The sequence below is a fragment of the Saccostrea echinata genome, unplaced genomic scaffold (genome assembly GCF_033153115.1).
Source record: "Saccostrea echinata isolate AGI-Se365-2 ecotype Australia unplaced genomic scaffold, CSIRO_AGI_Sech_v1 ptg000046l, whole genome shotgun sequence".
Classification (NCBI taxonomy): domain Eukaryota; kingdom Metazoa; phylum Mollusca; class Bivalvia; order Ostreida; family Ostreidae; genus Saccostrea; species Saccostrea echinata.
The window spans coordinates 6,567,501-6,621,399 of record NW_026889795.1 but is presented as its reverse complement, the minus strand read 5'-3'; the positions used below and the strand labels follow the sequence as shown (position 1 = coordinate 6,621,399).

Here is a 53,899-nt window from a genome sequence, read left to right as displayed (position 1 = left end):
CCGTAGTAGGGCAGTTATAATCATGCAGATAGCTAAAGGAACTTTTAATCATTTCAAAAAAACAAAAAACAAACAAAAAAACAAAAACAAAAACAAAAACAAAACAAAACAATAAAAAACAAACAAACAACAACAACAATTTAAAATCATATACTGAAAAAAAAAGAAAGAGGAATAACTTAATTCAAATAATTTACTTTTTTATTTCAAACTTTTCAAAATGTGGATGCTCTTTCTTTTTGTAATCCTCATTTTTTTCAATCGAAAATTGTTTCAAAAATAACCTTGTATCCAGCTTGTTCCCTGCAAGTCTTTATAATGTTAATTTTTCAATTTTTTTCATTTTTTAAAAAAAACATTCTCGACCAATTAGGAACTGTCTCTCTGAACTGGATCGACTAAAAAATATATAGACTCTGATATTCAATGTTTGTTGTTAGACATTATATTTATTTCAAGAGGGGATCTTTTTTATTTATTTTCGGGAGTGCGAAATACTATTAAAATATCATAAATCCCTGTCTCACAAATGATAATAATTCCTTATCAAACTCGATCCAAACATTAAATTTTCTGTTAATGACATTTTTACTGTTTTCTTTCTGACGCTGTTAGCCAATTAGTTCCGTTTATTTTCACACTATGAAAATAACACTTGTTATTTTCAACACTCAAGTTATTTTCGCACTGTGAAAATAACACGTCTGTGAAAATATCAATTTTATTTAATGCAACAATTACAGCCCCGTTGAAAATGTTCTTAACAATGTTATAGTGTTCTTCAGGTTATGCACATAACGGCTATTTTGATTTTTTAAATAATTCTTGATATATCCCCCCCCCCCCTTATTTCTGAAGTTTTAATCATAATCTATTAAATAGTCTAAGTGAATACATGTATTTGTGTACAACTGTCCAGCTACAGTAGGTTTCACAGAGAAGCTAAAGATCAATAGTTTACTTGATTCTGTCTTATCAATACGAGTACAAAATTATAAGATTTACAAATTATAAACTAATAAAACTTCAAAATTTCCCTGCTTTCTTGTCTTTTTTAAAAATCAAGCATCCTTTTTAATTTTTAAAGATAAAAGCCATCGGTTTTTTTTTTTTTTTAAAAAGAAGATACCAGGATCAGTCTAGTATATTGTACAGTTTTAATGGGAACATTCTACATACCGAAAAAAAGATAAACCAATTTATAAAACAAAAATGTAAAGGATAGATGTTTACATTTATTTTGTGTTCGAAGTTATTATATCTGAATTTCGACATGAACGTTATCATACACCTGTAAGAAGTAATTTTAAAAACAGTGAATCGGTCTTATATGTAAATACATTTAGTTCAGTTTCTCAGTACAAGTTAGGAACTAAGGAAGAAAGACCCCCCACCCCACCCCACCCCACCCCACCACCACACACAAAACAATTTACGAAAGTATTTACTACAAGTAAAGTGAATTTCTAGTTTCTGTTGCCATTTATATTTTATCTTTTAGAAAAGTTTGCACCACCTCTCTCCAGCTGCATGACTATCCTGGATCCGCCCCTGGAGCACTACTGTACACACATAAATAAACATAAACAATTCTGATTGGAATCAAAATCCTCAATCCATTAAAACATGTCCAATTAAAAACATGCACATATCCTTGTATAAAGTACAACATTCACGATACAATGATGTAGAGAGATATCTGAAATTTAAGATCACTTTAGCCTTGTCTGTTTCTACGGCGAGATTCATCAGCTCATCAGTTAAAACTCTGGCTTATCATAAAACAAATCTCTCTCAATCTGTATCTAGACGTGTTACCTTAAACCCACGCTGATAATATAAGCCTAGGCCCACGTATAAACACTGAAGCATCCTCCTTGTTTTGTTTCACAGAGAAGCAAATGTTAAAATCAGACATTCATTGTATACTTTGTGGAAGAAAAAAAATAAGTTTTTGGAACGTGAGTAAAGAGGTGCAAGAATGAGCAGGTCAGCATGGACCTAGGCCTCCAGGATCAATACTTACAGTTCTCAGATGAAGGATGATCTGCGAAGGATTAATTCTGCAGGGTATGTATCCTGTATCCATCTTATAATAATTAATTAACTAATATTTTTTCAAAAACAAACAATTCAGTGTAATTTTAAATAGTATTTAAAACAATTACAGCATAAAGCATTTCAATTTATGCAAATATTTGAATGCTGTTTTGGAAACTGTTTTTTTTTAATTACATTCTTAGAGATAGCACTTATTCACTAACATTTTGATTTTAACTTAAAAAAAAGTATGGTTAGTGATCGCTTCCTTTTTTCAGAACAGGTTGTGAGGTAGGTTTACACCCTCTTATACGCTGACGGGATTTTGAAAAATTAAAGAATATGGCACATTATTCAATTACAAACATCTTTTTTCTTGCCTTACTGACTCCTGTGATTGGTCAACTATCAGTAAGTTCAAATGTCACATCGGACCTGGATCCAATCGAGGAATCAATCGTGAATTCCATTTTACGAACGGTAGGGGAGAAATTCGAATCCCTAAGTACCCGGATGAGCTCGATGGAACGTGGACTAAACACATTGCAGTATTACAATCTACGACAGTTCCGAACCGTGAACACACACCTTCACACATTGGATAATCTCTTACAAAATATGCATGCACGCGTAGAACAACAGGAAGTCAGTGATAGAGAGCTAGCGACATCAGTGATGCTTCTAAAAAGAGAAATCAAGAACATGGAAATGACAAACAAAGGGAGTTTTGACAGAATAGAAGAACAGATGCTGGCAATGTCACGTAGTGTTAATCAGAATATGGGGAATGCCCAGAAGTCTATCATTAATGCTCTCAATGACACGGTTGCCCAACAGGGCGAGGTTGCAAATGTTCTCAGAGAAATTGTGGTCTCGGAGCGGGACAGAACTAAACAGATATGTTCTGAGTCACTGCTGAAGGTAGAAGCAAGGATTGACAATTTCCAAAACCTGACAATGAACAAAATTGCTTACCTGGAAAACGTAACATTGAACGCTATAGACAACATGAATGTGACGTTGGATTCGGTGAATGTGGATATTAACGCAACAGCCAGAAGACTTCTGGAAGAAAGATTGCAAGAATTCAATGATAATGTGCTTGACTCCATAAGATTTTATCGACATACAGGGGACCTTGTCGAGCGAATCGTGGGGGCCACAGAGACAGTGGCAGACGACCAGACACAAATGCGCGAGGACATTAGACATTTCTTGGAGGTTCAAGTTAATTTGACAAAAGGTAACGTTCAGGACGGATTGAAACAGGAAGATCAAACCCCCAGTGAAATATCAAACAAAACTTACAAAACAGATGATAACAAATCCCCGGAAAAATCTTGTGACTTTACTTCGATTTTAATGGAGGAAATTCAATTATTGTACAGGAATGGATCGCAAGTTTTAGATATCATTGCTGAGATGACCAGATCATCCCAGAATGAACTAAGAACAACGATACAACAACTCAACAATGAAGTGTTCAAACTACAAGAAATGAGAAGCGAAGAAGAGAAACCGCACCCGGAAATGCTGAACGGACAGCTTGACTATCACATGGAGGAAATCTCCAATAACTCGAGAGCAGTATTCCACATCGTGGAGGCTATAGCCTCTAACACGGGGTGGATTCCGTACATCTTCTCCAGCTTACAGTTCCTCGAAAACCAAATTAATCAAACATTATTGACAACGAAGAAAGCGTTTAAAGTCTCTTTAATACAGGACAAATTTAACCCCAAAGCATCACTAGGGCATGAACAAAAGTATACTTCAAGACCCCACTTGTCAGACGATCCCAACCTGAATGAAAACAAACCTAAGAATCGGGAGGTTGTTAAAGACGTCCCCAGTAAAGCCTCGGACACTTCAGGTGTGGTTGGTTACGTTAACCAAACAGAGGAGTTTCAGGAAAAGTTTAATTTTGTTTATCGGACAAACAGAAAAGTACACCGTCTACTTCCGGCGTTGACTCGACTGCTAGGGGAACCAGGTAAGTCAACTGCTAGGGGAACCAGGTAAGTAAGGATGTTTATTATACAAACAAAATCCAATTTTCCTTAAAGAAAAAGTAAAACAAAGTCAGCAGTCCACTTATATGTAACTGTTCTTGGCTTTATTGAAAAACGATTGAATGGTCGATCGATTGAATTGAAAAAGGATGTTTTCTTTTAGGATAGCGTATAGTTTTCTGTTTGCTCTGTTAAAAGTTTGTTTTTATACAATGATTATCATAACTCGGAAGCAGTAATGCACTTAAATATAAGCGAAGATAAGGATGCTAAACTGTGATGCTTTCGGTAAATCCTAGAAACGTCAAGGAAAACTGATGTATCTTGGTCGTGCAAGGGCAATATCAATTGGTTAATCTTGGTTGGGCAAGGGCAACTTAAATTGCATAATCTTGGTCAGACAAGGGCAATATTAACTACTTTATCTTGTCGGGCAAGGGCAAATTAACTGCTTTATCTTAGTCAGACAAAGCTAGGGAGTATTAACAGCCTTATCTTGGTCGGACAAGGTAACATTAACTGCTTTATCCTGGTCGGGTAGAGCATTATTAATTGCTTTATCTTGTTTGGACAAGGACAATGTTTATATATTGTAAAATATTTTAGCTAGTATTTGACTAATTGAACTCAAAATGAAGCTTGATGAAGCAATAATTATAATAGATTAATTAGTGAGGATATTTTTTCGTGCCACGGGATCTCGATCATTTTAAACAGTGTCATCCGAAAGATCGATCTCCACGTCCCGAAGTGGGAATCGAACCCGTGACGTCAAAAACAAAACAAAAATTGAAATCTTTATTTAAAATACACTTCAATATTTATCTGAACGTGTATTTACATGTAATTAACATAGTTGCAGTAATTATGAATTTACTCAGCTACTTAGAAAATCGTATCAAAAAAGAAAATGTTCTCTATTTCTGTAGAGCCTTTTGTTGCATTGGTGGATGGGCGAAACGAGTATGAAGGTCGAGTGGAGATCTATAAGAAAGGCCGCTGGGGGTCGCTGTGTGGACCACTGACTCATGTCGAGGCTTCCTATATCTGTCGTCATCTGGGCTATTTGGGAGGGATTGCTTCGGAACCTGGACATTTCGGACAAGGAAGCGGGGTGTTCTGGGCAATGAATTTCACCTGTCTGTTGTCAAGGCAATGCACCATAGCTCTTCCTGTCATTGACCCCGAACCGTGCAACCACAAGCACGATTATGGAGTTATATGCGGTAGGTAAAATTCATAATATGATTGTTTTTGGTTTAAAAAATCTTTTCTAGAGAAAACCATAAACATATCATTTGGATTGAAAATAGAAATATCAACTCTAATGCAAGTTTAACTGAAATAAATGGGTACTATTTTAAAACAAAGTTCCTCTACCTCCCAAGCCAAATCAACCTGCATGTTCCTGGGAATTCGTATTCCAGTATTTTATTGTATATCCTTATTTCCTGCAGATCATATGATTCGATTATGGTTTGAGCCAAAGAAAGACAATGTAATCAAGCGGAATACTGGCTTCCTCGAAATACACCACAGAGAAAAATGGGTGCCAGTGTGTAGCGACACTTGGTCAGAGAACAATAGTAATGTCGTGTGTCGCCAGCTGGGGTACAAAGGGGGCGTGGCCAGCAGTCCCACAGAAGAGGTCATGCCCTATCATACAGATTTGATCACTTTTTATCATAACATCACGTGTTCCGGAAGTGAAACAAGATTAACCGGATGTGAGAATGGGAAGTGGAAAGCGAACAGCTGTTCATCGAAAATACCCGTGTTTATACAATGTTCATAATTATTTTATGCTTTAACTATTCCTGGACCATTTACATAACTGGATAAACCCAGTATTTATGGATTTTTTTTACACCTGTACATGTAAGTTAACAGTAAGGCATCGAGTACTGTAGACATTGCATAGATGCTGCAATGTGATAATCTTGTTATATTCAAAGATGTTAAATATTCCTTTTTCACTGAATCTCTGTGTATAGAATAGTACAGTCGTGTAGATGTTTGTTGATCACTTTTGTCTTGAATTAATAATGATACAGTAAAAAAATATATTAAATATATCGGTTGGGCGATGAGCGGAAAAGTTGAAATGTGTTTAAAACCTTTCTTTTTTATTTGTGCTTAATCTCATTGGATGAATACTGCTTGTATGTAATTCATTGAACATTTCTAGAATAAATCATAACAAAATAACAATAATATAAAATAACTGATGTACCTTTTTTTCCATTTTCCACTGCATTTAAATCTTTTTTATTTGATGATTATCTATTTATCATGACTGTAAAGTTTGTTATTTATCTTGTTCCATTACAGAGTGGAAAATGTGTGTGGGAGGCAGTTAGGCAGCGCCTAGTAGAATTAATGTACTCCTTCAACGATGTTTTCATGCTCTTCTGTCTAAACCGATCTCGATCCTTGGAAATTCATCATTCATTTCAATTTTTTGCTTTCGAAAAAAAAAAACCCTCAAGGGAATAAAGTGCGTTCAGATGCAGAAGAACCGAGTACAAAACATGCTATGTCACTTTGATAATTTCATAAAATTAAAATTCAAAAATAATTGTTTGTTTGTTTTTAGTCTATATATTCCTCTATAGACTGTTGATGGCTTGGTTTATTTGAAGGCACCTTTGTTTCTGAGCCCTCAAGTTCGATCTTTCCAAGGATTTTGTCACTGGGTATTTCATTGGCTATATCAGCCGCCATTTTCTCATCAATTTTGATTTGTTTTGGTGCACTGTCTCTCACATGGTGGTTATTCTGTTGTAAAACTTCCATGCTTTCTTTCTCATTGTTGATTTGCATTTGATTGCCAGTTTTTGTAAATGCATCACTCCCTAGGTTATCAGTTTCACCATCTTGATCAGAAGAACACTTGAAGGAAAGGCCTTGTGTAACCTGATCTTCATCATCTTCGAAGATAGAATCGTTGACGTCAGAAAGGTTTTCAAATGCCGCTTCATCTGAAATAAAATTATAATTATTACAATTTATAAAAAAAAATGATGCAACCGATTCTCTAAGAAATGCAATGAAATGTTCTTTTAAATAGGAGTCTCAACAAAATATGTAAGTAAACTCGATAGTAGTCAAGGTTTTACCGAGATCAATGTCTGGAACAGCGGAAGCTAAACTACTTCCGGATTCGGCTCCCACCCCTGGTTGTCGTGGAAACATGAGCATGATTTTCTCTCTTCTGCTCTGATGAATCTCCTCCGAAATCTTTTCGAGGTTGTTAAGCGCTGAGGAGTACTTAGTTTTTGTTTCTTTAATGGCGGCTTGTAGGTCTGTTACGTTCTGTTTCTGGTGTTGTAGTTTTAGGTCGAGTTCATGTTTGACTTCAAAGTATGGACTCAAAAATTTAGGAAGATGAAAATTAAGGAAAAGCAAAATATTTACCGGTTATTCTCTCTCTCTCTTTTCAGAGGACATGAACCGACATTTCACCCAGGCGTACAATTTCTATCATCAAGCCATTTTTAAGTAATATTGAGAGCCATATACATGTATTAGGTTTTTTTCCTTTTATCAGCTTGTTTGAAATTTTACTTTTCCATAGGAAAAATTGGTTCTGCCCGTTTTATCTCTTTTCAAGTTATCATGAAAATGCATGTATATACGACATTTTGGCATGACCTGCATGTACCCTGCTTTTATGATAGATTTTTTGAACTTCTTTTCCAGTTGCTTTAGTCTGTTTTCACACTGTGCACATCGTGACGTGGCCGACAGATGGCGCTCCTCACTTTCTCGCTTCTCCCGCTCAGCTTCCATCACCTTAAAAAAAGTTTCCGGTAAAGTTAAAAATATCACGACTGCGAAAATATTAATTGTATTCAAATGATAAATTACAATATTTTACCTTTGGAAATCTAATAAAGGTAATTATGTGAAATGTGTAAATACCTTTGCTTTACAGAAGAAATATACATCATAAAAACAATGTTAACTGATACAATCTCATGTTTGCAAATTATTTATTTTTTTGGGAAGTTGGACTCCCTTGTCCATCATCGAGAAGCCGCTCAATGATTCCAGTATGAGCCGATTTATTCAGCTGTACACTGACAGTCACATTATGTTTTGATCCCCAAATATCTATGTACGCGGTTTATGAAGTGACTGCATATAATGCATACATATTGCATTAGAAGCAATGATTGAAGTACATTTTGAATTAAGGATAACTGTATAATTTTTGTAATAAAAAGTGGAATTGTTCCAATACTGTTTCTCTCTTTTTTGGAATTTTTGAAATTGCAAGTCCCAGGAGAGCATTCTGCTTTTTGATTTGGTATTTTTATATACATGCCAGAGTCTTACTACTTCATGTATTAATCAAAACACACTTCATAAAGTTTTAATTATTAATTCTTAACTCGGAACATATACCCGCATAGTGGCGTGGTTCATCATTTCTTGCCAGGCAGCTGATAGATTTCCCTCCCCCTTCTGTAAGAGACGTTCTTCCGCCAGCGTCACCGTTTCCTTGGCAGCGCGGTAAACACTAATGGCGGACTGGTATTGACGAGCAGCCTTAAATGACTCGCCCTGTGCCTGTAATCAAACTGTTTTTCAGTACTCCAGAATTTTCCACAATCAGGGACCTACATGTACATGTATATACTAACGTTATAGTATAAAGGTCCCTGCCACGATTGACAAGTGCCTCGGAAGTTATATTTAGATTTCTTAATTGCTTCCTGAAACCTAACATACTTTTCATGAAATCCTTTATCCTGGCAGACTTTAGTCTTCAATTCTTACAAGTATTAGGGGAAAAATCACAATTTCTCAGGCTACAGCCGTACCTTTTTAGCTTCCTCTTTTAACTCGAAGTACGCACGCGCTCTGTGGATGTTCTTTCTTCTTTTCTCAGCAGCTTGAGCCAATCGTTGTGAGGCTTCCGTGAACGTGAGTTTATAGTTACATCTCGCTTCCTTCAAAGTAAATAACATCGACGTATTGTAACTTTTTTATCCTGTTCATCTTTCTAATAAAGTCTTTTACAGCTTCTTTTGTCCATTCAATTCTTAAATTATATACATGATATAAGGGATGAAATAATGTTTAATTATATACGTGTATTAAAATATATGAGTAAGTAAGTAAATAATAAGTAAGAATTTAAGTATGTAAGTAAGGCTTTAAGTAAGTCTGTTAGGAAGTAAGTAGGATAGGAAATAAGGGAGTAAGTAAGGAGTTAAGTAAGTTTGTAAGGAAGTTAATAGGATAGGAAATAAGTAGGTTAGGAAGTAAGGACGTAAGTAAGGAGTTGAGTAAGTCTGTAAGGAAGTTAGTAGGATAGGAAATAAGTAGGTTAGGAAGTAAGGACGTAAGTAAGGAGTTAAGTAAGTCTGTAAGGAAGTTAATAGGATAGGAAATAAGTAGGTTAGGAAGTAAGGACGTAAGTAAGGAGTTAAGTAAGTCTGTAAGGAAGTTAATAGGATAGGAAATAAGTAGGTTAGGAAGTAAGGACGTAAGTAAGGAGTTAAGTATGTCTGGAAGGAAGTTAGTAGGATAGGAAATAAGTAGGTTAGGAAGTAAGGACGTAAGTAAGGAGTTACGTATGTCTGGAAGGAAGTTAGTAGGATAGGAAATAAGTAGCTTAGGAAGTAAGGACGTAAGTAAGGAGTTAAGTAAGTCTGTAAGGAAGTTAATAGGATAGGAAATAAGTAGGTTAGGAAGTAAGGACGTAAGTAAGGAGTTAAGTAAGTCTGTAAGGAAGTTAATAGGATAGGAAATAAGTAGGTTAGGAAGTAAGGACGTAAGTAAGGAGTTAAGTATGTCTGGAAGGAAGTTAGTAGGATAGGAAATAAGTAGGTTAGGAAGTAAGGACGTAAGTAAGGAGTTAAGTAAGTCTGTAAGGAAGTTAATAGGATAGGAAATAAGTAGGTTAGGAAGTAAGGACGTAAGTAAGGAGTTAAGTATGTCTGGAAGGAAGTTAGTAGGATAGGAAATAAGTAGGTTAGGAAGTAAGGACGTAAGTAAGGAGTTAAGTAAGTCTGTAAGGAAGTTAGTAGGATAGGAAATAAGTAGGTTAGGAAGTAAGGACGTAAGTAAGGAGTTAAGTAAGTCTGTAAGGAAGTTAGTAGGATAGGAAATAAGTAGGTTAGGAAGTAAGGACGTAAGTAAGGAGTTAAGTAAGTCTGTAAGGAAGTTAATAGGATAGGAAATAAGTAGGTTAGGAAGTAAGGACGTAAGTAAGGAGTTAAGTAAGTCTGTAAGGAAGTTAATAGGATAGGAAATAAGTAGGTTAGGAAGTAAGGACGTAAGTAAGGCTTTAAGTAAGTCTGTAAGGAAGTTAATAGGATAGGAAATAAGTAGGTTAGGAAGTAAGGACGTAAGTAAGGCTTTAAGTAAGTCTGTAAGGAAGTTAATAGGATAGGAAATAAGTAGGTTAGGAAGTAAGGACGTAAGTAACGAGTTAAGTAAGTCTGTAAGGAAGTTAATAGGATAGGAAATAAGGGAGTAAGTAAGGAGTTAAATAAGTCTGTTAGGAGGCTAATAAGATAGGAAGTAAGGAAGGAGAGTATTTGGAAGGAAGGAACTTCAAGGACAGAAGGAAGTTATTAAATAAGTGAATAAGGAAGAAAGTTAGTATAAGTAAGGAGTTAAGTAAATAGTATGGAGGTAAGTCAGAAGCAAGGAAGGAAGTTACTAAAGAAGTAAGTATAGAGAAAAAGAAAAGAAGAAAGTATGTAAGTAATTAATAAGAAAAGTAAGTGAAGGCTACATCCGGTCCGTTAGGGTCAACTATTACATCTGTGCTATCCTGTTCTCAAAGTTGCATTTCAAACCAATACCGATATATATCCATATCTAATTGCATTCAACACTTACATAAATATATTATAGAGGTAATGTAATTATGTAATATCTTTAACATCTTATATACAAAGAAATGTAATGCAATCGTAACATCTTATATACATATAAATGTAATGCAATCATGTAATATCTTATATGCACATACATGTATAAATGTAATGCTATCATGTTATATCTTGTAAATACATGTAAATGTAATATAATTATGTAATATCTTGTGTATTAATAATGACTTATGACTTACATCCAGCTCGTTCTCTAATTTATTGATGTCTGCGCTCGTCTGATTCAGTGTGTTGAGTTCTGACTACAGAAAAAGAAAATACGAAATCAACTTTTTGTATAGCATATTTATTTAATATTTGGTGCAAATTAGTTTTTGTAAAAATCTTAATTACTTGGACCTGGAAGAGGCTAGAAAAATTAAAATTGATAATTATAAAATTACACTAATGATCGATCAAGTTTTTGGCTGTGTCTGTATGTTTTGGTGGTTAGTGGGGCAAGTAAGTCGATACTTATATGTATATAGAATGGTTTTAAGAAGACGGGGTTATTTTTGAAAAAAAAGGAAAAGATGAAAATCTGAATTGAAATCAAGGGAAGATAAATTCGGACGGGGATTCCATCACTAAAATGTTCTCTCCACAAAAGTTATTATGTGACTAGTAAACACTGTTATAATCATCTGATTTTTGAAACATCGGAACTACTGGGAAATGATAAATAAATATGGAAACTACACCATATGGATAAGCTTGTAAATTATTTTATTGCTTGGTCAAGTTGTTACTTGGGAAAATCCCCCCTTTCTCCTTATTTAAAACCCAAACTTCTTGTGTGCCCCACGCTAGCCTTGGGCAACAGCATTTAAAAAAATACATTGCACTTCTTTATATTGATCAGTTAACTTATTGATAACCTGCATTCTTTAAAATATTTTATTTTTTTTCCTTTGTATTCTTTGTGTGTGTGTGTGTGTGTGTGTGTGTGTTGGTTTCACCGATCTCCCGAGGACTATAGTGTGAAAAAACACCTTTACTCCGAGGACGTAAATTTCTTCCGAGGACTTTTTCCACGTCCTCGGAAAAAAATTGCTTGTATCGTCACAAAATATCGAACTACATCACGTGGTGAAATTTGGTGAAAGTCCTCAGAAGAATAGTAAGATGTGAAATTGTGTTACACCATCACACACTTTTATCGTCTGCCATAACACACATTTGATATTTTAGACGCGCGCTGATGCGCGCGCATCCAAACAGGATCTTTCCGATGCGCAATGATGCATGCGCATAGGAATGGCGGAAATGATGAAAGGTCTTGACTTTTACGTCTCAATATGTAAGTATTCACAGTATATTTACTAAACGTTGTTTTCATTAATGAAAAATAAATAATCTTAGATAAAAAAAGACATTTAACAAAGAATTTTAATGCTAGTATCTGTACTTACATGTAGATGTAAACAGATAGGACATACACGAACATTAATAGGAAAAGACATAAACAGATAAATGATAGATCTCATTTGACTTCTTAAAAACGTGTAATTGAGGAAAAACTGTCAATGAAGAAGGGGAAATGATAAGAACGGAAAACATATGTTTATTCCATGTTCATTTCTATGAGCCTTTCAGGTTTTTAGGTGACATTAACTTGTTGACAAAACGCTTGCTTATTATAACCTCCCCCCCTCCCCCCCCCCGAAGATTTTTTTTAAATGACAAAACACTTGCACAAGCAATGATACGTGGCACTGGTTAACTTAATTCACACGAATTAAGGTAGGATTATTAAAAATGGCAGTTTGTAAATTTAGAATTTACAGAGGGAAGAGCCAAAATTACTGAAAAGGGAAACTAAAATTTCGATCATTTATCTTCACATGACAATCTTAGATTCCTCACTTTTTCATTGTCGAGACTTTTTTATTTGGAATCGAAAACAATGTATAGTTCCTTTGACATAGTTTTCAGAAATGGAGCAGTAGACTAACTTGTTAAAAAAGTAGCATGCATGCAAATCTTTAATTTATGGAAAAGCAAAATTTAAAAAAAATATTCTGTTCTTTTGGAAAAACATGGTTAAGTTTTATGGGTCTGAAAAGCAGTGGTGATCAAGAAAACAAGACCAACCGTACTCAGTATTTATAACTTAACAAACTTTCAGAAACTTATAAATGGAATATTAAGGTAATGGATTTTGTTTATATTTGTTGTTGTAAAACTCGAGATTAGTATGAATACTTTTGCACACTTCAATTCATTTAATGTTCCTTACCTTTCATCTTCAAAACACAAAACTGATCTCCACGTTTGTTTCACGTTCCTTTAAGAATTTTTCACTCATATTAAAAAGCCACCACTTGCCGGTGGAGGGCTGCAAATTTAAAACTGTACTCAGTACTTATGGCTTTTGAGCAGTGAGGGATCTTTTTCATGCCAGCACTTATTGCGACACAGGACCTCAGTTTATAAGGTCTCCTCCAAAGACCGGTCTCCACGTTCTGCTATGGGATTTGAATCCACAATGTAAGGATCATCTTACTCCTCGACTCGTCGCCCGCATAGTGCAGTGGTTAGAGCGTCTGCTCTAGAGTCGCGGAGTAAGGAGTTGATCCTTACGTCGTGGGTTCGAATCCAACTGTGGGAAGTGGAGACCGGTCCTTCGGATGAGACCGTATAAACCGAGGTCCCGTGTCGCAGTAGGTGCTGGCAGGAAAAAGATCCCTCACTGCTCAATGGCCGTAAGCGCCGAGTATAGGACAAAATTTGCAGCACTCCACTGGCAAGTGGTGGCGTCTCCATATGAGTGAAAAATTCTCGAGAGGGACGTTAATCAACATAAAAACAAACAAACAAACTCCTCGACTCTAAAGCAAATGCTCTAACCATTGCACCATGCAGGTGACTTTGATCTCCATGCCTCAAAGGAAATGACTTGATAGCCTCTTATAGGAGTAATTGTCACTGACTATATGCACTACCTATGTAGTCACATAAACCAAATACTGCTGCTCTTTGAGACATAGTTTTATATAGTCTTATATAGTGCACTTAAAATAAGTCAAGATTCCAAAGAATTTTAAACATCCCATTCATTCAAAGAGTTAAAAATAATCAATACCTCAGGAAGTTTCGACAATTCTTAGATTTGAAAAATATTTGCTCAAATTGAATTAGATTTCATATTTTATTCTGTTTATGTCAAACATGATGTTCTATTTATTAACAATTGATTTCTCTCCTTGGTAAAATGATTTTTTACTGTTTATTTAACGTCCCTTCGAGAATTTTTTACTCATGTTAAGAAGCCACCACTTCCCTGTGGAGGGCTGCAAAATTAGACCTGAACTCAGCACTTATGGCCATTTATATTAGCAGTAAGGGATATTTTGTGCAAACACCTACTGCAACAAAGAACCTGCTTTATACGGTTTCATCCAAAGGACCGGTTTTCAGGTCCCACAATGGGATTAAAACCCTTGAAGTAAGGATCAACTCCTTACTTTGCAACTCTGGAGCAAAAGCTCTATACTCTATGCCACGTGGCGACTGGTAAATTGATAAACATGTACTAAATATGTTGACTCTACCACAGGCCTCTATGTGACCTCTAAAATTTAGGCACCAACTGGCTCCTTATGAAAAAAAAAAATTTAGTCACCAATGCAAATTTTTAGCCGCCAGGTAAATTTTTCTTAGGCACCAATCTAAAAAATGATATTAGTCAATATTAGAGACATGTCCATTGCTTCTTTTCGGCTCTTTCTAAAAAAAAAAATTGAAAATGTTTATAGTTCAGTAATTTGATGATCACCAAGCCAATTTAAAATGGTCGCCAATTTGGCGAATTCTAGAAAAATTTTAGGCACCAATCATAATTTTTAGGTGCTATGGCGACTTAATTAGTCGCCAATTAGACCTATACCATATATCGCATACCCTGTAATTGTTTTCACTATCTGCACATTTTTGATTTTTTTGCCTTTACAAATCAACTTGGTTATAAAGATACACGACTGTATAATTTTTGTAAAACAGCTGGATTTTTAAGTTAAATTTCTTTTGGTTTAAAGCTAAGAAAACTTAGATATTATAGCTAAAGGACTGGTTATTAAGGGACAAGCTTAAGTATTTCTGACACATTTATTCTATCCCCTTTAAAATTACCATGGGGCTATAGATACAGGTTGGTCATGTGATCAAATCCCATGGAATCCAAAGGGCTTTATGGTAGGTAACAACATATGACTATAGTCCCATAGATGATAAAATATTATACTTTTTCATGTTACATTTTGCCCATATATGAAGCATTAGAGTATTATAAATTGTGTATAAAACATTGATGTTTTTACTTTGAATTTCAAATGTCAAGCGTCACCTGTTTGGCGCAGTGGTTAGAGCATTTGCTCTAGAGTCGCGGAGTAAGGAGTTGATCCTTACGTCGTGGGTTCGAATCCCACTGTAGGACATGGAGACCGGTCCTTCGGATGAGACCATATATATCTAGGTCCAGTGTCGCAGTAGGTGCTGGCACAAAAAAGATCCCTCACTGCTCAATGGCCCTGAGTACCGAGTACAAGTCAAAATTTGCAGCTCTCCACCAGCAAGTGGTAGCATTTCCATATGAGTGAAAAATTCTCGAGAGGGACGTTAAACAACAACAACAACAATAACAAATCAAATGTCAAGCTAGAATAAGGAACTACAGCATTGAACTATTGACACTTTTTAGTCATTCATAGTTATAAATGAGTCTCCTTGAATCCTAATATTTCTCAGGAGAAAGCACTGCAATTTTAAATAAGTGTTTATTTTCTAGAAACTTTTGTTTGTGCAGGTGTATCAGATGCATTCCAAAAGTGTTCAGTCACTGAAAATTTAAATACAGTTGAACTTTGGTATCTCAAGCACTGATAACTTGAATACCACGGATATGTCAAAGTTAACTGGAAGTCCGAACCACTTATTTTTTAAGAAATTAACACTCGATATCTTGAATACTCCTATATCTCTAAGTTTTTTCAGTTCCATCTATTTTAAAATAATGAGGTTTGACTGTGCATGTTTCTTATTTAGCATTTGATGAATTTCATATGAATCACCAACAAGTTTTCACATTTTGATGCAAACTTTTATAGTTCTAAACAACCAACCACTCATTAATCAATTACTACATATAATTTAAATAAAATAAATTAACAATTAGTTAAAAGTTCATAATTATATACATTTTACCAACTCTTTTTATGTATTCAACTACAAGATATTATATACATAATTTAAATAAATTCAAATTGATCAGAAATGTCAAAATGGAAAGTTTGAGAAACCTGGCTTCATTTACTGGACAGTACTGAAATTGTAGAAAAGAAGTTCATTCATTTATCAATTTTATGATTCGTTCTAGGAACAGATCAGAAAATATGTTTCAAAAATAGGTAGTATCTATTAAAATAATTAAAAAATTAAAGTGAAGGAACACTTTAGCATATGTGCCTGCCTGTTCATCTATTTGCAATCATACTAATAAATATACAAAGCTGATGTATCAAGATAATAAATGCTACTATATAAGTGAAGCATTTCAAGTAAATCTTTTGGTTGTAACCATTATAGCATTTTGTCGTGTTAAACAGAAAAAGTAATCTAACTATGAAATAGCTCCCAAGTAGTCCATGTTCAAGTACTTCCAAGTTTCTTTGTAACAACCAGTTTTGTACCCATTTTTGCAGATGAGTAGGGCAGTATACATGGACCATATTCAAGATTTAGAGATATTTATGAAATAATGAAAAAGTTTGGTAAAATAATTATAATTTCATTGCCTCAATTGATATAATTCATGTTTCTTTGGATTGAAAAATCTTTATATAACCTTCAATAAAAGTCCTTAATTATTTCCTATGTATCTTAAAACACGAGATCTGATTGGTTAGCAAGCGGGGTGTAAATTTCCTTACACCAAGCTAAAGCTGGGGTGGGGTGGGTGGGGTTAAATAATGTGACATCACAATGAATAGTTTCTATATCAAATAAACACCATACAACATGATGTCACGATGTATTGAAGCATATAGTAAATCAATAGTTTAAAATATTAGTGGAATTGGGTTTACAGAGAAATTATTAGGTTATATAGGAAATAAAGATTTGTTATCCAGGTGTAATCAAGGGTGTACAAAGATTTACCTGTTAGCAAATATAACCTATCACTGGGTCGTATTTTGGCTGACTTGCTTCATACCAATTGTTAGGCCTTTGTTTATATGCTAAATTTGACTATCGAATATTCCATCTACTTGATCAATATATAGGGCTCACAGTGGGTGTGGCCGGTCAACAGGGGATGCTTAATCCTCCTTGGCATGTGATCCCACCTCTGGAATTTCAGGGGGTCTGTGTTTATGCAGTGTTCAAAGATTTGTATTGTTTGTAATTTTTATGAAATAGATCACTGTTCATTATCTTCTCTTTTTCACTCCATATCCATACCCCGCAATCATAACTTTGACCTTTTGACTCCAGAATCAAGAGGAATCATCCTCTCCACTGGAGTAGAGACTGATCTAAAAGCCAATTTGAAAGCAACTAAGTCATAGACACAAATTTAATTTATGATGTACACATACCCTAAATTAAATTAGTGACTATTGTCTGCCCCAAAATAAATACAGGGACCCAAGACTTTATCTTTAAAATAATTAAAAATTCTTTTAAACAATGTATAAGTACTGCACAACAAATGTAAATCACATAACACATAAATATGCATAGACATTTAACACATACAACAGGGTGATTGGGCTATGTGTATGTTTAAAGTGTGCAATAGAACATCTCCTATGACACGATACAATATTTTACAAGATGGTGTGTACATATCGAGTAAATTATGTGATATTTTGTTAGTATATTACTATATAGGTCTCTGGGTATTGCTAAGAGACCCCTAACATAGAATGAAATGCAAGTTGGGACCCATGCATGTAGTTTTCTCGTTTATTTAATTAGACGCATGCAATTTCTTCACTTTAAGAGCATATTTTATGATTAATGTCATTTCAAACTCTACCAGATAAACTGTAATACAGTGCCCTACACTCAGTATGTGTACAGGGTGATAAAAAATACATTATCAATATTACCATTTATCATGTTTATTTACCAATAATTTCAAAACTTTTTAATTCTGTATTGCATATTTATGAAAAAATCATGACGATACTATCATCAATTACTTGCAATAGGATTAATCAATAAAATAAATGAATTGTGCATTTCCGTCCTCATCGCGGTGATCACCATCTTTCTTCAGCATCGACTGATACGAGGTTCGACATGGCAATTATGAATAAATATTTATCTTTTTATTCTGTCTTCAAATGCTGTACAGCTGGTCTGAAAAAAATGTGATGGATTACCAGAGGAAATAAGATCTGATTTATTAGAATTAAATGTTCTGTATTTAAAAAAAAAAACGGGTTGGCAATTTACGAAACAATAGTGGGTCGGGTTAATTAGCCAACCAAAATGGCAGTACAGGCTCCGACCGAGGACTGAGGAAGCTTAGGATGACTAATAAGAATGGTTGCGGCGAGTGTTTTGTTGTGGAAGTATTAGAAGAATGTGTAAGAAACATACGGTTAGTCGCCTAAGTTCAAATCTATCAAATTCAAAGTTTTAATAAAAAGATATCTACAATTCTACACTTGGACGATACACTGATACACAGTCATTTAGCTGGTACAATCACTAGTGGGGTTAAAAAATAATTTAATTCATAGTTTAACTTGCTGTAATCCTTGTAACAACAGTAAAGCAGTGGAGATACCAAACACCAAAACCAAAAAATATAAAACTCATTTTTTTGTTTGCACTGCAATAGACTGGAGTCATCTGGAAGAGGAAGTAGTTGTAGATAGAATTTTCTAATCATTAAAATGATTAATGTGCTTCAGACCCGGTTTAAGAGAGGTGTGGTGAGGGCTCGCCTGGAGACGCAGTTAGATTATTTAACTAATTTCAAAGTAGTTCGTGCCCCAAAGCTATTAAAGAGTTTTAAGACCGCGTTACAACATCCTGATGACTTAATGCACCCAGGCCTCCATCACATTAAAACCCAAGAGGATTCTTATAAATTTATACTGGTACATAAACAAATTGATTGAAGAAATGCCCATGTAGAAAACGCATGGTTTTTTCTCGTCAATGTCGTAGCATTATCTTGACATATTAGTATTGATAGAATACTTCCAATTACAATTAGGCCAAAATATAAAATACCTTTGTTTCCCCTAACACGACCGACCCACTTAAATCGTGCCGACTGAAAAGTTTTTTTAATAAGATTATTTAAATATTTTTTTTTTATTGTTTATCAAATTTATAAAATACAATTTCATCAAAATCCGTTTTTTATAAGAAAGGCGGCTTTTGTTTTACTCTCATTTGGTGCCGACATTTGGCCACAGAGGGTTAGTTCATGTTATAAAACAATGGTGACGTATCAATCTTATTATATCTTTAACTTATTAGAATCCTACACTCTTGAGACATCTCGTGAATTAATGTACCATGACTAAGGAGTGTTAAGATGGTATTTAAAAAATTAACGTACGTAGTAAGCATAGCAAAGCCTGGCTCATGAGTAGATGAGGGGCGCTTCTTGTGAATACATATCAATAAATTTCACTGCATTTGATTTGTTTCGATCTAATAAACAGTTCATGTAAGATCCTATTTTTACTACATAGGACCATAGGAGTTTTAAATATGTCTTTGTATGATTATTTCATTTGATAAATATAATTCAGATGTCGTTTCTTCATTCCTTTTATTTATGGGGTATTGACTCCGTGACTATAAAATTAGATATATGAAACTTTAATCATTTTAGATATGGTTTGGTTGAATTATATATTGTTTATACATGTACATGTACACTATTTCCAAACAGTGTTGAAGTCTTTAAAATTTGCTTATGGTACGGCTTCCTGAGACGGCCAGTTTATTTTGCTTTAGTTAGGCCCTTGAAAACAGGTTGTTTCTTTGCTTTAAAATACCTTTAAAATTTGTTGGGCCGGTGGAAGGCTCCTAATTTAGACTTTTACTCGGCACTTATGGCCTTTGATCTTTAAGCATCAGTAAGGGATCTTTTACGTGCCATCTGCATGTATACTCCGACACTGGACCTACGTTTTTTGTCTTATTCGACTGACCGGTCTGCAAGTCCCACGTTGGGACCTGTGACTTAGAATTAGCTCCCGAATTACGTCGTGACTCCAAAACGAAACACTAGAATTACTGTGCCACGTGATGCCCTTGACATTTTGTCTGTGTAAGTACTCTAAGATGATAGTAGGTTTGAAAAATGTACTCGAATGTCCGATGGTTCAGTATTTGCGAATCTTGTGTTTTTTTTGTAAATATTCGATTTCAATAAATTTACGCTGGCCTGAGATATTTTACAAGTTCAAATGAATAATATTTGTGAATTAATTTACCATACATGTTGCTTCATTTGTATGATATTAGGTTTAAAATTGGTTTCTTTTGTTCTTTCTTATTTATAAAGGTATTATTCAATTTTTCAGAATGTATTCCCAAACCTGCTGTCAGAAAAAAAAAAATAATTTACCTACCTACCGACCCAACTTGAGATTTTTGGGTCGGGTTTGGGGAAACAAAGATATTTTTAATGATGGCCTTACTTGTTTTTAATTTTAACCTAAAATCATTAAAGTCATGACTGTATTTGTAGACCCCTACAGTTTGGGGTATTTCGAATCCTGTGTGTACATGAGAGCAGATGAATAAGATACACATGCTGCACACATGTTATATTAATTTTACATGTCAGATGTACACTCAATTTTTAGACAGGACCAAACTTTTACTAGTCAGTGTCGATCAGACATGCCTTATAAATGTTAAACCCTGTGTCCGAGTGCATAAATATTTTTTACTTGTCTGATTCTGAACAGATTTAAAGAAATTTGTTGAACTTAATGAAGGCTAAATTAGCTATAAAAATAACTGACTTATTTAGATTTGTGTTATCATGAAGATAGAAATATTAATTGCGCTCCTCCTCTCATTAGCAATATTTATCGAGGTATAACTGAGCGTTAAAGATGGAAAATTTATGCTATGCTACAAGTACATATTTTAACTTCAGTATCTTGAATCGTAGGATATCACAAAGTTTTTTCTAGGACCCATTAGGTTCGATGTTTATATTCCACTCTAAAAGCCTTAAAAATGAGTTTTTATACTACTAGTATCATTTACATTTTTGAAAAACATTTTTTAATAAATTTTTTTATCATGTTTTTATCACAAATATAGTTTCACTATATATACCATGAAGAGTTCACATCACATCAGAAACAGTTAATAACAAATGCTAGAAACAAATACAACAAAACAGAAACAGTTGTAACACCCTCTTGATCATCCTCGTGTGCTTTTATGCTACATATTATAATAGCTCGGGTTCGAGATTTAATGCTGTTGGTTGCTAAGGCAAATATAAACAAAAAATGGGGCAGAGTTCCTGGGCTCGACATTGTATGCTCATCCACTTGTCCAGTACATGTACCAGTAAAATTTTTCATGAACAAGTGATAATTACTGACCACTTGTCCGATTTGACAAGGGATATTTTTCTAGGAAGAATTTTTTTTAGCTGAGCATGAAAACTTAAAGAATTAAAATTTGTTGTCAACTTTTTATCGGAGGTTCAAAATGAAAACATGCCATGCATGCAGTTTGTAAATAGTTAAATGTTGAATGATCCTGCTCGTAATAATGATGGCCCTGGTTGTCAAACTTGATCAGGAACAATGTTACTATGAAACTTGTCTGAAATATCTGATGTTTTTCAGGCATTTGTCACAATTTTAATTTTAATATTTAAAGTACCAGGAAGTTGACTACTTAGAACTACAGTAACTTTGAAACGTGTACTTTTACTGAAGGAAATTTGGGTTTTTATTATCTGGCAGGAGAGCTTTAGCAAAAGACAATTTAGGCTACAAAGGATAAGCAAAAGAAGGCAAAGAAAAATTTGAGGTCATATAGTCAGCTATTTCTTGTTGTTACTATTTTTCTTTCATACATGTATTACAATTATATAACATGATTTACATCTACTTTAGGATAGGATGATACAGTTTAGTGATTTGCAATAGATGTGTCCACTCAAAATCTCAAAAACAGACTCAATGAATGTATTATAGACTATTGTAATGTACAATATTTTTTCAAATTGTTAAATAGGTCTTTTATGAAATATTTTTATACAAGTAAAAGTTATGTTCAGACAAGTAAATTTCACAATTGTTGTAAATTTAATGGCATCTTTAAAAACATTTCTTCTCAAGAATCAGTGGACCAGAAAATGAAAATTCTCTGAAAGCTTCATTACTTAGTGTACATTCAGTTTTGTTTAAATCATGACACCCCCCCCCCCCCCCAGGGTAGGGTGGGGCCACAATGGGCAATCAAATTTTTACGTATGAATAAATATACATCATCATGTGTAGTAAAAAAAAAAGTAGAACAGCAAGGCCATAGTGACTCGGGTGAGCATTGTTGCCCATGGCCACTTGTTCTTTTTACAGGCATTTTTTACTTTGACAAATTGCACTTTAATAATATAATTATAAGCTTAAATTGGATAATATTTTATTAACCATAATATTGTTAATCAAACTTTGGTGAAACTGTGAAATTAACTTGTCAAATGACTAGAAATTTTTTACTGAATCTAGATATGGATATACAGTTCTTCAACATTTAAACTTTTACTGTGGCTCACCACACATAAACAAAAATTTTTGGAGATCAATAACATTTTGTCGAAATCAAATACAAAACCAAATGCTTGGGTATTTATTTACAAAGTTTGATTTGTTAATTTTTTACCATATGCATAATTTACCCTTTCTTTCCAGTAGACCCTTGTTATGCCATGCTTAGCTTAGAGCCAGGAATAGCAAATCAAAATGAACTTAGTCAGTTATTGTTCTTTGTAGAAAGAGACAATTTCTTTTCAGGTTTTCTTTTTCGGTTTCTCATTTTAGGCCTACAGTATTTATTTTTTACTCAAATATTAGGAATATTATACTTGTAGGCAATCAATGAATTTAAGGAATACTCTTTTTTTAGGTGCTCATGATGCAACTTCCTGGATGGTGTGTAAACTGTTTATCAGCATGTGAAATCCACATGATTGAAGGTATCTTACCTATCAGTAATATCAATTTTCTCTATTAAAAGCTGCATAAGGAATTTTTTTATTTCTGGTCTCAAATTTTTGTCCAAGCATCATTCATTTTTTCTTCATCTTTTATCTAGTGAGGGTCATATTAATTGATTAATTTAATCAAGGCTTTATAGTAAAATATAGTGAATTATGTTCTTGTGTATGACCTTTAAAGGGGCATAGACTCAGATTTGAAGTTAATATTTTCTAAAATTTTTGACTAGATCATGACATATGTGTGGCTATAGTATTTCACAAGGAAATATCATAAAAATTACTTATTTTACCTGAAAATTATTGAAACTACGAATTTAGGGACGCATTTGATTGACACATCCTTGCACTTTCACAAAGTAAAACTTCATCCTTGATACTTAAAAAAAGTAGAAATTTTGTTGTGTTTTAGTGAAAAAGATTAAAGATAAAATCCAGAAAATTCAAAGTTGAAATGTGAGAAAGCAAAACCAACTCATCAGTATTGTCAGTCCGTGCTCAGTGATGTGTGCAGAGTTTAACAAATTGAACACACCCAATGGAACATAAATTGTTTTGTGTTCAATTTGTTAAACTCTTCACACATCACTGAGCATGGACTGACAATACTGGTTAGTTGGTTTTGCTTTCTCTCATTTCTACTCTTAATTTTCTGGATTATATTTTTTTTTATATTTTTTCATTAATATGTATCAAAAAACCTACTTTTCTTAAGTATTAAGGATGAAGTTTACTTGTGAAAGTGCAAGGATGTGTCAATCAAACGCATCCCGAAATTCATAGTTTCAATAATTTACAGATAAAATAAGTTTTTTATTATATTTCCGTGTGAAATGCCATAGCCACATATATGTCATGATATAATACAGACAATTTGAGAAAATATTTCAAAATGTCGAATCAGTGTCTATGTCCCTTTAAGAGTAACAGGTAACTTCACTTTTGAAAATAATTTTTCTTATTTCAGGAGAAGTCTTCCTTGTTAAAGATCAGCAACGGCAGATAAACAATGCATGATGCAATCTGCTCACTAAAAAGATTACACCAATACATCCCATGACATGTATTTCTACTTATCACCTATGTAACCTTTGTCATGCTCTTCAGAGAGGTAAGAAAACAAAATAATTATGAAAAAAAATTTTGGTGAAAGCGACACTTAGAGATCACTTTACATGGTGTCTGTCTGTCTGTCATACCCTAGATCCTGAGAACTGCAAGAGGAATGGATTTGATACTTTGCACTTGCATTGCTTGGCACTTTGGCTTTTGTAAAATACTATATACAGTCAAACTCGTTTACATTGAAATTTAAGGGACCTTGAGATTTATTTCAAATTAACCGAATTTCATTATATCTGTGTGCTATGAATTACATAAAAAATGTAGATACAGTTGAACTTCATTATCTGGAACACTGATATCTTGAATACCATGGATATGTCAAAGTGATTTGCTGTTAATACCACTTATTCTTTAAGTATTTTACCCTCGATATCTCGAATCCTCAGATATCTCGAAGTTTTTTCTCGGTCCCTTCAAGTTAGAGGTAACGAGGCTTGACTGTACAGTAAAAAAAAATATACATGTGAGAATTCATATTTTTTACATAACATTACATGCAGTGTTTCAGAAATTTACTTATCTCTATTTTTCAAAAAAGTCCTAAATTTTTTTTACTGTTTTATTTTTTTTTTTTTTTTGGATCTGTGTTAGAAAACTATCAAGACTATTTATACATGAAAAAAGTTCGTCCTGAACATTGCCGCATAGAAGCAATGATTTGTCAGGTTCGAATCTATAGAACAGCCCTGTCTCATCAGCATTGAAAACATATGCTTCATATACTTCAATTCAAGAAGTTTATTTTCCATTTACTTAATTACAGTGGATTTATTTACTCAGGCACTTTCTCCACTAGGGCTGTGTCAATATATTGATTAATCAATACATATCGATATTCAGGAATTTATCGTATCGACAAACTAACTTCCAATACGTATTGGGCAGACAGTTTTTTAGGTCACCTGAGTCACTCAGGTGACCTATTGCAATCTGTTTTCGTCTGTCGTCATCCGTCGTGCGACGTGCGTCGGTCATAAACTTTTGAACATTTTTAGCTTCTTCTCTTGAACCACAGAACCAATTTCAACCAATTTTGGCATATAGCATCAACGGGTGAAGGGGTACAAAAATTGTGAATTTCATGGTCCATACCCCCCTGGGGCCTGAGGGGTGGGGCTAAAACCATCAAAATTAGTGCTATCTTTAAAAATCTTTTTCTTTACTCCTGGACATCAAGCAGTCAAACTGTTGGCATGATTGAAATAAGCATTGAGCCCTCTACCAAAATTGTGAAATTCATGGCCCCAGGGTCAGGGGTTCTGGTGCTAGGGTTGGGCTATATAGATCATATAGTGAAAGTGCATTATTTCTTTGAAAATTTTCTTCTCTTCTCCTGGGTATTATTTAAACAAACTAAGTGCATGGTTATGACAAGCAATGATGCCTTTTCCAAAATTGTGAAATTCATGGCCCCTGGGTCAGGGGTTCTGGTGTTAGGGTGGGGCTCTATTGATTATATAGTGAAAATGCATTAATTCTTTGAAAATCTTCTTCTCTGCTCCTGGGTATTATTTAAACAAAACAAGTGTATGATAATGATGCACAAGGATGATTTTTCCAAAATTGTGAAATTCATGGCCCCAGGGTCAGGGGTTCTGGTGTTAGGGTGGGGCTCTATTGATTATATAGTGAAAATGCATTAATTCTTTGAAAATATTCTTCTCTGCTCCTGGATATTATATAAACCAACTAAGTGCATGGTTATGATAAGCATTGATGCCTTTTCCAAAATTGTGAATGTCATGGCCCCAGAGTCAGGGGTTCTAGTGGTAGGGCGGGGCTCTATTAATTATATAGTGAAAATGCATTAAGTCTTTGAAAATCTTCTTCTCTGCTCCTGGGTATTATTTAAACAAAACAAGTGCATGATAATGATGCACAAGGATGATTTTTCCAAAATTGTGAAATTCATGGCCCCAGGGTCAGGGATTCTGGTGTTAGGGTGGGGCTCTATTGATTATATAGTGAAAATGCATTAATTCTTTGAAAATATTCTTCTCTGCTCCTGGATATTATATAAACCAACTAAGTGCATGGTTATGATAAGCATTGATGCCTTTTCCAAAATTGTGAATGTCATGGCCCCAGAGTCAGGGGTTCTAGTGGTAGGGCGGGGCTCTATTAATTATATAGTGAAAATGCATTAAGTCTTTGAAAATCTTCTTCTCTGCTCCTGGGTATTATTTAAACAAAACAAGTGTATGATAATGATGCACAAGGATGATTTTTCCAAAATTGTGAAATTCATGGCCCCAGGGTCAGGGATTCTGGTGTTAGGGTGGGGCTCTATTGATTATATAGTGAAAATGCATTAATTCTTTGAAAATCTTCTTCTCTGCTCCTGGATATTATATAAACCAACTTAGTGCATGGTTATGATAAGCATTGATGCCTTTTCCAAAATTGTGAATGTCATGGCCCCAAAGTCAGGGGTTCTAGTGGTAGGGCGGGGCTCTATTAATTATATAGTGAAAATGCATTAAGTCTTTGAAAATCTTCTTCTCTGCTCCTGGATATTATTTAAACAAACTAAGTGCATAGTAATTGTGCACAAGGATGTTTTTTCCAAAATTTTGAAATTCATTTCCCCAGGGTCAGGGGTTCTGGTGCTAGGGCGGGGCTATATAGATCATATAGTGACTTTGAAAAATCTTCTTCTCTACTCCTGGGTATTATTGAAACAAATTGAATACATAGTTATAATAAGCAAGGGTGACTCTACCAAAATTGTGAATTCATGGCCCCAGGGTCAGGGATTCTGGTGGTAGGGCGGGGCTATATAGATCATATAGTGAAAGTGCATTATTTCTTTGAATCTTCTTCTCTACCCCTTGGTATTATTGAAACAAATTGAATACATAGCTATAATAAGCAAGGATGACTCTACCAAAATTGTGAAGTTCATGGTCCCAGGGTCAGGGGTTGTGGTGTTAGGGTGGGGCTATATACATCATATAGTGAAAGTGCATTATTTCTTTGAAAATCTTCTCCTCTACTCCTGGGTATTATTGAAACAAATTGAATACATAGTTATAATAAGCAAGGGTGACTCTACCAAAATTTTGATATTCATGGCCCAAGGGTCAGGGGTTCTGGCGCTAGGGCGGGGCTATATAGATCATATAGTGAAAGTGCATTATTTCTTTGAAAATCTTCTTCTCTACTCCTGGGTATTATTGAAACAAATTGAATACATAGTTATGATAAGCAAGGGTGACTCTACCAAAATTGTGAAATTCATGGCCCCAGGGTCAGGGATTCTGGTGGTAGGGCGGGGCTATATAGATCATATAGTGAAAGTGCATTATTTCTTTGAAAATCTTCTTCTCTACTCCTGGGTATTATTGAAACAAATTGAATACATAGTTATGATAAGCAAGGGTGACTCTACCAAAATTGTGAAATTCATGGCCCCAGGGTCAGGGATTCTGGTGGTAGGGCGGGGCTATATAGATCATATAGTGAAAGTGCATTATTTCTTTGAAAATCTTCTTCTCTACTCCTGGGTATTATTGAAACAAATTGAATACATAGTTATGATAAGCAAGGGTGACTCTACCAAAATTGTGAAATTCATGGCCCAAGGGTCAGGGGTTCTGGTGCGCCAGACTCTATTGATAATATAGAGAATCTGTAGTAAAAATGCATTATTTCTTTGAAAATCTTCTCTGCACCTGGACATATCAGAAGCAAAAAGTTTTAATATAAAAAAGATTTTTGAACATCTGGACCATTTGGTCAAGTGTTCTGGTCCTGGCCAGAGCTCTATTAATTTGTATTCAACTGAGAGGAGTTATTCCCCTTTGCTATTTACTTTTGATAATTAATCACTGTAAATAATGTACTTGAAAGGTTAATAGAAGAGGAGAATTATGCAAGATTTTTTATTGTATAATACAAAAAGTACTTTTATAGTTTAAATGATTAGGTAGACTTGTAAGTAATAGATAAATAAAAATGAGACAAAAATAAGTTGTCTTATTCAATGCTCATCAAAGACCAAGAGGATCCAATGTAAGGGATTTCATCAAGGAATTGAAATAGTACAGAATCACTGATAATTTGTTCATATATTGTATGGTGATAGTGATAAATGGGGAACAGATTAGAACCTAATTTATGAACTGTTAATGAACAGTAGACTAATTATTTTGTTGATCCTAATCACCCTATTTTTCTTGCTTTTGGGCAACAAAGCTTCACCTTTCAGTTCATTTTATACTCTGTGGATCCTCTAAATTGTTGTATTATACTCAGGTGACCGTTAAGGCCCTTGGGCCTCTTGTCTTATAATTCTGTGAAAAAGTTGGGAATTTCAGTCACCAAAGATAATTTTTAACTGTTTTTAATTAAAACTGGTCAATAATAAAATAAACATTAAGGAGATAGCACATCTTAATTAACTATTGCAAAATTCATATACAACTATATTTTAACATATTAGTTTTTCAGTCATTAAAAGTTTGAATTTGAAGTGTTCTTTGTAAAGACAGTGAGACATATGAACTTCCAATTTGGTATTAAAACACCCAGTTTTTATCAAATTTATGCATTAAATGATTTACAAGACCTTTTTGCTAGACTTATTAAAGAATCCAATATATTGCATATTGCTTTATAAAATATCTTATTGAAATATTTTGGTCAATACACAGCCCTATTCTCCACACACCAATGTACACATGGCACCCCTGCGTATTTTATCCATGTCGGTCTTAATGCCGTAGTTAGAAAATAAAAACGGCGACTAATATGTTCATATAATTAAAGTTGCACAGGTCCACCAACATCAAATCACCTGTGAAAAATTAACATGCTAGACTTTATATATAGTCAGTCACCTGAGTCCACGCATCGCAATCGGCAACTTCAGTGTACCCGCTATAAGCTTTGTGTTCAGCGGACCCCAAAATCACTTCAAATTAACAGAGTTTTTCAAGTTAACCGATTTCAATCTAAACGAGTATTTATTGCAAAGAAACTGTACCAGCATTTTAGGAGAAACCCAGTTCATTTCAAACAAACCGATTTTTCAAACAAAGAGAGTTCAATGCAAGTGAGTTCGTTACATTACAATTCAGTTGACCTTGACCTTTGATTTTATAAAATCACTGTGGCGGTTGATTGAATTATTATTATTTTTTTCTTTGTTTTTTGATTTTGAGAGGCAGGATTTTGATAATTAGCATTTATATCACATGTTACTGTATATGAGCTCATGACACTGTACTTTGAAACTGTATGCAATATAACCACACAAACTGAAATTTAAATACTGTAACAATGAATAGACATCAGGATGGGTATACCAAAAGTATCATTATAGAGTGAATAGAGACTGAAATCTCTTTTGGAAGATATCTGGGATAAAGATATATTTATTAAAAATAATTATTTTAATTATTATACCCCCACTCCGAAGGAGAGGGGGTATACTGTTTTACCCTTGTGTGTCTGTCTGTCTGTCTGTCTGTGTGTCTGTCTGTCTGTCCGTAACAAATATTTCTTCACAGTTTTCTCAGCAACTACTCATCGCAGATGCTTGAAATTTTAGTACACACTTTATTGAGGTATGCCATATGGTGGGATTCATTTTCGTACGAATCTGATTTCAACTTCCTGTTTATCCGTGTGTCTGTCTGTACCATACATAACAAATTTTGGTTGCAGTTTTCTCAGCAACTACTGCTTGCAGATGCTTGAAATTTTAGCACATTCTTTGTTTAGGCATGCCATATGGTGGGATTTATATTTGTACGAATCCGATGTCAACTTCCTGTTTATCCGTGCATCTGTCCGTACCATACATAACAAATTTTGGTCGCAGTTTTCTCAGCAACTACTGATTGCAGATGCTTGAAATTTTAGCACACTCTTTGTTTAGCCATGTCATATGTTGGGATTCATTTTTGTACAAATCCGATGTCAACTTCCTGTTTATCCGTGTGTCTGTCCGTACCATACATAACAAATTTTGGTCGCAATTTTCTCAGCAACTACTGATTGCAGATGCTTGAAATTTTAGCATATTCTTTGTTTAGGCATGTCATATGGTGGGATTCATTTTTGTACAAATCCGATGTCAACTTCTTGTTCATCCTTGTGGCTGTTCATAACTGAACTTGTGTATATTCACATCAGAATGTATATTCACATCAAAGCGGGGGTATTACTAGTGAACATTGGCTCACAGACTTCTTGTTAATTTCAATTTTATAATTCACTTTAGCTTTGAAGGGTGGAGAATCATATATCTATTGTCAGATTTTATATGATAAATGCTATTCTGTATGGGACTTACTATTTGTGGATTTTTTTTCTTTGCTATACAAGGGCTATTTTGAAATTAATGAGACATTTACTTTTACTCCATAAAAGAAAGACATAAATTCATGAAAATTTGTCAACATTTTAACAAGAACAAATAAAACAGCTATGCAAAATTTCTAATTGATAGGATAATTAGACATGTCCCATTGGAATTATAAACTTGCATATGTCTATTGAACTAAAGCATCATTGCTTCTTCATTTTCATCTCATGCCAGCCATAGATCTTTACCATGTTGAGACAGTCTGGAAGCTTTAATGCTTCTTTCTCTGTCATCACAGAAACTACTCAACTGATTGAGATGAAACCTTTTTAGGGTTAACAGGCATGTTGTGTAGATGTGCAGAAGGAAGGTCATTTTACCCACACTTGCATGCACATGCGTGCGCGTTCAAGGAGTGAAATGACTGAAGCAATTGAAACACCATTAACCTTCCTGTTTTTTTTTTATGATATGCTTTGAACTTCATTGTATAAACTTGTATTAGTGGTGTAGACAAGAAGATGTGGTTGAATTAGCAAGAAAGCATGTTCATGCATGTGTGCTTTGCTCTGTTTGACTGACACAAAAAATCTCAATAACCTTTTTTTTTTTTGATGAAATGCTTTGAAATTTAAAACATAGTCATACACAACAAGGCTCTACATTTTGATATAATATATGAGATATTGTGAAAACACGCTCATGCAAGTGTGCTGCAATTTGATTGGCTAAAACTTTAAATGGCTGTTACAGTAGTAACTTTCTTATTTTTTAACAAAACTGGATGGAATTTACAATATAGATAGGTGTAATGGGTTCCTACATTGTGCTACTATGAAAATTGAATGCAAGGATGATACACCTCCTTCACGGTTCGATACGTATTGTATAATTTTGTCTCGGTTCGGTTATTTTCGATACGATACATTTTGATAGAAGGAAACAAATTCAACGTTGTTTTATGCTTTCTTTTTCTAAATCTAGTCACATATTTTACGAATTTTATTTGCAAATTGACTAGAAGAAATTGATTAAAATTATTTGACTGTAAAAAATTATTTTACAAGCTATCAGTCATAAAAAATTTACGTTTTCTATACTTATTTATACTGAGTAAAGTGTTTTGCCTTATGCCAAACCCGACTGAATAACGATCCCGATCGAAAAATGAACCGAACCGAAAATTAGAGATTTTGCACCGTGTATCAAACCGAGAAAAAATACCGCGGTGAATCGATACCGCGCTGAACCGTTTCACTCCAACAAGGATGTGGATTCTGATTTGCTAATACTTCTCTCATAGTTTTCAATGAAAATCTTTAGATTTCTTACATAGCTATTTTTTGTGAGTCTCTTCACGAGGAAGGAATATGAAATATTTAGAAAATATGGGCATGTGCATGCGCTAGAGGTGTAACAATACAGCAATACATCAATCGTATTGATCGCAAGGGCTGACAATACGCGTATCGCCATGTATGTATTGTGATACAGTAGAAGATAATTTTCATTGTTTTGTTTGTAACTTCTACATTCAACCTAACAAATTTTAATGTTTTAAAATGGCTGAAAAAAGGTAGCAAAGAAAAAATACAATATCAAGACTATAAATCCACCTTTTATTAACTTTGATAAGGGTTATCAAGATATTCTTTGTATATTTTCTATAACTGTGGAGTTAGCAAAGAATTATATGTTAAGATAAAGCTTAATTCAATTGGTGACAGCTTTATCATTGTACATGTAGTATATCACATGACCGTATCATGATATGTATCATATTGTTAGGTAGTTTGCGATACTCAGGCCTAACATGCGCTGAAATCCAATTGGCTAATACTCGAAGAACTATACCAGTGTTGTTTTTCAAATAAATACTACTGAAAATAAAGTATAGATTTATTAAACAAAAGAATTGTATAATTAAATGAAGCCTGTAATGAATGGGGCCCATAAGAGAATGGGGAAGTGTTTGGGGAACATCTGAAACAGTTCTCGTTACAGTTAGCACTAGTTGTTATTGTTTTAGCAGATCTTTTAGTCTGGAAAAGAGTTCTCCACAGAGCTACGTAAAATTCTATAGGTATGCTTGCTGTGTCGCGTTGACGTCAAAATCTTTTTTATTGATGTAATCAGATATCTATACCTAGCTTAGATTTTTTTATGATCTCCATATTTCTGATTGAAATTCTAAGAAGCTTGCACAAAATGAATTGAAATGAAATTGAAAAAATAAATACCGATATATAATTTGAATTATTTTCGCTCTTGCTGTATATGGGTCCACTGGGAGTTTGAACATAGGTATAACATATTTCAATATATGATTTCTTGACGGCACCGGGTACCCCTTCTATTTACTCATAATATACCATTGAAAAGAAGAAATAAAATATTTGTAAAATATTTGTTGCTTTTATTAATTCTTAGTGTTTGTCAAACATATATGCCATTTTTCACCAAAAGGCATTACTTGGAAAGAAAAATAAACACTATGTACTAATAATCTCTTAACAGCCCTCATAATGCTTGTATCAAATAATATTTGACCACCCTTAGATTTTCTTTTAATTTTAAATAATGATGCTGTTCATCAGGCGACACATGTGTTCCTTGGAACACTTTTAATTTTAGCTAGCAAGATTATTTGGACTTAAAAGTCAAGTTAATAATCTTCTAACAAACATTTTCTTCTGTCATGTTTAATTCATGGTCACTAGGACACTGAAATTTCCACTCATTGCTTTTCAGTCATCGATAGGAAAAGGAATTATCAGTAAGTTGACAGGACTTTCCACACTGTTTCTGGTAGCAGCTTATGATTGAATTGATGATAGAAGACATGGCCCACTTAATCAAAGGTAAATCTCATGGAATAGTGCTAATAGTACTGATATTTTTTTTTACTCTGTTTTGCATTGAAGCTTTAGGTCAAAGGCAAATTTTCTTTGTGTGGATTCCTTTATTCTTCTCAGAAATGTGTGGCTGCTAATTGAGCCATAGCTGTCTGTTTTCTTTGAGAATCAAAGAATTGCAGCAAGTCTTTTAGGTTTTCAATGAAATTTCCTTGTTTTTCAGATAATCTGTATAGAGTGGCACCTTAACCACCACTGGTGAAATAGAAGATGACTAGTGGATGGTCATCACTTTGCAGCTCACTTTCACTTTCTGCAGCCCATCTCTTCTCATCCACAATCATTGTCTTTGGAGGAATGGTGACAGTGCAGTCCTCATGGCTGGGCAGGTAACTTCCTTTCCTTTATTTCTCAGCTTTCACCTTTCTTACAAAATTTATTTCCATAGAACACTGCTACAGTTTTCTTCTTCTAAGAACACAGTATATGTCACTTGGGTAGCAGCTTAGAATTGGATTTTCTCAATGGCACTGAAGGTGGCATTTTTGAATTGAGCATCTCCTTCCACTCTGATACGTGTATCAGGAGTCCCCATTTTTCATTTAGATCCTGAATGTTCTGTCTTATATTCATCATGCTGGTCTTCTACCCCCACAGTAAAGGTTGGGGGAATATATAAGAATCACCTTGTCAATCTATCGGTGCCAACTTGTTGGTCATTGGAAGCTCAAACTTGGTACAAAGAATGTTTATGACCTGTTGGTGTGTCAAGATCTTGACCCAAGGTCATTCCGGCTAGTTCAACAGGGTTTGACACTAAGGCATGTTTGACCCAGTCTAGTAAATGAGTGGTCCAGTCGTGTAAAAGACCAATTGGTCGTATTGATAAAATAACTGTTGAACCCCCATTTCAGTCCTTCAAATAAATAATCTAAAAACTTTTAAAGAAAGAACAAGGTATGGTAACGGCCGAATCTGGCCCCTTGTTTGATGTAAAAATCAGAACACAGTTAAAATTGTGATAGTTTGTAAGTAAGAATTAAAAATATAATGCTTGTTTTAAAACCAGCACTAATCTTGATTCAAAGCTTACATGGAGGCCACAAGAGGGTGTAGAAGTAGGTTATTTTCCAGAATTTCCTCAATTCTGGTTGCATTTCGTCAAATTTGCAGGGGTTGAAATATATGGTAGCCCGATGCCCGGGGCTAGTCAATTTAAGACTCAGGCTAGCTAATTCAGATGTAATCGGACTAGCAGAATGGGGAAAAAATCTCAACAGTTTACTTTCACTTTTCTATGTCGAGTGGTTTCATTAGATTGAGAATTACATTGTAGTTTAATTTGTTTCTGTCACCACAGCCTTTAAAACTTTTACTTGTTATGTTTTCATTTCGCATGAAAAAGTTGTTGGGCTAGTTAGTTTGAGGTTTGGGCTAGTAATTTTTTACTGGTCAATAGCCCCTGGGCTTGTGGGTTTTCCAGGAAAATTTAAACCCCTGATTTGAGATACTTTTCACTTTGGGAAATATAGAGCACAAGGCTGCCTATCTGAGATTTTTATACATAAGATGCATCTGATACTATTGTATGAAATATATAAATTTGGTAGATAGGCAAGCTTGTGCTCTATGTTTTCTGAACCAAAATGTGCTGTAAAACCAATGAAAATTTGCATAAAATGAGAAAATTCAGAAACTGACATTTTTCCTGACCTTCCTGTGGCCTCTGTGTATCCCATAACTTAGAAACAATACTCAATTTATGGCAGGGGTGACAACAGGTTTTTAACTGAAAAACTGTTGCAACATTCTAAAAGACACCCCAAACCAGGGGCCAAAAAGGAATCTTAGCCTATCTTATCCTTTCTTATATGTTAGATTGTAAACAGTCATTGCTCTGTAAAGAAAAAATCCCCACATGACCCAATCACTATTTTTAGCCACAGCTGTTATTAACAAGTTGAGGGCAAAATTACTTTTGTTCAGTACAATGTTTCAATATGATGTAAATAGTTATGTTTAGTATAGTTTTAAACTAATTTATTAATATTAACGATAATTATTTTATGAAAGTTTGTTGAATCTTTAAGGCTTATATTGCTCAAATGTCCTGATGAACCCGACTTGATTGGCGGGATCCCATCAAACAGTCTGTCAAAATTCAAGGTCACTGACAGAAATGATATAAACTTCTTGTCCAGGATATCAGTTTGCAATGGAGAATCATTGAAGCTCATTCTTGGTACAAAGATTATTGAAGACCTGAGAGTGTGTCATGACCTTGGCCCATGGCAATTCTGGCAAGTTCAAGGTCACTGGCTTAAAAGGTATAAAACACTTGTGTAGGCTGTAACTTTGTAATGGAGAATCATTGGAAGCTCTTACTTGCTACAAAGATTGTTTATGACCTGGAAGTTTGTCTTGACCTTGACCAAGGTCATTCTGGCAAGTTCAAGGTCACTGGCAGATAAGAGATAACATTCTTGTCCAGTCAATAACTTTGTAACTGAGCTTTAATTTGCTACAAAAATTTTTTTCTGACCTGAGGGTCATTGTGACAAGTTCAAGGTCTCTGGCAGAAAAAATGTAAGTCTATTATTTTGTAGTAATGGAGAAAAATTGGATGTCCATATTTCACTCTTAGATTAATCATGTCGAAAGATCTGTCCTTTTTTTACCAAAGTCATTTTGGTAAGTTCAAGGTCACATTTACAAATTCTAAATAAAAGAATTGCAGCAGGGTTATAACCTTATTATTTTGTTAGCTCGCTCACAGCACCTTTAGCTGACATAAGTGATGTAATAATTTTTCTCACTTTGTTTCAGGTCTACTGCATGTTGACAGCTGATACTTGTTCTCTATTTACTCCAAGAGGCCTACTACACATTGTACCTCAGTTATGACTGTACTCGTGCTGGCTTCTATGATGTTAATTTCCTTTACCTGCACTGCGTTAAACTTGGTCAATTCTGTTACTGTCGAACACCAACAGATGAAAATAAGATTAAGCTGATCCTGCCAACATTGTGACATAAGCGGTCCAATGTCCAGTATCTCACTCTGCAGTCAAACATCTTTTTTTTTTTTATGAACGCTCAGTAAAACATTGGAAATGTTAGACTTTTTTAGTATTGATTTATATAGTTACATATTTTTAAAGTAATAACAATTCTTTTTATGCTCCCGGATCGAAAGATGTTTTTGTCCTGTCTGTCTGTTTGTCTGTTTGTCTGTTGTCAACTTTAACCTTGCCCTTAACTTTTGATTGGTTGGAGCTATGACTTTCGTATTTCACATGTGTATTTCTTGTGACAAGACCTTTCTTTGGGTACAAGCATATTTGACCTTGACCTTGGAGTTTGACCCACTTTTGCAAAATTTTATGAGACTTTAACCTTGGCCATAACTTCTGAACAGTTGGTGCTTGGGGTTTCAAACTTCACATATTCTTTTGTATTCTTTGTGACAAGGCCTTCCTTTGGATACCAACAACTTTGACCTTGACCTTGACCTTGGAGTTTGACCTACTTTTGAAAAACTTTAACCTTGGCCATAACTTTTGAACGGTTAGAGCTAGGGCTTTCATACTTTACATATGTAATCCTTGTGACAATACCTTCCTTTGGATACCAACCACTTTGACCTTTTGACCTTGACCTAGGAGTTTGACCTACTTTTGAAAAACTTTAACCTTGGCCATAACTTTTGAATGGTTAATGCTAGGGCTTTCATACTTCACATATGTAATCCTTGTGACAAGACCTTCCTTTGAATACCAACCACTTTGACCCTTTGACCTTGACATAGGAGTTTGACCTACTTTTGAACAACTTTAACCTTGGCCATAATTTTTGAATGGTTGGTGCTAGGGCTTTCATACTTCACATATGTAATCCTTGTGACAAGACCTTCCTTTGGATACCAACCACTTTGACCCTTTGACCTTGACATAGGAGTTTGACCTACTTTCGAAAAACTTTAACCTTGGCCATAACTTTTGAATGGTTGGTGCTAGGGATTTCATACTTCACATATGTAATCCTTGTGACAAGACCTTCCTTTGGATACCAACAACTTTGACCTTGACCTTAATGTTTTACTGACTTTTAAAAAACTTTAACCTTCGCCATAACGGGGGCATCAGTGTTTCACAAACACATTTTGTTATTGATGTATGTTTAAGTATGCAAAAATGAACATTGATGATATTAAAGGTGAGGTATTTATTTGTGATTTCTCTTCTGAATAAAATTTTATATCAATAATTTATGCTCTTGTTTATACAAACTGCAAATGAGGCTTTCTATTCATTAGGAACTGGACCCATTATTACTTCCTTAAGGAGGAATGCCACACCAAAATTTAATTCCATTGGTCTTAAGACATCCATGTTAAGGAAGCTCTAAACACTAATGAAAAATGCTTTTTGGGCTTTGAGAAAAATATATCATATAAAGGTGCACATATTCAGTGTATCAAGTTCATTTTCAACATAGGGTACCTGCCTTATTTCTGCAGAAAAAATGTTCAAAGACAATGAACTACACTGTATTTGTGAACAGATTTCACTGTTTTTTACTTGCATCAGGAAAATTAATGGAAATAATGTATTCAATTACTTAATCTTGGTCTAACATAACATTAACAATACTTTAATTCATAAGAAATTGTGTCATTAACTGTAGATTCCCATTTATACTATTTTTCTTCTAAGGGCAAATGACCCAATAAAACTACCCTACAAATAGAACTCTTTAGTGTGCAGTGTTTAGAGCTTCCTTAAGTCTTGGTTTCAGCATTGAAAGGCCTAGCTCTTAATTATTTTATAAGAATTTTCTCCAATTTTTCATAGAAAATGAAAAAAAAAATGTTTTATTTGCAAATAAGATGCTTTATAGTTAAAAATTTGATGTTAATGAATGCATAATATAAATATCTCATAAAATATGTGAAGAAAAGCCAGGTAGACATTTTAATTTTTTTACTAAAAAATTTTTTTCAAAAAGTACATTATTTGTGAATATTTTCAAAACATATGGATAATATATTCAAAAAACAAGTCACAGCTACAAAGGATATGTTAGACAATCATATTTGAAAAAGAAATTGAAACGAAATTGTGAAATTTTAGAGAAATTATGTTTTACAAATTTTAGCCGATCCCGATCGAAATTAAACTGATCCCAACCAGAATTTTATAATAATTGATAATAGATAATATTTTCAGAAGAAATACAAGTTTGTTAAGGTGTAATTCGCGTTAAAAAGTAATTGAACTTGATAAAAAAATAAATTTCTTAGTGGTAAATACTTAAAGAAGGCAATAATTTCATCTTATTTATTTTGTGTTAATTTTGATCGGGATTGGTCTAAATATTGAAAAAAATAGTTTCCCTAAAATTTTGCAATTTCATTCCAATTTCTTTTTAAAATATGTTTGACTAACATGTTCTCCATAGTTCTGACTAGTTTTATGAAGATTTTATCCATAGGCTTAAAAAATATTCACAAATAATGTGTTTTATTTTCATAAATAAATTTTTTACTTAAAAAATTTAAATGTCTATCCAGGTTTTCTTTAGATATTGTATTACACATTCATATTATGTATTCATTAACAGCAAATGCTTAAATTTGTTGTTTATATCAAAAATATTTGTAAGAAAAAGCTTTCCAACAACTACATGTGTAAAAGTTTTTGGTTAGCAAAGAAGCATTTCATGCGAGAGGCGCACCAGTCATTGTCGGATTTTTTTTTTAATATTCACTGGTATTAAGCCGATATCTGTACCAGTAGGTACGCATATCCCAAGATGACGTCGAGCTTGACAGGTTCATGAGTTTACACTGCTTGATTTTGTTATTTTTGTCATATTTCATTAAATGAATCAAAGTGAATTGTAGATATATTGAGTCTTAACAATTAGCTAGCGACAAGCAGAGTTGAATAAAACCGACAAATAAATCATATATCTCGTATGAAGGTGATAAGCGTACCTTGATGTTTTGGACATAAAAACCATGTGTAAATGATATCGGCTAGTTTTATGTACCTGCTAGTTTTATTTTTTCTAATTCTTTGCATTTTAACAATTTGCGCATAAATGTATCTGTCAAATATTTCACAGGAACGTAGCATCGTTTTTGAAAAAAAAAAGGGGGGGGGGGGTTGGGGCAGCAAGAGAAAAAAATTCAACATACTCGAAAATCCTATTTCGTGGGAGGTGTAAGGGGGGAGGGTAGGTGTTCCATCTTTCAGTACCAAATTTTATTAATACATTACCCTGAATTGACTATACTGCAACAAAAAAGGGGGAGCTGCCCTTTCAATGAATGAAATATATGTAGATAACGAACGGTATTCAAGCTCAAATGTCCATTAAACAATACAAATCAGGAGCAGCTAGAGCAAACACACACTGCTCAACGCGTTATCGGCTATTCGGTTGTTATCGGGCATTCGGTGCAAGGAAAGTAAAGTTTAGAAAACATAGGTGATTTTAAATTTCTTAATTCAACGATAATTGCGTACTTCAGCAAACAAAGTTTGTGATCTTAGGCAGATAAATGATTATACTTTCAGCAGCAAAAAGAACAAACCAAATCACTCTCTTTCTAAAGATACAATGTATACAGCTTTTTCAAATAATATTTTATTAAAATTTCGGAATATTTCATCACATTTTAGCTTTTGTAGAAGTCAAAATCAGATTATTCTATAAAACAAAACGGTTTATTTATTCTATGGACAATCATATACCTGAAGATAAGCAGACTGAGATCAAAAATCCAAATGAAGGGTTAGTAAATAGGCATCTAAAATGTCTCGTTAGGTTAAAACATGTTATCGTCAACAAGGTTGATGATGCAAACACGGACCTCTAAAATGTCAGAGGTGGGATCAGATGCCATGGAGGAGCGAGCATCCCCTGCCGACCGGTCATACCCGCCGTGTGCTCCTTGTCATGATCGTGAAATACGGAAAAATCCGCCGACAATGAATCTTTTCAATCGTGAAAAGTAAAGTTTGTAGTTTCAAGTCTATAACAATGTTTTTTAAGGTGGAGAGGGGTTGAGCCACAGGAAAACATTCAGGATTTTTTTGAAATGTTAAAAAGCAAAATGTTTACAAGCGATGAAGGGAAATAGGCTGTTGACAATTTTACAAAACTTAAATTCTTAAAACTGAGAAAGGAGGGGGAGGGGGTGGTGTAATACTCTCATTTTTTTTCTGCACGAAATATATTCTGTACAATACGGTGCAAGCGGTTCAACGCTACCACAGAAAAGTGTGGAAAGTGTGTGTTTGTGGGGGGGGGGGGGGGGTCTCAGACTAAATAATACCATGCATACAGGTGTATCTGCAAAAGACAGATGAATCCAAATCCAAATCTTATGTAGAGAAAGAATACATATACTTTTACATGTACCGGTAAATACAATGTATAAAAATGTTTGTTTGTTTGTTTGCTTAGTTGTTTAACGTCCCTTCGAGAATGTTTCAATCATATTGAGACCTGTACACGACACTTGCGGCTTTTGAGCAGAGAGAGAGAGAGAGATCTTTTTCGTGCCAGCATCTACTGCGACAAGGGACTTCGGTTTATACGGTCTTATCCTAAGGACCGGTCTCCACCTTATACAGTACGGAAATAATCCATACATTGTAAAAACAGTTTAGAAATGAGGCAAAAATAATAATTATATACATTTTTGTATGCTACGAAGAGATGCAAAAACAGATATATTCGAGGAGCCGTAACATATTTGGAGATTCGACCGTACATTATTTCGCCTACCACAATATCGAAGTGTATGCTTAAATCTTTGATAAAGTCCCAATATTTAATTACATTGTGACCCATATTCTTTTTCTTGAAATGTTGGGTTTTCTTTGGTGATTATTCAGATTTTGAGCGCTTGAATCATTTCCTTTGATTTAATGTATTGTATAAAGGTATATGTTGCAAATTTCTCTCTGCTTTATAGGTTTAAAGACTATATGTATATATCTTCAAATCATTTTAATTCACCAAGAGATTGAAGGGATATATAAGTATATCTATAGATGTAAACTCTCGAAGCTGTGGAGCTTTTCGACATCTGAGGATACATGTATGCGTACCTACTGGCACGGATATCGGCTTAATACCACTGATTTCGGTCACTGGAGGAGAGATTTTTTATACATGTATTTTCAAGAACAGATTCTTTATTTCCAAAATCTGCCAGCGTCCCCCTCTTAATTACCCCCCCCCCCCCAATAGAATGAAAATTGTCGTGCCCTAAAAGATATTGATGATTTCTTTAAAAGAATAGATTGGATAGAAGTTTCTAATCTGAATTAAATTCAAACTATTCGGAAATTGAAATTATTATTTGTCTTCTGCATCAAGCGTATGAGAAAAGCATTTGGATTGAAAATTAACTTCAAGCTAGAATTTCAATCAATTTTTCTCAGACGTCCGACACGAATTCGCTTTCTATCACCAAATCATATGCGGCTTTTACCCAACCAACTCAGAACCAGCAGCATACTTTGTACATATCTTAGGACTATCTTAAGATACGTCTTTGGATGTAAAACAAAAGCATCTTAGGAATATCTTTAGTTAAGATGTCGTAATTGGGGAGGTGGGGCGTGGTCATGGGATCCGGTCCCCTTGGGAGTTGTTGAAATGATATTAATAGTAAACCCAATCCCTCTAGAAAACACGGACCCCTGTTACAATGGCATAGAAAGTCACATACATTTATACATCTTCTGTATATCTATAAAGGCAAAGCGATTTAGCACCCCCTCCCCCTCCAAAACGAAATAGCTATATAAGGTATGGATAAGTTTATGGTTTTTTATCCTTGCTTGACAATAATGTCTGAGTCTTCTTTTTTTTTTTTTTTTTGAGGGCGCGGCTCTGTACCCTCCTTCCCCCTCCGGAAAATGCCTGTATCCGCGCTTGATATGTATTGGTAATAATAAAATGTTTCAGAAATTTTATAAATAATCGCTATTCCTCGATTTTCATTTCAAATTTTTTATCAGGTTTGTCCATTCTTATCCCGTTTTCATGTATTGAGCTGTAATAGATATAATAAGATTTATTTTCAAAATGCCACTTCTTGTGGTTGCGTCCCCAGATGTAACAGACCCCCCCCCCTCTCTCTCTCTGTAGAAAGGTTTGAGGTAGTGCCCGTCTGCATCCGCGCCGTAGTCACGCTTATGAACGTTTTAACCTGCTACATGTTTCATTCATCAATTAATAAATGTATTTTCTTTTATCACACTTTCTCTTTTCTATTTGTACGGTTAAATGCATACATATACAGTGACACGGCACAGTGCCTACTTAATTGATTTAATTCATAAAAGAAATTAATATTATTACAAAAACTATTGGATTAAATTATATAAGCTCTGTAAATTCAATATATTCTAGTTGTTTTCCTGGCACCAGCGCTTCTGATATCATTTAGATATGTCTTAGGATAAGCACATCGTCGTCTTGAAGTTAGGGCAAAGATAAGGAAGTCTCCTAAGATAGGATAGCTTCGTTGCCCTCCCCCCCCCCATCTCTCTCCTCCCTATGATATGCCGTAAGCTCGTCCCAGGAAAGCTTCAAAAGCATGCCTGCAACTTTAGAAAAACATACCATTCTTTGACAAAGAGAGATAGAGAGAGAGAGAAATTTATGACGGCAAGTGCAAGGAAAATATATATATATATATATATATATATATATATATATATATATATATATATATATATATATATATATATATATATATATATCGGAAATATCTATTTTAAAATTCTATTCTTAATTGCAAATATAGATAGGTTCCTACAGGCATTCAGTTACATGTAATAGGAACCCATCTACTTATTTAAAATTAAAAAAAAAACTCTAGGAAAGACAATAAATCAATTATTGTTATCAACATTATTGTATATATATAGGATCTCCCATGAGTTGTAGTTGGATATGATTTTTATCCAACGAGTTGTGTTTTTTATCCCCGAGCCTTGGCGAGGGGATAAAAACACACAACGAGCTGGATAAAAGTCATATCCAACTACAAATCATGTGAGATTCTTTTTATCCCATGTTTAATACTTCACAACCAATGTTTACACTGTTTTATGTAGGACTCCACTAATTTTACTTCATCACGCTAACACAAAAACCATTGTGACGTCACAACTGCACTTAACTGTGGGATATGAAAAAAATATCCAATGAGTCATATCCACGGGATAAAGGGGTAAACATGGGATAAATGTCGATATCATGTTACAATAACATTGATTTCATAAATGAAGTGTGATAAATTCATTTGATAGCTATTAGAACTTCGAAAATATAGTGACTAAAATAATTAAACTCTCTGATTGATCAAAAACAAAATTAGAAAAAAAATATTGAACTTTTAAAGCGAAATTATTTGTAGGTGGCATTTTTAAAATTTCAATTAGCCAATAATGCGCTTTTGGTTAGATGAATATTTTAATAGGTTGAAGGAGTGGCAAACTGAATCCAGTGTAGGAATTCCTACCATTCTAGTTATTTCAGTGGAGAAAATCCTACAACTCTATAGTTCATTTTTTTTCTTGGGAGAATCCTACTCTAGAGCCAGTTTTCCGCGGTGAGGGGGATTTGAGAGGAAAAGCCTACTCTAAAAGACTAACTAGGAGGAATGAGACACATATTTTGCTAGGCATTTCGTTAAATTAACATTGAATTAACATAATAATTCAATTTATATCTTCGAAGAATAGAGAAGGGGGGAGGGGGTTTTTTCCCCATCATTTGTCACCAGTTGACCAACATCTCTTTCCTTCTAGATCTCTCTCTGCTTTACGACAGATTCAAAATGTTTGGAGGAAGGGAGGAGATTAGGGATGTGAGTCTGCAACTATATAAGCCAAGTATTCACATAGTGCAGTTTTGATTTATTAACTATGCTGTATTTATTATATAAAGGCATGAAATAAAATGTGATAATAATATACGTCATTATAATAGTCGTTGTTACATGATTTTGGGGAATGCGAAAGAGAATCTGCTTAAATGCATGTAAAATTTTAATTTTTGCACTCAATATAATTATGTGGGTTGCAAATTTCGAATGTTCATTACGTCATACATGCACTGAGGTTTTCATCATCTCAACCCCTTAACAGCATACAATTCATCTAATTCTTGAAAAATATTCAATGACTAAATTAAATTACATGAAAGTTTATACCTGTATGAAATCCGGAAAATGGAGGGGGCTAAGTATCTCATTTTTGACTCATCTTCACGTACCTAAATTAATTCTTTTCTTCCTGTTCAACTATATCTACTTTTGGTTTCAGAATTACATTGTAATTAGTTATCAGTTAGTTGATCAATAGTCAGTTAGGATTTAGAGCTGATGAGGGAATCCGTACACCTACCCCTGGGATTTTTCAGTCTTAAACTTTATAGAGTCAAATAACCTCCCCCCCCCCCAACCCCCTAAGGAGAGGAAACGCAGAGCTTTCGGAATTCATAAAATGTACATGCATTTACAAGAAGGAAAGGGGTCTGTCAGTGTAACCCCTTTCTAGTTAATTTTGTATCATTCATTTGATTTATGCCCAATTCTTTTTAGATGCATGTATAATATCCTCTAGTCCCTTACAAAGTCTTGTATGATGTTTTCTTTTTTATTACATGTGCACTGCATGCACCGCTTGATATTGGAAAAAAACATCTAGTTCAGAACATTAATAAAAGTGTTAAAGTTCTGCCGGCAATTAATATTTCGTAGTAAATAAGGAAATTCTAAATACTAAATTTGGAGATTTTTCAAATTGGTGCGCTCATATCTCAGTCCTTATCCCAGTTTACATCAAATCAATGTATTTAAGAATAGTTTGATTTATATTAAGATTTGGGTTGTTAAGCACAACATCTTGTAATTTTTGCTAACCAATGCAAAGTAACATGCATCGCATGCACCAATCACCTTTTCCTAGTGAGTACTGAATCTATGGGTATTAGTATGCTGTCACGATTGTTAAATTCCTGTTAAAGTACATGCATCATTGAGGGAGTTAGCAAGATTCCAGTTCCCCAAGGCCAGGACTATTTCCCGAGGCGAAGCCGAGGGAAATAGTCCTGGTCGAGGGGAACTGGATCTTGCTAACTCCCTCAATGATATACTTTTAACTGTTTTATTATACCGATACAAACGTAAAATTTAGAGGATTCGGATGGCGTGATTTCAAAGCAGGGATTAGCTCACTGAACTAACACACGGAGATAAGTCCATTCACATATCATACCAATGTAAAAGTAAAATCATTTCGGATAACCGGGAATTAGCTTTCGAAGGAGGGATTAGCTCATTTGACTAACGCACGGGGATTAGTCCATTCATAACGATTTCCAGGGAATTAGTCACATACAATAACTGCGATACAAACACTTCGTGGTCGTTTCATTTTGTAAATGAGCAGAAACTGTACAATAACTACAAAATATTAACAACATAGAACTGTTTAATTTTAGCGATGATGGAAAGCTGTATGAATCACTCAAATTACATGACAGCGCTGTTACGTATTTACTCAAAATTTTAGATGAATTTAGGATAGAAGTGAACAGCGGCGGATCCAAAATTTTAGAAAGGAAGGAGGAGGAGAACAGTTCACGGATGGTTTTCTTTGACAAAATAAAGAAAAGAAAAAAATTGTCCAAACTCTAAAATCGTATTTCCTGGGTTAGGGATACTAGCTCATCATTAGTCCTAAAACTATGTGCCTGGTCGTTACGTGTGGATAAATTAAATGTGTATACAAGTTAAGCAAACACAATTTACGAAAGTCAAAAAGAAAAAAAAACAACTCAAAGTTTGGGGGGGGGGGATGCCCGACGCCCGCCAGTATGTGCTGGATCCGCCTTTGGCTACTTCTTTACTCTTCCTCCCTCCTCTTTCATCAGATTCTGTTTGTTTTAGTTTCGAGTCAGGAATACTGTACATGTATGTGACGACCGGTGGATAACATTTCTCTTAGAATTCAATCTGCCAGAAACATTTTTGCTTGATACTATTAAAGAGTTTTGACTGTACACATTAAAAAAAAAATCTTTGCTTGATTATAGCATAATCTATAGGACTTTTGAAAAAAAAATTAAACAAGGTTGATCATGCAAATGCATTCTTAATTTCTGTTAACCATTTGTCATTTTTCCTTATTCTTTCTTCATATATACACTCAATATACAGTCACATGAATTTTTTTGAGTTTAAGCTAAAATTTCAGTTTCCTTGAAAGAGTCGGTCTGTCTAATTTTATGGGGTACATGATTTCACACCTACATTTAGGGCTTTCTTCCAAAAGTATGTATCTATTTTTTTTTCACCTTCTTTGGCATATTTTATAAATATGCATCCTTGCTTGCACTTATTCACATGGTTTATTTGTTTATCTTTGGAATTTTTTAAAAGTTAATGTAGCATATGCACTCAGAATAGCACATAGCACCTGCATGGAATTAGCATCTAGCACCTGCATGGAAATATCTCTTACATGTAGCAACTGCATGAATGAACGTAATTTTGGATATTGACGCCCACATTACCCCCAGATTTATGTACATGTATAGTTCTGTACTGTGATATACAGCTTTCTATATCATTTGTCTACTAACTTATATATACATATATTAATTTCAGAATATATTTACTGAAACCTTGTTCTTTTTTTTCAATGAAGAACGTTCTTTTGAAAAATAAACTAAGATTAGAATAATAGTATATTTACTGAAAAATTGAAAAGGGGGGCTAATTTGAAAGGGGGGCTAAACCAACCCCCACCCCCAAAAAACGTTTGGGGACTATGCCCCAATTTTCAAAGCCTATATTATGTCTATCTTTGAAAAAATAAGTTTGGGAGGCTGCCCCCTCTAGCCCTCCCTCCGGTTCCGACGCCTATTACAAGTTTATTACGCATCGCTTCTTATCATCAATATTTCACATTATCAATTTCTATAATGTAATATTAAGAAAGACTTTTTTGGGATGGGGTGGGGGTTAATTTTTATTTCTTTCTTTCCTTGGTTTTTTTTTTTAATTTATTTAACTATAATTTATTCATTTTGAGGGAAAGTTCATCCTAACTTAAAAGATGGAACAAAAATTCTCAAAAAACATGGGGCCAAAGTATACTTGTAGTTTGAGTAAAAAATCAATCCATGTCACTTGATAACCAGTAATTAATGAATCAGTTTTACATGATTTCTCGTAATTATGCGTAGAGAGGTTTGTAATCTATATAGAAAAGGAGAAAATATAACGCGTTAAATTATATGACAATTCTACATTGTATATACATTCAACTATGGAAACCTTTGTTATTGTTATACAGTACTTTTTGTAATGACAAAATGTACTTTCATGGGGGGTTGTGTATGGACTTTTGTTGCGAGGATAAAAATGGCAGTGCATGTCCATAAAAGATTTATATTTTCTTTTCAAAGATTTGCTTTTGTATTATAAAATGCATGTAATGAATTATAATATCTAATAATATCTATTTTCATGAAAGTAAATAAAGGAAGAAAAAGAACACTATGGAAACCTAGCTCTTTATATCTGTTCTATAATGCTTTTTTTTGGGGGGGGGGGGGCAAATGCCATTAAAATCATCAGCCTTTGTAAGTTCACTTATTATTAAAGTAGTACTATCAAGGAACGGCATTGATAAAAAAGGGTGTTGAAGTTCTTTTATTATTTTCCTTAATCGGCAAAAATTATGAAAAATATAAAACAAAAGCCGAAAACTAAAATTTAGGTGGAGAGAAAATTGGCTTGAGGGGTAGTCACACTTTATAGCTTTTAAGCTGTGTATGATCTCTCGAAAATATTGGCTTTCCTTAGTAGAAATCCTTCTCTAGATCCAGTTTTTCCGGGGGACTCCCCCTCTAAAACCATTTTCCCGGGAAATACTTGAGGGGGGGGGGTCTACCGTACAAAGTCGGTACTTTTGCTGGTTGGAACAATGTTGAGGTCTACATGAATATTTTATGTTTTTGAAGGGTCGAAGAAGGTCTTGATTAAAACTATGTAAATTAAGATTCACGACGCTATCAACCCCCCCCCCCCCCCCCCGGCCTGTGTATGACGAATGATGACCCTTATTGTCAACACACATGGCGCACGTTCTTACAGCGCACCGTAAGAATGATTGAAAACAGAAAATGTGTTTCCTAACTTTGTTTACATGTCTTTTGTGGGGCATAAGCAAAACGTCCTCTATCGGATAACACATCGTCCTCGCAAGGTTAACACAGCGTCCTCTCAAGCTTAACACATCGTCCTCTCAAGCTTAACACACCGTCCTCGCAAGGTTAACACACCGTCCTCTCACGGCTAACACACCGTCCTCGCAAGGTTAACACACCGTCCTCTCACGGCTAACACACCGTCCTCGCAAGGTTAACACACCGTCCTCTCACGTTAACACAACGTCCTCTTACGTTAACACAACGTACTCTAAAGCATAGTGAAAAAATCATGCTTTAATTTTCAAAATACAACATAATGCAACCCCCCATCGTGTATCTAGTGCCAAACCTTATAAATATACCAAATCTTGAAAAAATATCTCAATTAGAAAGTATAGTCCTCGGAGGAATGTGGGGTGTCATAGTCCTCGAATGGTCGGTGATGCATGTGAGGGTGTGTGTGTGTGTGTGTGTGTATATATATATATATATATATATATATATATATATATATATATATATATATATATATATATATATATATATATATATATTTTTTTTTTTTTTAAAGATTCATTACCCTTATTGGAACTATACTACACGAGAATGCATGCATATTAATTAATCAAACATCGTTTGTGGGCTTTGTGTATGGAAAAAAATCCATGCAAGGTTTTTCCCCAGACGACTATAAACGGTTAGGAGGTGGATAAAGTATACAGGTTGGTTACAGAATATATCTAGAATTAGGGGATGAAAGGTCGTTGATTGACCAATGCTGGAAAGTGGCGAAATACATCCCCAAAGTGCGAAGAAAATCTTGCGCTTATTGACATTACGGGATCTGTAGCGTTATGGTCAAAGACTAAAATATAAAACCATAACGCTACAGTTCTGCAGCTAAAGATAAAGTAACTGAACACTTTTACGCACGTATTTTCTCCACTGAAGAAAATAACAGTGATTTCTGTTCATTGATACTTTGTTGTCTTTGAACATTTTCTTGGGGGTAAATGCCACGTACCATGCATATATTGAAAATTACATATACATGTATAAGCGCAAAATTTACCCCTATGTACATTATAATTTTCTCAATGTTCCAAAAACAATTTGCACTGGTGTATAGAGGGTCCTTAAGTCAACATTAATTAGGGCACTTCCGGTATGTAAAGTATTTTAGTGTATCGATCCTCATGTACATTTATCAGTTGAGTCTGCAAATATATTTTTCATATACACGAAGCGGTCTGGCAGGTTTGTTCAGGAAGCGCAGTGATAGAACACTTATCTAGGGGGCCCGGGTTCGAATCCTGATCTAGTTTCTTATCTCCTCCCTTAATTAATTATGGTGCCGTGCCATGTCCTGGAAGTGACAGGTGAAAGATCTGCCAGGGAGGAATCTGGACATTTAAGGAATATCCCAAACAAAAAGAGGGTGTTGCAGAAGCTCGCGATTATTCCCTATATTGAAAAGTACATGTATATTTTAATACCCACGACGCATTAAGCTCGATCTCTTAACATAGTTTCAGCTTCGTTGATGTATTTATTAATAAGTCGGGCACGCTGCATATCCTTGTTAAAGCATAACACATAAAATTTTTAAAGTTATTTTATGTACATATTTATTTTATCGAACATTACAAACGCTTGGCGAACTGTTCAATCCAGCCATAAATACGGTAGACATGTCGCTGCCTCCATTATTAGCGTCTATTATGAGTAAGAAATTGTACTGAGGAACAATCAAATAATAAAAAATATGCACCTTAAAAGCTGTAGATAACAAGGCGCGGATCCAGCATTTTTTTCCGGGGGGATGGGGGGGGGGTGGTCCACCCCAGTCAAAGAATTGAAGAAACATTAACAATAACAGAGCTTGTGCCCTGTTTACAAAAACAGCTTATGTTTCACGGGGTGTAATTTGTTAAACTCTGCACACATCACTGAGCACGGACTGACAGTACTGGTGAGTTGGTTTTTCTTTCTCACATTTCTACTCTGCATTTTCTGGATTATAGTTTTAATATTTTTTTCATAAATTCACAAATAAAATTTCTACTTTTCTTAAGTTTTAAAGATAAAGTTTACTTTGTGAAAGTGCAAGGATGTGCCAATCAAATACGTCCTGAAATTCTTTGTTTCAATAACTTCATAAAATAAGTTTTTCATAATATATCCGTCTGAATTGCTATACAGTTGTAGCAACATATATATATTATACAGAAAATTTGAGAAAATATTAACTTCAAATCTGTGTCTAAGCCCCTTTAAGTTTTCAAAATGCGACGATTTTACGTTCGGCTCCTTATTACAAATTTACTATTTAAAAATACAATTTTCTAAAATTTTGGCAACACCAGTCTTCATTGTACAGTGTATGTTTAAAGAGGACGGGTGTACTTCTCTCTCTCTCTCTCTAGATCTCTCTCCTTTTCTCTCATTTAAATCCGCCAATGTGTGTGAGAGATATCATTGCATTCTAATTCTAAGTAGATCTACAATCATTTTATCCTGATCACATTTAAAGCATAATAGTCAAACTTTCGATAAAAATATATGTAGGTCAATTAATTTTTATTTGCTTTATGAGCTGTAGTATCTTTACATTGTATTGTTAAGCGCTGCGTAATACAGATAAGTCAAGTAAGGGCTAGATAGGATAAGTCGTTACTACATGCCTATACCTGTGTTGTAATAAGGTCCACGATATTTTATATAAAATTTCCTAAAATACATCATTATTTACATTAATATCTACCATGTTACAGAACAATATAATAACGATATTTTAGACAAATAACTTCCTTGTCTGACCTCACAGGATTTTTTGCAAAATGATTTTAAAAAATGAAATGCTTAAATCAGTCCGAGAAAATAAAGGGGCGTATCCGGCTTACCTGGATCCGCGGATCCAAATCTCCTACATTATCTGGACTATCAGAGCCAGTCCGCGCCGTCTTCTTACAAGTTCCCGAAGCATTCATGTTTATATTCTCGTCACGAGAAGAAAAATTACCAAACATTATAAATAAACATTATAAATAAACATTATAAATAAATACAAATTTAACAGTGTACACTCTCCATCTTGATTTTTATCTCAATAGGGGTTACCACCGGTAAATAGTCACTGAGGCACTCGAAGGGGATGGGTACAACAGAAATTCTTTCTACTTAAATTATTAATTGTTTCTACTCGGCCGTTTCCGTCCGCGCAATTTGATGTTTGTTCACAATAAGTTGATTAGAACACATTTTATTGCATATATATACATATATACAGTGTATTTCCATGAGAATGATAAATGCAATTTGAAGCAAGTAATGAGTTTCTCTCTTTTAAAAGCTGACTATACAAAGACAATTGGCATAAAAATACATGTATGAACCAAAAATAAACTATAAATACATGTATAAACGTTAATTAAAATATGATTACACTGTACTTTAAACGCAATTATAAACTAAAGGATAAAATATAATATCAATTAGTTATTCATCAGCCAGAATTTATAAAAAATCACGTATAAATTAATGAAATGCAGAAAAGATAAAAAAAAATGATATTGTGTGAGAGTGTCAGAACCCTGGAATTATCTAATCTTATTGATTTGAATAAATATTTTCAAACTCATCCTAGAAAATTGCATTATATATTCTAGCTGGAACATAATTTTTTTATAGTTTGTGGCCAAAAATAGGTGCTACCGCGCTAATCCAACTTTACACAACACAAAACACACCGTAATATTAATGCAACTTTACACAACACGGTCGCTGTCACGCTAACGCAACTTTACACAACACGACGTCGCACTAAAACAAAGCACGCTCCGTCACGCTGACGTAACTTTACATAACACACTGACACGCAAACACAACATTACACAACACACCGTCACTCTAACACAACACGAGGCCCATGGGTCACATCGCTCACCTGAGCACATTGGCTAGGAAAAAAGCACAAATCACTTCAGTGTTGAAAAGTTTAAAGGGGGGGGGGGGCTTGGATTTTGAACTACCTGAGGATGCTTCCATATCAATATAATAAATGGCTTTGCTGTTCTTGAGCAGAAGATTTTTAAAGATTTTTTTCCTATATATTTCCTTGTTAAAAATTTGATCCCCTATTGTGGACCCTCCCTACCCCCCCCCCCCCCCCCATCATTTGAACAAACTTGAATCTACACTACTTGAGGATGAATCCACATCAATATGACAAAACATGACTTTGCTGTTCTTGAGAAGAAGATTTTTCAAGTTTTTTTTTCTATATATTCCTATGTAAAACTTTTATTCCCTACTGTGGCCCCACCCTACCCCTGGGGGTCATGATTTGAAAAAACTTGAATCTGCACTACCTGAGGATGATTCCATATCAATATGACTAATTGTGGCTTAGTTGTTCTTGAGAAGAAGATTTTTCAATTTTTTTTCTAAATATTCCTTTGTGAAATTTTGATCCCCCATTGTGGCCCCACCCTACCCCTGGGGGTCATGATTTGAACAAACTTAAATCTACACTACCTGAGAATGATTCCATATCAATATGACTAATTGTGGCTCAGTTGTTCTTGAGAAGAAGATTTTTAAAGATTTATTCCTATATATTCCTATGTAAAACTTTGATCTCCCATTGTGGCCCCACCCTACCCCTGGGGGGTCATGATTTGAACAAACTTGAATCTACACTATGTAATAAAGGTCTCACATAAGTTTCAACTTTTACAGCCCAGTGGTTCTTGAGAAGAAGATTTTTAAAAGATACCACCAAATTTTCACTAATTCTTAATTATCTCCCCTTGAAAGAGGGTATGGCCCTTCATTTGAACAAACTTGAATCCTCTTCACGTAAGAATGCTTTGTGGCAAGTTTGGTTGAAATTCGCCCAGTGGGTCTGGAGAAGAAGTTGAAAATGTGAAAAGTTTACAGACGGACAGACGGACGACGGACAAAATGTGATCAGAAAAGCTCACTTGAGCCTTCAGCTTAGGTGAGCTAAAAACAAAGTGTCATAATAATGTCACTTTACACAACAAGCCATCGCACAATCAACTTTGTACAGTTCTCTTTGTGTAAGCGCGACGGTATGCAATGTAAAGTTAACGTTGTTTTAGCGCAACAACCTGTTGTGTAATCTTGCGAGACACGTTTTTTAGCTCACC

The 53,899-nt window shown here is 34.4% G+C and overlaps 2 protein-coding genes and 1 long non-coding RNA gene across 5 annotated transcripts; 2 read left to right on the top strand and 1 right to left on the bottom strand.

The window, feature by feature from the left end:
• The first annotated feature begins 1,743 nt into the window (after positions 1–1,743).
• LOC133201875 (uncharacterized) lies at positions 1,744–6,630 on the top strand. 3 transcript variants are annotated; one of them, XR_009723167.1, is made up of 5 exons: positions 1,744–2,070; positions 2,319–4,033; positions 4,982–5,278; positions 5,510–5,930; positions 6,384–6,630. XR_009723167.1 is itself a non-coding variant. In XM_061337669.1 (4 exons), the coding sequence occupies exons 2-4, from the start codon at positions 2,383–2,385 to the stop codon at positions 5,845–5,847; spliced, it is 2,286 nt and encodes a 761-aa protein (XP_061193653.1). In that variant the 5' UTR covers positions 1,744–2,070; positions 2,324–2,382; the 3' UTR covers positions 5,848–6,630. The 3 variants fall into 3 exon arrangements, 2 of the variants coding, with proteins under 2 accessions (XP_061193653.1, XP_061193652.1); XM_061337669.1 differs by having other exon boundaries at positions 2,324–4,033; positions 5,510–6,630; XM_061337668.1 differs by having other exon boundaries at positions 5,510–6,630.
• On the bottom strand, positions 6,630–51,771 carry LOC133201877 (SH3 domain-binding protein 5-like). Its single transcript, XM_061337670.1, has 7 exons — positions 51,629–51,771; positions 11,146–11,208; positions 8,882–9,010; positions 8,463–8,627; positions 7,717–7,847; positions 7,172–7,422; positions 6,630–7,033 (listed from the first exon to the last, which is right to left on the bottom strand). Exons 1-7 carry the CDS (start codon positions 51,752–51,754, stop codon positions 6,645–6,647), a joined length of 1,254 nt encoding a protein of 417 aa, XP_061193654.1. The 5' UTR covers positions 51,755–51,771; the 3' UTR covers positions 6,630–6,644.
• On the top strand, positions 18,447–37,733 carry LOC133202108 (uncharacterized). Its single transcript, XR_009723192.1, has 6 exons — positions 18,447–18,554; positions 23,084–23,153; positions 24,142–24,285; positions 33,364–33,473; positions 33,691–33,856; positions 36,294–37,733. It is a non-coding gene; the product is annotated as an uncharacterized LOC133202108 (long non-coding RNA).
• Positions 51,772–53,899: the final 2,128 nt, after the last annotated feature.

Coding starts and splice junctions, on each gene's coding strand:
- LOC133201877 (XM_061337670.1), bottom strand. CDS start 51,754: ATGTTTGGTAATTTTTCTTCTCGTGACGAGAATATAAACATGAATGCT. Junction 7,423..7,716: donor AAATCTATCATAAAAGCAGG/GTACATGCAGGT, acceptor TAAATTTTTGAG/TCCATACTTTGAAGTCAAAC. Junction 7,034..7,171: donor TGTTCCAGACATTGATCTCG/GTAAAACCTTGA, acceptor ATTTTATTTCAG/ATGAAGCGGCATTTGAAAAC.
- LOC133201875 (XM_061337669.1), top strand. CDS start 2,383: ATGGCACATTATTCAATTACAAACATCTTTTTTCTTGCCTTACTGACT. Junction 4,034..4,981: donor TCGACTGCTAGGGGAACCAG/GTAAGTCAACTG, acceptor CTATTTCTGTAG/AGCCTTTTGTTGCATTGGTG. Junction 5,279..5,509: donor CGATTATGGAGTTATATGCG/GTAGGTAAAATT, acceptor TATTTCCTGCAG/ATCATATGATTCGATTATGG.